Genomic DNA, 72,089 nt, shown 5'->3' with positions numbered 1-72,089 from the left:
GATGACATAATCTGTATTACACGTGATCTTTTCCTTGATCAATACTTCATGGCCATCAAATGTTTGGTAGCTCTTGCAATTCGATCTATATTTATAAGCTTTAAAGGAATTGTATTTTGTGAAGCCCTCCATGTTTTTTGTTAACCAATTTCCTTGTCCTTGATGGTCTTGCTTATGCACATAATGACTTGATGTTAAGATGTCTCCCAGGGATTTCACTTTTTTTATGTTATTTGTGGTCCTCTCTCAACAATCTCCCGTAGAAGTTCATAATTCTTTAACACATGCCAATTTTTCAAAAAAAATCTCTTTCTGTTGGACTGAGCCATATTATATTCCAAGAATAATCCCTTCACTCTTTGACTATTCCCATTTTTAGTGTTGTATGAATCCAATGAGTTTTCTCTCATCTTCTCCTTGGCCCTTTTCCTGGTATTTTCCAAAACTCCAATGGGTATCCCCATTCCATGGAATTTCAGACCATCTTACACACCTCCTGATCATACAGCTCTTCTATTGAGCAAATCCTCTTGGCTCTCAGCATTTGGCTATAAGGGATGTTCCATTTTAGAGCATCTGGATGCCCACTATTCGCGTGTAAAATGGAGTTAGTTGCTATTGGTTTTCTATGGTTTTCTCCTTATTAGTGTGTTATCGATAACTTCCATTCTACATCCAAAAATTCCAAGATTGATGACTCTGTGCATATGTGAATCATAGACTATAATGATTGCGATTCAGGCTCTCCAGGAAGAGATCCAATTCATTTTCACTGCCTTCCCACAAAATGAATAAGTTGTCAATGAATCAAGTCTATAGTACAACCTTCTCAGTGTACGGGTCCTTTTAATCGGCCTAAGCCACCTCCTTTTACCACCACCCTATGAACAAGTTCGCATTATATAAAAAATAATACTGAGGGGTAGATTAGTTTTAAAAGAGAAGTACACAGATGAAAGAGAGATAACATTTTAGGCAGTACCATAACAGAGAGCAGTTAAACAAGATGCCTGCACCCATGTGGACCACGTGGTGCAGTTTGCACATGATTTGGAACACGAGAGCACACGTGAGAACCGCGTGGTGCCAATCACGTGCGATTTGGAATGCAATAACACACTCCACATTCCCATTGTAACATCAACAACTCTGCCCACCAGTAAAACTCTGCATAGCATGGCAGAGTTCTCCGTGAACTCAACCCAGGCCTAATATATATATATGAACTGCTTATGACGTCACATATTACATCATTCATGACATGGCCAGTGACATCACTGATGACATCTCAAATGACATCACTGATGACATCATGCAGTGACTGCGTGCTTCTGTAAAGTTTAAATATGTTTTATATATATATATATATATATATATATATATATATATATATATATATATATATATATATATATATATATATATATTACCTACTGGCGGTCGCCAGTAGGTAGTTATAGTTAGGACCCCTTTTCCATAGGAAATCCGCAACATTCTATTTTGAATAACTTTGGCGCCGGTCGATGAATCCTCGCGAATTTCTCAAAATAGGTGGGGCGCTACGCTCCGCTCCTACCCTGAAAGTCTCTGGGGGATTCGTCAAGCGGGGGCTGAGATAAAAGGGGGGTCCCAAAACGCGTTTTTCCCATGCATTTTTCCATAGGACCTTTAGACAGAGCTACAGCCCGAACGGCTGAACAGAATTACTAGAAATTTGGCAGAGAGGTAGTCCCTATGTCAAGGAAGTGCCTTTTGTAGGTTTGGTGTAAATCTGTTCAGTAGATTCTGAGAAAATAGCCTTTAAATCAATATATATATCTGAGCCCGCTTACGGTACGCTTACCGTACGCTTACCATACGCGTACGGTGGCGTGCGCGAGCGCGATTCTGATTGGCTCTTAGATCTTAGTAAACATTCGAATCGCCCGAAACCAGGAAGCGGCGTCCGCCATTTTGTCTCTCGCACTGAGTGTTATTTATCAAACATGATGCCAAAAAACATGTTACGGGGCTGTTTTGACAACTCCCTCCCACATAGTCATGTTGAGGGAGTCCCCAAACATCCCCCAAGAGCAAAAACGGTTGTATTTTTTTTTCGGCAATTTCGCCGAGTACGCTTACCGTACGCTTACCGTAAGCGTACGGTAAAAAATAGAAATAAAAAAAATACTATCCACACTTACCCCACCCCCTGTGCTTTTGGTGGCCGTAGGCCACCAAATGTACAGGGCTTATTACATCAGTAAAAAAACTATATTTTGGCAACATGAAATTATAAAATCGAAATAAAAAAAACACTATCCACATTGACCCCACCCCCTGTGCTTTTGGTGGCCGAAGGCCACCAAATGTACAGGGCTTATTAAAGTTGATAAAAATCGTGCACGGAACGCACTGCGTTAAGTGGGCGCGCACGCCTCGAATGGCGTAAAGTAACTTAGCATTTAAAAAACTGTACAAATTCACTGAAAAAACCATAGGTTTCACACACGTTATAGTTAGGAATTAGCATTTAAAAAACCTTGCAAATTCACTGAAAAAACCATAGGTTTCACACATGTTATAGTTAGCGGAAATTTTACTGATAAAAAACCAATGAAATTGCCCCGTTATAGTTAGTGCTGGCAACTATAACTCACGCGACCGCAATCTTCTGATGATGACATATGTGTCTTTATAAAAAAAAATATTTGTAATATATGTATAGCTAAAAATGTATGGAAGAAGACATGGGCAAATAAGTGTCTAAATACAGTATTAGCATCAGCAGAGGATTGCGGTCGCGTGAGTTATAGTTGCCAGCACTAACTATAACGGGGCAATTTCATTGGTTTTTTATCAGTAAAATTTCCGCTAACTATAACATGTGTGAAACCTATGGTTTTTTCAGTGAATATATATATATATATATGCCAAAATGCAAAATTTGGTGTTATTCCGTTCAGCAGTTCGGGCTGTAGCTGCGGCTAAAGGTCCTATGGGAAATTGCATGGGGAAAACACGTTTTGGGACCCCCCTTTTTTCTCAGCCCCGTTACACGAATCATCCCGAGACTTTCAGGATAGGAGCGGACCGGAGCTGGCCAAAAGTTTTGAAAATTTTGTGAAGATTCTTCAACGGGTGCCAAAGTTATTCCAAATAGAATGTTGCTGATTTCCTATGGAAAATAGGTCCTAACTATAACTACCTACTGGCGACTGCCAGTAGGTAATATATATATATATATATATATATATATATATATATATATATATATATATATATATATATATATATATATATTATCTACTGGCGGTCGCCAGTAGATAGTTATAGTTAGGACCGTGTTTCCATAGGAAATCTGAAATTCTATTTTGAATAACTTTGGCGCCGGTTGACGAATCCTCGCGAAATTATCAAAACTAATGGGGCGCTCCACTCAGCTCCTACCCTGAAAGTCTCGGGGTGATTCGTCAAGCGGGGGCTGAGAAAAAAGGGGGGTCCCAAAACACGTTTTCCCCATGCATTTTCCCTTAGGACCTTTAGTCGAAGGTACAGCCCGAACGGCTGAACAGAATTACTTGAAATTTGGCAAAGGGGTAGTCCTCAGGTCAGGGAAGTGCCTTTTGCATATCCGGAGTCAATCTGTTCAGTATTTCCTGAGAAAATTGCATTTAAAAGCATATACATATCTGTATGCACGCACCGTGCGCGCAACCTAACGTGCGCGAGCGTAATTCTGATTGGTTGTTTGTTGTCAGTCAACATTCGAATCGGTCGAAATCAGGAAGTGTCGGCCGCCATTTTGTCTGTCGCAGTGATAAGGAAAGGTGGAAAAAAGGTGGAAAACGTGAATAGGGTGCAGGGAAGAGAGTTTCTGACCCCCTAGACTTAGTTAGGGGGTCACAGAAGGACCCCCAAGGGTGAAAAAAACAGTTTGTTCTTTTTTTAAATCGCGGGGTGCGCGCACGGTGCGCGCAGCGCACGGTGCGCACAACGTGCGCGCACGGTGCGCACCTTAAAAAAATATATATATTCATAAATACATAACTTAGCATTTAAAAAACCTTGCAAATTCACTTAAAAAACCATAGGTTTCACACATGTTATAGTTAGGTGGATGTTTCACTCGTAAAAAACCAATGAAATTCCCTCGTTATAGTTAGTTGAGACTATAACTCGAACGCCCGCAATCCTCTGCTCATGACGTCACATATTACATCATTCATGACATGGTCAGTGGCATCACTCATGACATCACTGATGACATCATCCTTGTGATAGAGTGGCGGTCGCGCGAGTTATAGTTATCTCAACTAACTATAACGGGGGAATTTCATTGTTTTTTTACGAGTGAAATATCCACCTAACTATAACATGTGTGAAACCTATGGTTTTTTAAGTGAATATATATATATATATATATATATATTACCTACTGGCGGTCGCCAGTAGGTAGTTATAGTTAAGACCACGTTTCCATAGGAAATCCGCAACATTCTATTTTGAATAACTTTGGCGCCGGTTGAGGAATCCTCGTGAATTTTTCAAAATAGGTGGGGCGCTACTCTCCGCTCCTACCCTAAAAGTCTCGGGGGGACTCGTCAAGCGGGGGCTGAGATAAAAGGGGGGTCCCAAAACACGTTTTTCCCATGCATTTTTCCATAGGACCTTTAGACACAGCTACAGCCCGAACGGCTGAACAGAATTACTTGAAATTTGGCAGAGAGGTAGTCCTCAGGTCAAGGAAGTGCCTTTTGTAGGTTTGGTGTAAATCTGTTCAGTAGATTCTGAGAAAATAGCCTTTAAATCAATATATATATCTGAGCCAGCTTACGGTGCGCTTACGGTGCGCTTACCGTACGCGTACGGTGACGTGCGCGAGCGCGATTCTGATTGGCTCTTAGATCTTAGTAAACATTCGAATCGGTCGAAACCAGGAAGCGGCGGCCGCCATTTCGTGTGTTTCACTCAGAAAAAAAAGAGTGATATCTTGAAAAGGGGGCAAGGGAGAGAGTTACAGACCCCCTAACATTTGTAAGGGGGTCAAAGAAGGACAGAAAAGTACAAAGAAAACATTTATTGATTTTAAAAAAAATCACGGGGTACACGTACGGTAAGCTCAACGTACGCGTACGGTAGAAAAAAAACTAAAATAAAAGAAATGAAATGCAGATTTAAGAGTTTAGATATTAGGGGGCTCTAAAAAGAGCCGTTGTGTTTATGAAGTGATTTTTTAGTGGTACCTACAAGTAAGTACCGATGCAGAGTCTAAGGTTCAAGAGGAAGACTCTTTTCCCTTCATCATTGAAGTGCACACCATCTCCTCTATAAATGTCTTGCATGTCGTAACGCAAGTTGTTGTGGTAAATGGAACCCATACCATAGTCACGGAGGAAAGCAGAAACAGATTTGTTGACGTGCTTTCTTGCTTTGTCAATCTGCGGACAGAAATGATTGGACCAGTTCCATTTTTGCCTTTGGTATATGTTAGAAAACACAAAGGCAGTTTTAGGGAAAAGTGAAAACAGTTGTGCAAAGGTGTCCTTCATAAGAATTTCCAGACCTACCCCAGTCAAAGTGCCTAGGTCATTGCCACCACAGTGCACTATTATGAGGTCAGGGTGTTGGATTTGCATGAAGGATTTCACCAATGGCATCAATTGGTGCCACTTTAACCCTCTCTGACCAATCCATTTAATGTCTACATTTGGCAAAGCAAGGTCTCTCACCATATCTGTTTTCTCTGCATACTTTTCACTCCAGAAGACATAGCTGTGCCCTACAATCCACACTGTGAACATCTTCAAAGGAGAACTGGATGCACTCAGGAGGTGTAATTCAGTAGAATGGTAAAAAGAAATGAAAGACAGTTTGGAAATGGAGGCATACATATTTTTTTCATAAAAAAAAGAACTGATTGGCTGTTTCATACCATTCTAGAATAAAAACTAGGCTGGATGTGTAAATTAATAGAAGCATGTTTTGTATTGGTACAGAAAAATGTGTTACCAAAGAACAGTACTATGGATTTGCTGTTAGGTTTGAAAAGTCAAGCACTCTTGCTCTGTGGAATTGAAACATTGTTTGGTGAACTTCTGACCTAACTCCACACAGCAGTGTTCCATGAGCTGTTGCTATGGTAGCAGGCAGAAGTCAAGTTGGGGGAAGGGTACTAGGCAGAAGTCAAGTTGGGGGAAGGGTACTTTTGGAAAAGGGTTGGTTTTCAACCAATAGAAATGTATGATTACATTTGAAAAAAAGGGGGAAGCACTGAGATTTGAAATTAACATGTATATGTGTGGAAAACGAGAGGGAAAGTTTGCCATTATCTGGTTCTGCTGAGAGGAGAGAGGTGTAAAGAACAGAGATCCTGGCTCTGATAATCTGCTGTTTGAGTGCCACATTTCTTTCACAGCTAACTAATTTTAAAGGTGAGTTTAGAGTTTGAGAGGGGATGTATATGGTAAATTAAGAAATGAATAATAGAAATGGAATTCCTTTTGTTGAAGTTGTGTTTATTATTTTCTGTTTTGGGAGAAATTTAAATGTGAGGAACATGTAAAATAATATGGACTATGTTTTCACGATAAATTAAGGTGTACTGGTAAAAATAAAGAATACTTTAAGGGTTTGAGGTTGGACTCAGTAATGCAAATACATACAGCATCAGTAAGGCTGGTTGCCCTTGCTGGAGTGTAGGCAGTCACCCAGGTTACACATGGTGCTGGTCTGAAAAAGCAGTTTGGACATGTGCTTTTTTAAGAATCTGAAAAGTGGATTCATAATGTGTCAGTCTGTAAAAGTGTTTATCACTTGCCAAAAAAAAAGAGTAGTAAGTGTGCTTTCAAATTGGCAAAGAAATTTCGTTTTGTGACTAATGTGAAAACATGACTCTGTGTGCAAATAGGAATTACAGGCAGAGATTTATTGCGTATTGCTCTGGTGATTTCACAGTTGCATTAGATGGAAAGGGGGAGCCATTTTTTGGTGCAGAAGCAGACTCTTAGCACACACCCAGCTGCTTACCCTGTGGAATCATGCACAGTATTCACAAGCGAGTGGGGTTTGAGGTTTCAGTCAGTAATGCAAATACATTCAGCATCACTAAGGCTGGTTGCCCTTGCTGGAGTGTAGTCAGTCACCCAGGTTACACATAGTGCTGGTCTGAAAAAGCAGTTTGGACATGTGCTTTTTTAAGAATCTGAAAAGTGGATTCATAATGTGTCAGTCTGTAAAAGTGTTTATCACTTGCCAAAAAAAAGAGTAGTAAGTGTGCTTTCAAAATGGCAAAGAAATTTCGTTTTGTGACTAATGTGAAAACATGACTCTGTGTGCATATAGGAATTACAGGCAGAGATTTATTGCGTATTGCTCTGGTGATTTCACAGTTGCATTAGATGGAAAGGGGGAGCCATTTTTTGGTGCAGAAGCAGACTCTTAGCACACACCCAGCTGCTTACCCTGTGGAATCATGCACAGTATTCACAAGCGAGTGGGGTTTGAGGTTTCAGTCAGAAATGCAAATACATTCAGCATCACTAAGGCTGGTTGCCCTTGCTGGAGTGTAGTCAGTTACCCAGGTTACACATGGTGCTGGTCTGAAAAAGCAGTTTGGACATGTGCTTTTTTAAGAATCTGAAAAGTGGATTCATAATGTGTCAGTCTGTAAAAGTGTTTATCACTTGCCAAAAAAAAGAGTAGTAAGTGTGCTTTCAAATTGGCAAAGAAATTTCGTTTTGTGACTAATGTGAAAACATGACTCTGTGTGCAAATAGGAATTACAGGCAGAGATTTATTGCGTATTGCTCTGGTGATTTCACAGTTGCATTAGATGGAAAGGGGGAGCCATTTTTTGGTGCAGAAGCAGACTCTTAGCACACACCCAGCTGCTTACCCTGTGGAATCATGCACAGTATTCACAAGCGAGTGGGGTTTGAGGTTTCAGTCAGTAATGCAAATACATTCAGCATCACTAAGGCTGGTTGCCCTTGCTGGAGTGTAGTCAGTTACCCAGGTTACACATGGTGCTGGTCTGAAAAAGCAGTTTGGACATGTGCTTTTTTAAGAATCTAAAAAGTGGATTCATAATGTGTCAGTCTGTAAAAGTGTTTATCACTTGCCAAAAAAAAGAGTAGTAAGTGTGCTTTCAAATTGGCAAAGAAATTTCGTTTTGTGACTAATGTGAAAACATGACTCTGTGTGCAAAGAGGAATTACAGGCAGAGATTTATTGCGTATTGCTCTGGTGATTTCACAGTTGCATTAGATGGAAAGGGGGAGCCATTTTTTGGTGCAGAAGCAGACTCTTAGCACACACCCAGCTGCTTACCCTGTGGAATCATGCACAGTATTCACAAGCGAGTGGGGTTTGAGGTTTCAGTCAGTAATGCAAATACATTCAGCATCACTAAGGCTGGTTGCCCTTGCTGGAGTGTAGTCAGTCACCCAGGTTACACATGGTGCTGGTCTGAAAAAGCTGTTTGGACATGTGCTTTTATCAGAATCTGAAAAGTGGATTCATAATGTGTCAGTCTGTAAAAGTACTTTTCACTTGCCTAAAAAGTAGTAGAAAGTATGCTTTGCAATTGGCAAAGAAATTTCGTTTTCTGCCTAATTTCAAAGCATGACTCTGTGTGCACACAGGAATTGTTTTTAGATATTTAATTGGTGAAGGTGTTATTGTGATTTTCATTTATAGGAAAGGGGTTTATAGTATTTTAAGATTTCTAAAGAACATAAAAAATGTAGTAATATATTTAAATTAAATAAAGGAATTTTTTTTTAGTTTTTTTCAGGTATTGCTGAAGAGCAGTGAACAAAATTTAAGATGCCTACAAAATCCAGAGTAAAGAAAGACCACAAAAAAAACCTATATTTGAAGACAACTGGAGGACCTAAGTTAGTTGGAGATGCTCATGTTGGGAAAAAGAAAAAATCTTCTGGTAAGCAGACAAAAATTTTTTTAAAGAACATATTCAAAAAAAGGAAAAATGTACAAAATGTCTGTACTGGAAAGAATGTTTTCAATAGAAAAGGACAGGAAAAAATTGAGAATTTAGTTAATGCAAATATACCTTCTGCAACTGAAAAGATTAACTTAAACAGAAAAACAGCGTTTAAAGAGATACGTAGAAAAATGTTTCAGAGAAGAGTTATGTCCAATTTGATAAAGGATGTGAAGAAATATAAGCAAAAGGCTAAGTTTTATAAGAGAAAAAAAGAAATTGAAGCCATTGCAGCAAAGGCATTAGAATTAAAAAGGAAACTATTCATTTTAATTTTGAACAGGATGCGTACATTAGATAAAATGGTTAATGTACTGAAATCACAAAGCAAAAGGAAAAGAGTAGTAAACAGAACAAACTTTTGTAAAGTGTTTTTAGGAAAATGGATGCATAGTTCAAGTAGTGAACCTTTTTTTAATGAAGAGAGCTATTTTCAAAGTAATAGTTTGCTGCATGCAGTTGACACCAGAGGTCGTGCTTACGAAGTGAAAAATGGTTGCATAATGGAGAAGGAGATAATGGTTCCAAGAGATGAGGTACAAGTGATGGCGGATGAGGCTATGGGGAGACGTCCTAAAGCCCCAGTGTACACTTGGAATTGTAGTAGTATTTGCACTGTGCGTCAGGAATCTATTGATAAATTTCGTGAGTTTCTAAGAGAATATAGTAAAAAAAAGTGTAAAACAAAAGATTAAGGTGCTTCAAAGTCTAGATCCATGCAGAGTGAGAGAGAATACTGGTTTGCAGGGTCATTCTCTGGCTTGTCTATCTAGAAAAGTGTGTAATAGTGTTTTCCATCATTTTAGGATGCTGGCTGTTCATCATACTGAAATGAGAAAGTTTGTGAGACGGTTGTATTTTGCTAAAAGTCCAGCAATAAAGTTAGATGAATTGAATAGGGCTCTGTTCCGTTGATCGGTATCAGATGTAGAGAAGGTTGTTGATGAAATTCAGTTTTGTTACTTTGGTCCTGAACAAAACAGTGCAGAAAAGGACACAGTAAATGAGGAAGAAGTGGAAGAGAATGTAGAACCCTCTGTAAGTAAGACATTTAATGATCACATAACAAAATTTGCAATAATCTCTAATGAAAGACCAAATATTACTTGTATTTGTTGCCGCAGAACTCATTATAGAAAACAAACTAGGAATGTTGAGCTCTACAGAAAGAGTGAAAATGAAGATAATTATAAGTGGAAGGATTTTGCCACATATATATTTCTTGAAAATTGTTTTGAATTGGGTGAAGATCAGCGTATTTGTAAATACTGTTACAACAAGTTAGAGGAAAATAGAATGCCGACCAGAGCTGTACATAATAATTTAGAATTGGATGCTATTCCTGCTGAACTTTCTGAATTAAATACATATGAGTCTATACTCATTCAATGTGTTCATCCGTTCCAGACCATAGTACGTATGGAGCCCAAAACTGGTAAATTACCTCCTTCAGATTTACTGAGAGGTTTAAAAGGTAGAGTGGTGTATTTGCCCTTGGATTTGAAAAAAAATATGGAAACTATTGATGCGGATACTTTGGAAACTGAACCATTAATTATTCTGGTTAATGGTGTACCTACGAAGAATAAGAAGATTTGGCAGGAGCTGGTAGATGTACGGAAAGTACAAAGAGCAAATTTGTATTTGAAAAGGAATAACAAATGGTATGAATCAATTTATATAGAAGAAGAAGAAGAAGAAGATTTACAAGAAGACACAGAAACACCAACTGGACAAATTGAAAAAGTGGACAAGTCAAAGGAAGAAGAAATTTATGAACATTTTAGCATACATCCTCTTCATTCAAAAGAAGTTATGGGAGACAATATTGATCTGTTTCAGATGAAGAAAGCAAAAGGAACTCCCGTGAGTGTATGGGAGGAGAGCTTGGAAGCTCAATGTTTTCCCCAGCTGTTTCCTAAAGGAAAAGGAGGACGATACGATGAACGTCCGGAACAGATTCCAGCTTCTGAGTATCGGACTACAAGACTATATGCTGAAGATCCCAGATTTCGACAAAGTATTCCTTATTTGTTCCATCTTTTATTTGAAAGCGACTTGTCTGCACTGTCTTATGCAGTAAATCACATTTTAAAAAGTGGAGTACATTTACAAAATGTGTCTGCTAAGGATTTTATGGAGAAAGTGCAGCACCGAGATGATCATTTGGAAACACAACTGATCAATCTGATGGCTTGTCAGCGTGGGACAAATGAATATTGGTACAGACGCCATGGTGAATTAAAATGCATGTTACGGAATTTAGGAACACCAACATGGTTCGTTACCCTAAGCTGTGCTGAGTACGCTTGGGATGATTTACTGGATTTTCTACGAGAGGCAAATTCAAACATTAAAAACATCGAATACAAGACAGCAGGAGAACTGTGCTCATTGGATCCGGTTAATGTTTGCAGATATTTCAATCATAGATTTGAGGCTATGATGTCCTTCATCTGCAATAAAAAAAATCCACCTCTAGGAGAAGTAGTGGATTTCTTTTGGAGAAAAGAGTACGAGGCAAGAGGTGCTCCTCATATTCATATGCTGTTGTGGATCAAGGATGCCCCAAAGTTTGGAACAGATGCTGATGAAGCAGTGTTATCTTACATTGAAGAATATGCAACATGTGCTATACCAAAAAGCACAGAAGAGAAAAAGTTAAAGGAGCAAGTTTTACGTTTCCAAAGTCATCGGTGTGGAAAATACTGTTGACGGAAATACAAGAGCAAAGATAAATACTACACTAAATGTCGATTTGGATTTCCTAGACCTGTTCTTTCAAATGGAAGAGTAAACAGTTTTATGTCATCTGTGAGACATACTATCACAAGAAAATCACCTAAGAATACCTACAACCTTAAAAGAAAAGAAGAATCAAAAAATATAAATGACTACAACCCAGTCATTTTATCCATGTGGAATGCTAACATGGATATACAGTATGTAGCTGACAATTCCATTGCTGTTGCTCGATATGTAACGTCTTACATTACGAAATCAGAAAAAACAGAATTGAAGGAAATGTGGGAAGAGATTTCTCACGAGAAAACTGTCAGTAAGAAGCTGTACAGTTTCAGTTTGAAGATGTTATCGCATCGAGAAATTGGATCCTACGAATGTTCAGATAGGTTATCTTCTGCAAGTCTCTACTCGAAATCAAGAAGAATAATTTGGGCAAGTTTAGGCCTTGCAGCAATGAGAAATCGGGTACTGAAATCTGTTGGAGAAATTGAATATTTGGCCGAGAATGACCCAGAAAGTACAGATATTTTGAAATCAAACATGTTGGACACATATTATCCCAAGAGAAGTCATCATCTGGAGAACATGTGTCTCTATGAAGTGCTGCAGAACTACATTTATTCACGGAAAGCCACAGAAGACATCAACAATGGAAAATATAAAGTCATTGGTGAGGAAGGATGTTTGGTGAAGCAAACAAAAGGAAGTTTGATAAATCACAGGAAGCTGAGTTGCGACACTACTGACAAAAAGGAATTTTACTACTTGGCTCTTTTACAGCTGTTTAAACCATGGCGTACAGAGGATGAACTACTGGGAGAATTTCAAAGCTATGAAGATTCTTTTAATGCTTGCAAAGACAGCATACAATGCTGTACATTCTCAACTTATCTGCAAATGTTAAATGAAGAAATTGAACAGGAAACTACAATTGCAGCAGAAATAGCTAGAGACAGTTCTCAGGACAGCCAAAGTTCAGGAACACTCAGTCAAGATCCCCTAGGACAACCAATCGTTGAAAATGAAGCATCAATAGCCATGAATGAAGTGGAAACGGCTATGAATCAAGCTCAAGAAGAATTTATAGACTTACAAAATTTGGAAAGACAACTGAACGAAGAGCAGCAACAAATTTATGAAGAGATCAGAAACAAAATTGATCACGGATTTCTACATGAAAAAAAAGAGTGCTCATGCACATCATTTCATCCAATCAGGATGTATGTAAGCGGACAAGCTGGAACTGGAAAAAGTTTCCTTATAAAAGTCATCAGAAGCTACCTACAGCAAAAAACGGATTCTACTTTGTCTTGTGTGGTTACTGCTCCAACTGGGTTAGCAGCATATAACATAAAAGGAATCACTTTACATCGTTTGCTAATGTTACCAGTGGAGCATGAGAACAAAATACAATACAACAAGCTAACTGGAGAAGCATGCTTGGAAGTTTCAAGAGTATTGAAGAAGATGCAAGTTCTCATTATTGATGAGGTGAGCATGGTATCAAACTTAATGCTTGCCTTTGTGCATTTAAGAATGCAGCAAATTCTGAAGACAGACTATGACGTGTTATTTGGAGGAAAACACGTCATAGTTTTTGGAGATCTTTTGCAACTTACTCCAGTTAAAGGACAACCAGTGTTTAATACTGTGACACATGAAGACACGAAGAAGTCATTGGGAAGCATCGGTAATGCAAATATTTGGTCCTTCTTTGAGTACAAGGAACTTACTACTAATATGAGGCAAGCAAATGATGAAGAATATGGAAGTATTCTGAAAGATATCAGAATTGGACTACTCACTGAAGCTGGCACGAAAGCATTACAGAGTCGGCTGCTACATAATTTATTTCCAAAGGAAGAAATAGTTGCAGAGAACATATACAAGAACATTGCAGAAAAGAAAAGTGTCATCTGCTTAATGCCAACTCTACGTGAATGCTCAATATTCAATGAGGAGCTTTTGAAATTGGAAAAGGAAGATATCAGGAAATTGGAAGCAGTGGACAAAATTGAGGATGGAAGAATTACTGTCACATTAACAGGCACACTGAAAAATAAATTGGATTCACTAGAGAAGAACATTTCCAAAACAGCTGGATTAGAAAAAAATCTATATGTTTGCATGAACTGTAGAGTATTTTTAAGGAGAAATTTGGATGTTGAAAAAGGTTTAGTTAATGGAGCTATGGGAAGAGTTGTGGGTTTTATTAATTATCAGAAAAAAGATGGAATTGAATGTTTAAAAATAAAATTTGATCAGATAGAAGAAGTTAAAGACATTTGTCGTTGTTCAGTTCGTTTCATGCTTGTGAAAGACTTATATGTACGTAGGAAGCAGTTTCCGTTTTCTCTAGCATATGCTGTAACTATTCACAAGTCTCAAGGATTGACTGTAGATTGTGCATTTGTGAACATTGGTTCAACTGTGTTCAAAGAAGGTATGGCATATGTTGCTTTGTCACGAGTGAAAACATTATCAGGTTTATTCATGATAGACTTTGATGACTCAAAAGTTAGTGCTGATGCAAATTGTGTAAAGGAGTATAATAGATTAAGAAGAAGCTATGCTCCTCATTTAGGTCAGTATCCTGTGTTGGAGAAACGTGTAGTTTCTCGTAAAAGGAGAAATGAGAATATCTGTAATGAAGATGTAGAGAGGAGGAAAAAAAAGAGGAGTGATGTAATTGCAAGCAAAAAGAAAAAGGAAAATGAAGAACAGGTTGTAGGATGTCATTTTGAAAATAGCTCTGGTGTCAACTGCTACGCTAATGTAGTGCTGAATGTTGCATTTTATCTGGAAAGTGTGCAAGAGCAGATAATAGTAAATCAGGGAAAAAGATTCTGTTCTGAGTTGAGTCTCCTTTTTCAAAAGCTGAGTAATGATAAAACTCAAATAGAAAGTGCTACTGAAATTAGAAAACTTTTAGATGTATGTTCAGGACGAACACAGTTTTCTCAAAATGTACAGCAAGACGCACAGGAATTCTTGATGTTTTTTCTTCAGGTACTGGAAGAAGAAGGGGTTCCCATTGAAAATTTATTTGGTCTCTCTTATAAATGGGAACATAGTTGTGAAAACTGTTATAATATATGTGGCTCTAATGTTGATTCTGAAAGGTTTATTTATTTAACATTGCCAGAAAGTAAAACAGTCACTTTTGCTAAATTAGTTAAAGATGCTAATCATAGCATGGAATGCAGTGAGTGTCAATCTGACATGTTTTCAACGTTAATTTTAAAGGAATACGGACAGTATGTAATTTTAATGATGCAACGCTGTAAAGCTGATGGTTCAAAATTAGATACTTTAATAAAGAAGTTTACAGGACAGCAATTATCAATTTCAGGAAAAACTTTTGTAACAGTTGCAATAATTTTCCATGATGGACCTACTGTAACTTCTGGTCATTACACAGTTTATCTTAAATGTGAAAAAGGCTGGACACTGTGTAATGATTCCCAATTGATTTTTAAGCAACGTTTGCCTTTTGATTTAGCAAATTCCTATCTAATCTTCCTGAAACCTAAATTTTAGAGAGATTTGGCAACATCTGGACAAAACAATTTTACCATTTTATTGGATTACCATTGGAATTTTAAAAAAAAATGATTTTACAAATTATCATTTGGCCTAATGGAAAGGTAACCAATTGTAATGTGGACTTTTTCAATTTTTAATGAAACTTTGGAAAACCAAAAATTTTGAAAAAATCGGTAACATCTGCACAATTTAAATTTTGGAATGTTATTGGATTGCCATTGGAAATTTATTCAAAAAAGATTTTTAAAATTACTATTTGGCCATGCGGAAAGGTAAACAATTCTATTGTGGACTTATTTAATTATTAATTAATCTTTCGGAAACCAAAATGTTACAGAGAATCGGTGAGATCTGTACAATTTAAACTTTAGATTTTTATTGGATTACCATTGGAAATTTAATCAAAAAAGAATTTTAAAATTACTATTTGGCCTAAAGGAAATGGAACCAGATGTATTGTGGAGTTATTTGAGATATATTTTTGTGATTATACTTCTGAAACAAAAATATCAGACGGTATTTTAAAGAAATAAGTATTGATATTAGATGATATTTTTTAAGAATATTATGCATTTCTATAAAGTTATGTTTATGCAAAAAGAGATTGTGGGCTTTTTTAAAACAATCTTTGAGATTGTTAATTTTTTTTTTGCCCGCTGTTAAATGATGAATGCAATTGCTTTCACAATTTATAGTGAAATGCAATATATTCTGAAAACAGCAAAAAAAAGGCAAAAATTTTTTGGGAAAAATATGTAAATATGTGTACTGTATTATAAAATGTTTTATTAAATATTAATACTTTTTTCTTTTTTTTCAGATTGAGATAGAAAATTTTCGAAAACTAGAACCATTTTTAAAGCGATTAAAAAAAAATTTAAATGAATAAATATTTTTTTGAGTGGGTATGGTAAGTCAAAAATTTCATGGTTCCTTTTTTCCACTTCTCCACAATCACATTTTCAGTTTTTCATTGTAGTCTCTCAAGGACCTTGTAATGTGATAATTGATTTTTAGTGTTTTAAAAAAAAAATAATAATAATTACGCGTACCGTACGCGTACGGTAAAAATAAAATCAAAAAAAAGTTTTAAAAAATATATAAAAAAAAGTTGAAAGGTAAGGTTGGCTCTTAAAAGAGCCGTTGTGTTCATGCAGGGACAGAGAAAGAAAGAATGGGAATATTAGTCGGTACGACAAATGTGCTGATCTATTTTATTGTTCACTAGGGAAATACTGGTCTCCCTATGACAAATTAGATCATGACAAGTGGCGCACCGTATTTCAACCCTCAGAAACCGAGGGTTAATTTCCAGAGGACGAGAAAAAGGAGATGCTCCCCCCACAGATGAAGGGCTCACCTGACCTGCCGAAGATGGACTCGGCCCTGCAGATGATGGTCCAGGCTGAGCTGCTGTGGATGTGCTTGGTTGACTTACTGAAGGGTTACCTTCAGTATGTCGAGCATGTGTCCTTCCGTGTACATCCTTAAGGTGTCTCAACATGGTGTGATTCCCGAAGGAATACTTCTTGTTGGGATTCCCTCTTGAAAGTACACGCTTACACAGCTTACAAGTCACTAAGGGTGCATTTACCTTTTTCTTGTCCTCTGGAAAAGTAAAATACTCCCATATGAAAAAGGTCTTTTGTTTCCTCGTTCTCTGCCTCAAGGTAGTGCTGCTAGCCTCACTCTCAGAAGGGCTCTGCTGTTCTGCCATCGTATCACAAAGACAACCCAGTTCCTTCTCCTAAGGGATCACAAGCAGAAATGAGGGGAATGGGTGTGGTGTAGGAGAGTTCTAGAACTGAAAGTTGTAAAAACCAATCAAAAGTCTTGTTTCTTGATCACATGATCTACCGTGCGCGTACGTTACGCTTACGGTGCGCTTACGGAGCGCTTACGGCAAAAGTACGCATGCGCGTAAAAAAGACACGCGCACGCGCGCATGCGCAAAACAGGCACGCCCCTTCACTTCCGCATAACGTGCGCGTGCAGCGTACGCGTTACGCGCTGTGCGCGCGTGACGTGCGTCTACGCAAATTGCGTAAATGAACGCAAACAGCGTAGAAATCTAATGTAATTAAAGCAAGACGTGCGCTTACCGTACGCGCACGTTAAAAAAAAATTTTTTAGAAAAAAAAAAAAATATGTTATACTAATAAATCTTACCTGTTTATTTTATAAAAATGGTTAAAAAAAACATATTGTAGAATTTTTAAAATTTAACCATAGTCTTTAAAAAAGGATAGAAAATTAAAATAAAAATATGTAAAAAAAAAAAAAAATTAGCATTTAAAAAACCTTGCAAATTCACTGAAAAAACCATGGGTTTCACTCACGTTATAGTTAGGAATAAGCATTTAAAAAACCTTGCAAATTCACTGAAAAAACCATGGGTTTCACACACGTTATAGTTAGGAATTAGCATTTAAAAAACCTTAGAAATTCAATGAAAAAACCAAAGGTTTCACACATGTTATAGTTAGCTGGACATTTCACTCGTAAAAAACCAATGAAATTCCCCCGTTATAGTTAGTTCAGCTAACTATAACTCGCGCGCCCGCAATGCACTACTGATGACGTCACATATTACATCACTCATGACATGGTCACTGACATCACTCATGACATCACTGATGACATCTCAAATGACATCACTGATGACATCACTGATGACATCATCCTTGTGATAGAGTGGCAGACCTCCTCTTCCCCTAATATAACCATTGAAACACACATTCAAAAATAGAAACTAAAATGTTCAAAATAATGAACATATCAATATCAGTTACAACAACCTATTCAGTAATTCTAAGAACCACATACACATACAGTCATTCACCAACAGTCCTCTACAGTCACTCATACATGTACTCACTCATCATATGTATTCATACACCTATACATCCTGTTACACAACGCCACTCATCCATAGAGTTACTCACACACATAGTCACTCATGCTAATAAAGAATCAAACATCCATTTACTTGCATATACAGTTATACACACACCACCACACTTACTTCTACAGAAACTTACATATACTTACTCTTTTAAACAATAACTTATAGAAACACATACTTATTCATACAGGAACTCTTCCAATCTCTCACTCTCACATATACTCACTTATATACACCAATAGTCACATATACTAGTTTAAAACATATGTAGTTACTCATAAAGACACTATAGAGACAGTCATTCACTCACTAACACACCCATGCACACACTCATCCACCCATACAGTCCTGCACACATGCTGTATTCAACACATACAAACAGTGAGTCACTCATTCATGCACCTATGCACTAAGTAATACCCCCCACCGAACCATACAGAAACTCAGACACTCATACTGATAAAAAACCAACTAATAACCTATATAGACACTCATGTAGCTACTCACCAACCCATGCAGCCACTTATACACAAAGTAAGAAACTGATACAGATATTTTCATATTTAAAGATTACTCAGTAAGCCATGTATTCACTATGATACACTTAATTAGTCAGTTACACAAAAAATTTTTTTTAAAAAAAGCATCCATTTAGACACTTATATACCCATTTATTCTTCCATTGACCTTGAGATATACATAAATATAAAACATATTTAATTTTCAGAAAAACACACAATCACTGGATGATGTCATCAGTGATGTCATCAGTGATGTCATTTGAGATGTCATCAGTGATGTCATGAGTGATGTCAGTGACCATGTCATGAGTGATGTAATATGTGACGTCATCAGTAGTGCATTGCGGGCGCGCGAGTTATAGTTAGCTGAACTAACTATAACGGGGGAATTTCATTGGTTTTTTACGAGTGAAATGTCCAGCTAACTATAACATGTGTGAAACCTTTGGTTTTTTCATTGAATTTCTAAGGTTTTTTAAATGCTAATTCCTAACTATAACGTGTGTGAAACCCATGGTTTTTTCAGTGAATTTGCAAGGTTTTTTAAATGCTAATTCCTAACTATACCGTGAGTGAAACCCATGTTTTTTTCAGTGAATATATATATATATAACAACCAAGGTCTCTCCAACGAAAGAACCAGGCACACACGTAGGCTTGCTTGGACCAGCAGATTTATTTTGGACGGCGTAATGCATTTCGGATACTTCCTTCGTCAGACGCCATTCCGCTAACAGGCAGTGCTGTCGGTGTCCAGTTTTAAAGTAATGCCTGCATCGCTCTGATAGGCGAAGAACATCCGGTGGGCGTGGCAAGGATTCAAACACATACGGTAAGTACCATCCCCCATGTGGAAAGTGTTTTTCATTCCTGTCAGTTGCACCTCTGTCCTGGGCATCACTCCTGCTGATCCCACAAGCCTTCACCCTGCCGCTCTCACCTCAGCGGGAAATCCCGGCATGGAGTATCGGACCAATGGCCCCAACAAGTGTTGTTTGATGTTAGATGAAGCGGCGGTGCAGCAGTTTTCCACACGAAAAAAACACCAAAGCTGCCACTTGTCCTGCTGCGCTACTGTTAGGGTGGGGTGCCAAAGGTGCAAAGTAGCCACGCACCGAATATAACAACCAAGGTCTCTCCAACGAAAGAACCAGGCACACACGTAGGCTTGCTTGGACCAGCAGATTTATTTTGGACGGCGTAATGCATTTCGGATACTTCCTTCGTCAGACGCCATTCCGCTAACAGGCAGTGCTGTCGGTGTCCAGTTTTAAAGTAATGCCTGCATCGCTCTGATAGGCGAAGAACATCCGGTGGGCGTGGCAAGGACTCAAACACATACGGTAAGTACCATCCCCCATGTGGAAAGTGTTTTTCATTCCTGTCAGTTGCACCTCTGTCCTGGGCATCACTCCTGCTGATCCCACAAGCCTTCACCCTGCCGCTCTCACCTCAGCGGGAAATCCCGGCATGGAGTATCGGACCAATGGCCCCAACAAGTGTTGTTTGATGTTAGATGAAGCGGCGGTGCAGCAGTTTTCCACACGAAAAAAACACCAAAGCTGCCACTTGTCCTGCTGCGCTACTGTTAGGGTGGGGTGCCAAAGGTGCAAAGTAGCCACGCACCGAATATAACAACCAAGGTCTCTCCAACGAAAGAACCAGGCACACACGTAGGCTTGCTTGGACCAGCAGATTTATTTTGGACGGCGTAATGCATTTCGGATACTTCCTTCGTCAGACGCCATTCCGCTAACAGGCAGTGCTGTCGGTGTCCAGTTTTAAAGTAATGCCTGCATCGCTCTGATAGGTGAAGAACATCCGGTGGGCGTGGCAAGGATTCAAACACATACGGTAAGTACCATCCCCCATGTGGAAAGTGTTTTTCATTCCTGTCAGTTGCACCTCTGTCCTGGGCATCACTCCTGCTGATCCCACAAGCCTTCACCCTGCCGCTCTCACCTCAGCAGGAAATCCCGGCATGGAGTATCGGACCAATGGCCCCAACAACTGTTGTTTAATGTTAGATGAAGCGGCGGTGAAGCAGTTTTCCACACGAAAAAAACACCAAAGCTGCCACTTGTCCTGCTGCGCTACTGTTAGGGTGGGGTGCCAAAGGTGCAAAGTAGCCACGCACCGAATATAACAACAAAGGTCTCTCCAACGAAAGAACCAGGCACACACGTAGGCTTGCTTGGACCAGCAGATTTATTTTGGACGGCGTAATGCATTTCGGATACTTCCTTCGTCAGACGCCATTCCGCTAACAGGCAGTGCTGTCGGTGTCCAGTTTTAAAGTAATGCCTGCATCGCTCTGATAGGCGAAGAACATCCGGTGGGCGTGGCAAGGATTCAAACACATACGGTAAGTACCATCCCCCATGTGAAAAGTGTTTTTCATTCCTGTCAGTTGCACCTCTGTCCTGGGCATCACTCCTGCTGATCCCACAAGCCTTCACCCTGCCGCTCTCACCTCAGCGGGAAATCCCGGCATGGAGTATCCGACCAATGGCCCCAACAAGTGTTGTTTGATGTTAGATGAAGCGGAGGTGCAGCAGTTTTCCACACGAAAAAAACACCAAAGCTGCCACTTGTCCTGCTGCGCTACTGTTAGGGTGGGGTGCCAAAGGTGCAAAGTAGCCACGCACCGAATATAACAACCAAGGTCTCTCCAACGAAAGAACCAGGCACACACGTATGCTTGCTTGGACCAGCAGATTTATTTTGGACGGCGTAATGCATTTCGGATACTTCCTTCGTCAGACGCCATTCCGCTAACAGGCAGTGCTGTCGGTGTCCAGTTTTAAAGTAATGCCTGCATCGCTCTGATAGGCGAAGAACATCCGGTGGGCGTGGCAAGGATTCAAACACATACGGTAAGTACCATCCCCCATGTGGAAAGTGTTTTTCATTCCTGTCAGTTGCACCTCTGTCCTGGGGATCACTCCTGCTGATCCCACAAGCCTTCACCCTGCCGCTCTCACCTCAGCGGGAAATCCCGGCATGGAGTATCGGACCAATGGCCCCAACAAGTGTTGTTTGATGTTAGATGAAGCGGCGGTGCAGCAGTTTTCCACACGAAAAAAACACCAAAGCTGCCACTTGTCCTGCTGCGCTACTGTTAGGGTGGGGTGCCAAAGGTGCAAAGTAGCCACGCACCGAATATAACAACCAAGGTCTCTCCAACGAAAGAACCAGGCACACACGTAGGCTTGCTTGGACCAGCAGATTTCTTTTGGACGGCGTAATACATTTCGGATACTTCCTTCGTCAGACGCCATTCCGCTAACAGGCAGTGCTGTCGGTGTCCAGTTTTAAAGTAATGCCTGCATCGCTCTGATAGGCGAAGAGCATCCGGTGGGCGTGGCAAGGATTCAAACACATACGGTAAGTACCATCCCCCATGTGGAAAGTGTTTTTCATTCCTGTCAGTTGCACCTCTGTCCTGGGCATCACTCCTGCTGATCCCACAAGCCTTCACCCTGCCGCTCTCACCTCAGCGGGAAATCCCGGCATGGAGTATCGGACCAATGGCCCCAACAAGTGTTGTTTGATGTTAGATGAAGCGGCGGTGCAGCAGTTTTCCACACGAAAAAAACACCAAAGCTGCCACTTGTCCTGCTGCGCTACTGTTAGGGTGGGGTGCCAAAGGTGCAAAGTAGCCACGCACCGAATATAACAACCAAGGTCTCTCCAACGAAAGAACCAGGCACACACGTAGGCTTGCTTGGACCAGCAGATTTATTTTGAACGGCGTAATGCATTTCGGATACTTCCTTCGTCAGACGCCATTCCGCTAACAGGCAGTGCTGTCGGTGTCCAGTTTTAAAGTAATGCCTGCATCGCTCTGATAGGCGAAGAACATCCGGTGGGCGTGGCAAGGATTCAAACACATACGGTAAGTACCATCCCCCATGTGGAAAGTGTTTTTCATTCCTGTCAGTTGCACCTCTGTCCTGGGCATCACTCCTGCTGATCCCACAAGCCTTCACCCTGCCGCTCTCACCTCAGCGGGAAATCCCGGCATGGAGTATCGGACCAATGGCCCCAACAAGTGTTGTTTAATGTTAGATGAAGCGGCGGTGAAGCAGTTTTCCACACGAAAAAAACACCAAAGCTGCCACTTGTCCTGCTGCGCTACTGTTAGGGTGGGGTGCCAAAGGTGCAAAGTAGCCACGCACCGAATATAACAACAAAGGTCTCTCCAACGAAAGAACCAGGCACACACGTAGGCTTGCTTGGACCAGCAGATTTATTTTGGACGGCGTAATGCATTTCGGATACTTCCTTCGTCAGACGCCATTCCGCTAACAGGCAGTGCTGTCGGTGTCCAGTTTTAAAGTAATGCCTGCATCGCTCTGATAGGCGAAGAACATCCGGTGGGCGTGGCAAGGATTCAAACACATACGGTAAGTACCATCCCCCATGTGAAAAGTGTTTTTCATTCCTGTCAGTTGCACCTCTGTCCTGGGCATCACTCCTGCTGATCCCACAAGCCTTCACCCTGCCGCTCTCACCTCAGCGGGAAATCCCGGCATGGAGTATCGGACCAATGGCCCCAACAAGTGTTGTTTGATGTTAGATGAAGCGGCGGTGCAGCAGTTTTCCACACGAAAAAAACACCAAAGCTGCCACTTGTCCTGCTGCGCTACTGTTAGGGTGGGGTGCCAAAGGTGCAAAGTAGCCACGCACCGAATATAACAACCAAGGTCTCTCCAACGAAAGAACCAGGCACACACGTAGGCTTGCTTGGACCAGCAGATTTATTTTGGACGGCGTAATGCATTTCGGATACTTCCTTCGTCAGACGCCATTCCGCTAACAGGCAGTGCTGTCGGTGTCCAGTTTTAAAGTAATGCCTGCATCGCTCTGATAGGCGAAGAACATCCGGTGGGCGTGGCAAGGATTCAAACACATACGGTAAGTACCATCCCCCATGTGGAAAGTGTTTTTCATTCCTGTCAGTTGCACCTCTGTCCTGGGCATCACTCCTGCTGATCCCACAAGCCTTCACCCTGCCGCTCTCACCTCAGCGGGAAATCCCGGCATGGAGTATCGGACCAATGGCCCCAACAAGTGTTGTTTAATGTTAGATGAAGCGGCGGTGAAGCAGTTTTCCACACGAAAAAAACACCAAAGCTGCCACTTGTCCTGCTGCGCTACTGTTAGGGTGGGGTGCCAAAGGTGCAAAGTAGCCACGCACCGAATATAACAACAAAGGTCTCTCCAACGAAAGAACCAGGCACACACGTAGGCTTGCTTGGACCAGCAGATTTATTTTGGACGGCGTAATGCATTTCGGATACTTCCTTCGTCAGACGCCATTCCGCTAACAGGCAGTGCTGTCGGTGTCCAGTTTTAAAGTAATGCCTGCATCGCTCTGATAGGCGAAGAACATCCGGTGGGCGTGGCAAGGATTCAAACACATACGGTAAGTACCATCCCCCATGTGAAAAGTGTTTTTCATTCCTGTCAGTTGCACCTCTGTCCTGGGCATCACTCCTGCTGATCCCACAAGCCTTCACCCTGCCGCTCTCACCTCAGCGGGAAATCCCGGCATGGAGTATCCGACCAATGGCCCCAACAAGTGTTGTTTGATGTTAGATGAAGCGGCGGTGCAGCAGTTTTCCACACGAAAAAAACACCAAAGCTGCCACTTGTCCTGCTGCGCTACTGTTAGGGTGGGGTGCCAAAGGTGCAAAGTAGCCACGCACCGAATATAACAACCAAGGTCTCTCCAACGAAAGAACCAGGCACACACGTATGCTTGCTTGGACCAGCAGATTTATTTTGGACGGCGTAATGCATTTCGGATACTTCCTTCGTCAGACGCCATTCCGCTAACAGGCAGTGCTGTCGGTGTCCAGTTTTAAAGTAATGCCTGCATCGCTCTGATAGGCGAAGAACATCCGGTGGGCGTGGCAAGGATTCAAACACATACGGTAAGTACCATCCCCCATGTGGAAAGTGTTTTTCATTCCTGTCAGTTGCACCTCTGTCCTGGGCATCACTCCTGCTGATCCCACAAGCCTTCACCCTGCCGCTCTCACCTCAGCGGGAAATCCCGGCATGGAGTATCGGACCAATGGCCCCAACAAGTGTTGTTTGATGTTAGATGAAGCGGCGGTGCAGCAGTTTTCCACACGAAAAAAACACCAAAGCTGCCACTTGTCCTGCTGCGCTACTGTTAGGGTGGGGTGCCAAAGGTGCAAAGTAGCCATGCACCGAATATAACAACCAAGGTCTCTCCAACGAAAGAACCAGGCACACACGTAGGCTTGCTTGGACCAGCAGATTTATTTTGGACGGTGTAATGCATTTCGGATACTTCCTTCGTCAGACGCCATTCCGCTAACAGGCAGTGCTGTCGGTGTCCAGTTTTAAAGTAATGCCTGCATCGCTCTGATAGGCGAAGAACATCCGGTGGGCGTGGCAAGGATTCAAACACATACGGTAAGTACCATCCCCCATGTGGAAAGTGTTTTTCATTCCTGTCAGTTGCACCTCTGTCCTGGGCATCACTCCTGCTGATCCCACAAGCCTTCACCCTGCCGCTCTCACCTCAGCGGGAAATCCCGGCATGGAGTATCGGACCAATATTTATATATATATATATATAAACACACCAAGGTGTATTGAAGAACGAGTGGGTGTATAAGTGTCTGAATGGATGATTTAGTAGGTGTGTGACTGACTGTATAAGTGAGTGATTAAATGTGTCTTACTGAATGCATTGGTTAGTGACTAAACTGTGTAAATGTCTGTATCAGTCTGTCAGTTGGTGTGTAAGCGGTTGCATGGGTTGGTGAGTAGCAAAATGAGTGTCTAATGGGTTATTGATTGGTTGTCTGAGTATCTGTATGGGTGCCTGAGTATCTATGTGGGTGGGTGGGGGGGTGACTCTGTGCATAGATGTGTGAGTAGGTGATTCACTGGGTGTATGGGTTCAAGAGTGCATCTGTGTTGGGCTGAATGGGTAGGTGAGTGTGTATATGAGAGTGTTGGTGAGTGAATGGATGTCTCAGTGGTACATGTGTGAGTAGCTCCATATGTGAAAGGCAGTATATGTGAGTGTTGGAGTATATATATATGACTATATGTGAGAGTGAGTGATTGTGAAAGTGGTTGTATGGATGAGTGTGTGCTTGTATTAGTGATTGAATAAGAGACTAAGTATGTGTTAGTATCTGTATGAATAAGTGAGGTGGTGTGTGTATAACTGTATGGGTGAGTAAATGGGAGTGTGATTGATTCTTTGCATGACTGACTAGGTGTGTGAGTAACACTATGGATGAGTGGTGGTGTGTGAGTGTCTGTATAGGTGTAAGAGTGCATATGATGGTGCTTTATTGATGAGTGACTGCAAGTATGAGTGTCTTTATAGGTGAATAAGTGGATGTGTGTGTGGACCAAGGAATCAGTGAGTGGGTATGTAGTAAGTGGTATTGGTGTGTCTATGGTTTCGAAAATGGTAGTCTGTATTTTAGAGTGGGTGTATCTAAAGATATATTAGGGCAGAGGTCTTCAATCTGTGGGCCGTGACCCCCAGGGGGGCCCTCGAGTCTTGGAAAGGGGGTAGCACATTCCCCAGCTTCACTTGTCCCTGCAATCCAAAAGGTTTGTTTTCCTTGTGGAAAAAGACAGCTGTCCTGGGAAGCTAATTTAGATCATTATCAGCTGCTTGCCTGAATGAAATGCAAATCAGTTAATCTGCAAGTGTAAAGGATAAGCATTTCTGGCTTTAATTGATCAAATAACTCCAAGGTTTGTGATGACAAAAAAACAAATCTTTGAGTGGAAGTGTAAAGAGTTAACAATTGTGCTGGGAAGTGCTTACTTTTAATTTTAACTGCATTTACACAGCCCTTAGTACCCCTAAAGAGGTGTTGAAGGGACCATTATGTAAAAAAATGAAATACATTACCTACGCTCTAGCACCATTTCATGGTAAAACTATTTGCATGTTTTGCAGCATTCTATCTTACACTGTGTGTAATGCAAGTATAAAATAATGACTTGCATATTTACAGAGCTTTCTGTCACAGGCTGGGACCTTGTTGCACTAAAAATACACATCACTATTATCCACTGCACCAATCAAGATTTAATTATGTTACACACAGACCTCTGCAGTGCATTAACTAATAGAAGTTTTATAATGTTCTACAATGCATTTCCCACTGAGTAACAACTTTTTTATTTATTTTTCATTTATGCTGCCCATTATTTTATATGTAGATAGCTGATGGTGAAAGACCTAAAAAACCTACAGAATATTTTTGTGCTTATTCATGAGAGGCTTGCATCGCCAGAGCATCACTTTTTTTGACGCTCCCGTGGCACTAGCGTCTCAACCATACCTATGAGGCGGTGCAAAGTCACCCTGCATGGCTTTGCATTGCCTCATAGATATGGAGTAAGACATAGCAGCAAAAGCCACTGCAGTGCCTTATTCTGCGTCAAGGAGGTGTTCCATGGGCTTTGCGTCGGGTTCCCACGCAACACCTATGGATTTTGATGTTGCCCCATGTTTACAAAATCACATAAACCTGGGGCAGCTCCAAAAACGGATGCCTCCCAGTGGAGGCTTAACGAGGAGAAATGTTTTCCTTTCTCCTCGTTTTTCCTCTTTCCATGTTCGCTGCATTCTACAGTTCACATGGAAAGAGGAAAATGTCTCTCTGGATTGTTTTTGTGAAGAAAGGTACCCCTTGCTGTACAGAAACAACCCTGCTTATGTTGGTGCCTTATGTTGGTGCTAAGCACCAATTTGTGCGCCAACGCAAGGGAAAAGGATAAGAATGCACTGAATTTCATAAATATGGTGCATTTCTGCTCTTTCACATTGGCATGGGGCAGCGCAGCATGATGACTAGCGGCACTGCCCTACGCCACTCCTCATAAACGAGGCCCTTTGTTTTTAGCTACACCTTTGACTATACCCCCACGCTCACTGACCTTTGGTTTGTCAAACACTTGAACATTATTTCCTCACTGTAAAAATTATTTGCTGTGCGAATTGGGGGCTTTATGGTTGTCGATGATGAAAAGTACCAGGTTCCAGAAATTTTTGTCAGAAGGGGGTCCTTGAGCCTAAAAAAGTTTGACAATGGGGTCTTGGCATGAAAAAGTTTGAAGACCTCTGTATTAGGGTGTGAGGATGTGCATCAGATTATCACGTGGATGATGCCATCAGTGATGTCATCCGTGATGTCATTTGAGATGTCATCAGTGATGTCATCAGTGATGTCACGGACCATGTCATGAATGATGTAATATGTGACGTCATGAGCAGTGCATTGCGGGGGAGCAAGTTATAGTTAGCTCCACTAACTATAACCGCCGAATTTCTCTGGTTTTGTACGAGTAAAATCTCCAACTAACTATAATGTCCATGAAACCTGTGTTTTTTTCAGTGAATTTCAAAGGTTTTTTAAATTCTAAATTTAAACTATAACGTACCTGAACCCTGTGTTTTTTTTGTGAATTTCAAAGGTTTTTTTAAATGCTAATTTCTAACTACAACGTCCCTGAAACCTATGTTTTTTTCAGTGTATTTCAAAGGATTTTTTAAATGCTCATTTCTAACTATAATGTACCTGAAACCTATGGTTTTTTCAGTGAATTTCAAAGGTTTTTTAAATGCTAATTTCTAACTATAACGTCCCTGAAACCTATGGTGTCGTGTAGCGCCAGTGCAGGAGGTGCTTTCGTCTCATGTAGTATCAGTGCTGGAGGTGTGTGGGTGTCACGCAGCTCTAGAGTAAGCTGTGTGTTTGTGTCATGCAGTGTCAGTGCAGGGGGTGAGGATTGTCTGTTCGGTGTCAGTGCAGGGGTATGTGTGTGTCAGTGTAGAATGTGTGTTTGTGTGGCATGCAGTGTCAGTGCAGGGGTGTGTGCCTGTCAATGGTGCAGGGTGTGTGTTTGTGTCATACAGTGATAGTGCAGTGGTGTGTGCATGTCATGCAGTGTCAGCGCAGTGGTGTGTGCTTGTCATACAGTGTCAGTACAGGGAGTGAGGGGTGTCTGCTCAATGTTAGTGCAGTGATGTGGGCGTGTCATACAGTGTCAGTGCAAGGTTGTGGGCATGTCATAAAGTGTTAGTGCAGGGGTGTGTGCGTGTCATGCAGTGTCAGTGCTGGGGGTGAGGGGTGTCCACTTTGTGTCAGTGCAGTGGTGTGGGTGTGTTAGTGGTGCATGGACTGTGTTTGTGTCATACAGTGTCAGCGCAGTGGTGTGGGCGTGTCATAGCATGTCAGTGCAGTGGTGTGGGCATGTCATACAGTGTCAGTGCAGTGGTGTGGGCATGTCATAAAGTGTCAGTGCAGGGGTGTGTGCGTGTCATGCAGTGCCAGTGCAGGGGTGAGGGGTCTTCGCTTGGTGTCAGTGTGTCTTTAAGGGTGGAGGTGCTGGAGCAGCGACAAGGGACCAGACCGTGTTAGTGCACTGTGGCCCTCAGACAGCGCAAGACACACAGAGTGACTGCGGGTGTGCAGTGAGTCTGCTGAATCTTGGAGGTCCAAGGGAGAGGTCTGGGTGTAAGGAGCCCCAGGGGAGGACACAGCCTGTGGGTAGCACCCGGCTGCCGGACACAAGGTCCCTCCAAAGCCCTGCACTCCCTCAGGGATACAAGGCCAGCCATGGACCCCGGGACCAACTCGGAAAATTCCTGCCTGGCGTCTCATGTAGTGTCAGTGCAGGAGGTGTGTGGGTGTCATGCAGTGATAGTGTAAGCGGTGAAATTGTGTCATGCAGTTTCAGTGCAGGGGTGAGGGTTGTCCATTTGATTTCAGTGCAGGGGTGTGTGTGTATCATGCGCTGTCAGTGTAGAATGTGTGTTTGTGTGGCATGCAGTGTCAGTGCAGGGGTGTGTGCCTGTCAATGGTGCAGGGTGTATGTTGATGTCATACAGTGCCAGTGCAGTGGTGTGTGTGTGTCATGCAGTGTCAGTGCAGTGGTGTGTGCTTGTCATACCGTGTCAGTACAGGGAGTGAGGGGTGTCCACTCGATGTTAGTGCAGTGATGTGGGCGTGTCATACAGTGTTGGTGCAAGGTTGTGGGCATGTCATAAAGTGTCAGTGCAGGGGTGTGTGCGTGGCATGCCGTGTTAGTGCGCTGTAGCCCTCAGACTGCGCAAGACACACGGAGAGACTATGGGTACGCGGGGAGTCTCTACTGAATCTTGGTTGTCCAAGAGAGAGGTCTGGGTGCAGGGAGCCCGAGGGGAGGACACAGCCTGCGGGGAGCCCCAGCTGCTGGACACAAGGTCCCTTCAAAGCCCTGCACCCCCTCGGGGATACAAGGACTGCCATGGACCCCAGGACCAACTTGGAAATGTACCACCCGGTGATGGGACAGCGGAGCAGTGGGAGCTGCAGTATCCAGCTCAAGAGGTGAGAGCTGTTGCGATGTGTAGAGATGGGTGAGGGGCAGTACAATGATGGGGGGTGGAGGGCCAGTGCCCGGGGCTTGGGGGACCCTGGTAGGCCCCCATATCTTATTAAACAAGCCCCGGGGAGGTGGCGGTCCCCGGGGCTGCGGGGGGGCACGTGCTCCCCCGCATATAATTTGCATATCCCCAGGGAGGTAGCAATCCCTGTGGTTGCGGGGGGCCCCCGTGGGCCCCCGCTATATAATTCCTCATTGTACCTGGGACCTGGCCCACCCGGGGGCTTAATAATAACGAAGCGCGGCAGCCCGTGTTTTTATTTTTTTATTTTCTCAGCCGGATTCGCGCACCCAGTGAGATTTCAGCTGATTTTTCTTTTTTTAAGTGCTTTTTTTGGCCCTGGGGGTCCTTGTGTGAGCCTTTGAGCAGGCCTAGGGGGTCAGGGTGTTTCTACCCTGCCCCCTTTTCTTGTTTTTTACCTTTCTTTAACCTTTTAGAGTGTTGGCAGCCAATCAGAAATCAGCTCGTGCTCGGGAGGAGTCGCGACTCCTCCTCGGTACTCAGATATCGATATTATTATTTTTTAAATTGCTCAGCAATTACTGAACGGATTTACACCATTTAAAAAAAGGGCGCTTTCTGAACCAAGAGCTACCTTTTTGCCAAATTTGGTGTAATTCCGTTCAGCAGTTCGGCCTGTAGCCTGTTCCATAATTTCCTATGGACATTAACATGGAGAAAAGGCGCTTTGGGACCCCCCTTTTTTCTCAGCCCCCGCTTGACGAATCACCCAGAAACTTTCAAGACAGGAGCTGACCGAAGCGCCCCATTAGTTTTGAAAATTTCATGAAGATTCATCAAACAGTGCCAAAGATATTGGCAAATCAAAAAACGCTTTTCCTATGGAAACTAGGTAGGTAATATATAAATATACACCACTATTTTGTCAATCCTTGGCACGGCGCTTCCCATCACTCAAATGACATCACTGATGATATCACCCAGTGATTGTGAGTGTTTTCGAAATGTTTGTTAGTGTTAAACATATATACCAAGGTACTACAAAAGTTAAATTAGTATACTTTATGTACCACTAATGAGTGATACTATTTCTAACATACATTATGTGAGTGGCTGTGTAACTGTGTGTATCTGTGTGTGAGTGGGTGTCTGAGTGGCTGTATAAGTGTGTGAGTGTCTGTATGGGTGTGTAAGTGGGAGTATGAGTAGCTGTATGGGCAAGTAGCTGTGTGAGTGGCTGTATTGGTGAGTGAGTACCTTTATGGGTGGATGAGTGACTGAGTGGCTGTATGGGTGGGTGAGTATGTGTGTAAGTGGCTATATCAATGACTAAGTGGATGTGTGAGTGGTTCTATGGGTGTGTGAGTGTGTGTGTGAGTGATGGTATGGGTGACTGAGTGGCTGTGTGAATGGCTCGATGGGTAAGTGACTGGGTATGGATCTGGATGTATGGGTAAGTAAGTGGCTGTTTTAGTGGGTGAATGGGTATGTGAGTGGGTGTGTGAGTGGCTATTTTGCACAGTAAGTATCTGTGTGAGTGGCTATATTGGTGAAGTAGTGGGCCTGTGAGTAGTTATATTGATGTGTGAATGGGTATGTAAGTGGTTTTGTGGATGAGTAAATGGATGTGTAAGTGGCTGTATGGGTGAGTCAGTAACTCTGTTAGTAGCTATATGAGTGAGAAAATGGCTGAGTGAGTGGCTGTATGGGTCTGTGAGTAAGTGTGCGAGTGGTTTTGTGGCTGTGAGTGGATGTGTGGCTGTGTGAGTGGCTGTATGGGTGAGTGAGAGGTTGTGTGAGTGGCTGTAGAAGTGAGTGTGTGTGTGTCAGTACTTGTATGGGTCTGTGAATAGGTTTGTTAATGGAAATGTGGGTGTGTGAGTAGGTGTTTGAGAGATTGTATTGGAGTGTTAGAGGGTGTGTGAGTGGTTCTGTGGATGATAACATCAGTGATGTCATGAGTGATGTAATTTGAGATTCATCAGTGATATCACCAACCATGTCGTGAGTGATGTACTAGGTCATAAGCAGTGCATTACTGTGGTGCAAGTTACAGTTTGTTCAGATAACTATAACTGCTGAAATTCTAAGCCTTTGTATGAGTGAAATCTGAGCCTAACTATAATGTCCCTGCAACCTTTGTATTTTTCAGTGAATTTCCAAGGTTTTTTAAACTCTATTTCCTAACTATAATGTCCCTGTAACCTTTGTTTTCTTTGGTGATTGTCAACTTTTTTAAAATTTTAATCGCTAAATGTAACCTGTAAGGCTTTGGTTTTTTCAGAGAATTTCTAAGGTATTTTTAATTCTATTCACTACCTATAACGTCCCTGTAACCTTTGCTTTTTTCAGTGAATTTCTACAGTTTTTTAAACACTACTTCCTAACTATAATGTCCCTGTAACCTTTGTTTTCTTCAGTGAATTGCAATGTATTTGTTTTATTTTATACGCTAACTGTAACATTTGAGAGTGGGTGTGTGAGTGGCTGTATGGGTCTCTGAGCAGGTGTGTGAGTGACTGTATGGGCATGTACATGGCTGTTTAAGTGGGTGTAGGAATGCCTATGTGACTCTGTGAGTTGGTGCATGAGGGTCTGAGTGGGTCTGTGAGTCAGTGCGTAAGTCTCTGACTGGGTCTGTGAGTGGTTGCATGAGTGGCTTTGAAGGTCTGTGGGTTGGTGGATTAGTGTCTGAGAGGGTGAATGAGTGGGTGTCTGAGTGTCTGAATGAGTTTGTTAGTGGTTATATGAGTCACTGAGTGGGTCTGCAAGTGTCTGAGTGGGTCAGTCAGTGGATGCATGGGTCTCTGAGTGGGTCTGTGAATTGGAACATGTGTGTTTGAGTGGGTCTGTGCGTTGGTGGATGAGTGTCTGAGTTGGTCTGTGAGAGCATGCGAGAGTGTCCGAGTGGGTCTGTGAGTGGGTGTCTGAGTGTTTGTGTGAATGGGTGTGTGAGCCTCTGAGTGGGTCTCACTTTTATTTAGCCTCTTTCTGCTCATTTCTCAGCTTCATTTTTAGGTCTTGCCTGACCCAGCGCATGGTCTTTTTTTTGCCACGAATTTGTGAATATCGCAATTTCTCTGTAAAAAAAATATGAATGCTTTGTATGGCTTGCGGGGTCATTCTGAGACCCCATGATCAAGTTTAGGGGGTCAGAGTATTCCTACCCTGTCCCCTTTTCTTTTTTTGTATTTTACTTTTTCTGTGGGATTCGGCTAAAGCTGAGTCCCAAGATGGCTGCCAACACTTCCTAATTGAAGTATTGGCAGCCAATCAGAGCTCTGCATTACCTGCGCGACCTCATCATTTTTCACGATTATGCGCTAAGTACTCACATCCACAGATATCTATATGTTTTTCCCTTAAATTTCTCAACAACTACTGAACGGATATACACCTAATTAAAAAAAAAGCACAATCTGCGAACCAAAAGCTAGCTTTCTGCCAAATCTGGTGTAATTCCATTTAGTAGTTCGCGCTGTAGTTCCTATGGGATTAACATGGGAAACGCACACTTTTTAACCTCCCTTTTTTTCACCACACTTGACGGACTACCCCAAAACTTTCCATGCAGAACAAGATTCACCAGGCCACTTTTTTTTGAAAATTTCACAAAGATTCATCAAATGGCGCCAAAGATAAAGATAGGCAAGACAAAAAATGCCTTTCCTATGGAAACTAGGGGCCACATTTATGAACGTTTTTTGCAGTTGCTAACAGAGTGATTCAGTAAAATTCGCCATTTACGAATGCAACATAGCCTTTCATGATGTATGAAAGGCTTTGTAGTCACAGGCGGCTGCCAGCACCAGGTAAGTCTTGCTTTTTTAAAATTATTAACCCCCCACCGAACTCTCACCCCGCGCGCTTCCCGCCGGCCCCCCCCCCCTTTCTCCTCACCCCCTCCCCCACCTGCCCACCGGTCTTTATCTGTGTGGGCTGCCACTGAATTTCAACCTAACTGTCAACCACGAGCGACGCAAAGTGGAGGTGAAAAGTGTCACCAGCTAGCTCTCAACACATAAACATTAAGATGTAACAGCAACACAACAGGTTGCTAACCATCAGGTCTGCTACTAGAAGGCTAGTGAACCCCGACATGACCAGACAAAAGGCATAGTCCCCAAACCTTCCATGCGCAGGGGCCCTCTCTATGTAACTCACTTCCTTTTTATTTGAAACTTGAAGAGAACTTTGTCAAGTTCCGAAACCACCTAAAGACTCACCCATTCCAGGCATTTCGTGAATCCAAATCCAAATCAGATAATTTCCTCTTCGGCAGATTTTTCAAGCCAGTGCTGGTAAAACAGGGAAGCCTGGCCTGCACTATGTTCAGGCTGTCAGGACTTTGTACTTTTAAAGCTTGAGCACATTCTGGGACATATGGAGCCTGGTTTACATTTTGGCGGGCAGGTACTCCAACACAAATGAGGCGGACCTCCCATCCACCTTATTACAAGTGCCATAGGGTATGACACACTTGTAATAAGCCATCGAGGGTGTCCGTCACGTTTGTGATGGAGTAACTCGTCTGACAAACTCCATATCAGACCCTAAGTTTGTTAGGCAGCCCCCCATATTGGACTCATTGGTTTTACACCACCAGCTTCTGATAAGCATAATCCTGTTTCTACTAACATGTATACGTTCGAAAACCCAAAGCTCTCTGCGGTCTTCTAGCATCATCAGTAGAGCTTTACAAAAGCCCTTAAACACGATATAAATAAATAGAAGATTAATTGATTAACTAAATAAATAAACCAGCCGGTTGCCCCAGGTGATACAGAGTCTGAATATGAAGTGGCAAGGAAGCGTGCCCGCCATCAGCAGAGCGCTCCTAAGTGGTGTTTATGTAGTACAGTTCATCTTTCAACAGTCTACATTTTTCTCATCCCGTCTATTGTGCAGACAGATGTTTACGAGTTTTGTGAAGCTATCCATGTGTACTAGCACTTGCGGCGGCCGGGCCTCTGGCGAGCACGCGCCCCGAATGCTTGGGTTTGTGCGCCTCTTTGCTAGACGCGTGGTCTCTTAGCAAGACACAAAAGGATGTCGTGTTTTAGGCACAGTGTCCACAGACATCGCCGTCATCGGTTCCATCAGGAGCATTACTTTTGTATCGTGTATGTCAGCAGCCATTAATCAGCTAGCATCCTGACAGGAATGGCCCTGGGCCTGGTGTCAGATAGCAGGCGCACGGGCAAACAAAGTAAGGCATACTGTACTTAGCCAGCTATACTATTCAATTAAAAGTAGTTGTTTCAGTCTAGATCTGCTGTCACGGGGCTGATACTGAGTTTGACGTCCTGCTGAACAGATGCTCTGCCTGTCAGGCTTGTTTGCGTCTTTGATGCCCGTACTTGAAGGCCTGCGATTACCTGTATTCATCGCCCCCACCAGGGCAGCCGATCACCGGCGCGCGAACAAAGGAAGGCTCTTGAAGCGCACGCGCCGACATCCACTTGTCGTGTGTCTCCCTGTTGTCGGAGAGAGCCCTTCCTGCGAATGGGATGACAACATTCCTGAGGCTTTCACTTAACAAGGCACACAGTCGCCTCATATCTTTGGTCAGGTCAGCAGTAGTTCACCTGCAGGGGGTGACAGACAAAGGCCACACGAGACGCCTAGTTTGGCCATCGATAATCAGCGAGATTTGTGAGCAGCACTTCCAGGTCGCCCAGAACATGAATTCATCAAGCCAACAAAAATAAAATATATACATAGAATACTGGGACGATTATTTATGTTTTGTCAAGTGCAAATGCATGAAAGTTATCATGCTGGTTAACTTGTTTCTTCACCTGCCGCGGTTATTTTATTAATTCTGCTCCTGCTTGAGGTTTACACAACGTCACAGCGCACCGAAGCAGAAGCTGGATGCATGAAAGCGCTTTATAACGCAATGAGAGTAAATAAAGCTGCGGCTCCTCCGCTAAGGCTGAGGAGCTTCGCCCCACTGCTCTGTGAGCAGTTCAAAAAGGAAAACTAAATGATAATACCACGTTATAATGTTTTTCCGTCCTAGCTCACTTGGTTTACATTTTAGGTTCGGCACAGGGCAGGGCTGGCACAGGAGCAGGGGAAGGAGAGGTAGGCACTTTCTTAAGTGCGCATGACTGTTTGGCGGTCCGTCTTGGGTGGCCAAACAGTCATATCTTTTCCCACCTATCAGATGTGATTTCGTGGCACAGGTCCCTTTACCATACAAGTGTGTATTTAGGTTTGGTATTTGTGCCGAGGTTTGTGATAGTTCATTGTACCGTTGTTATGCCTTTTTTGTCATATTTTATCTGCAAAAAAGATTTTGAGTGCAGTTGTTTTCCTTGCAGCTTTGTCCTTCATTCCCTTTGTGCTCAGTAGAGCAATTGTGTAAGGTGATAGTGGTCCTCCCTACCAGGCGCCAGTCTACTTATAACTCGTCCAGAGTGGAGACTTTGCCATCAAGATATAGGTCGCCCAGGTTAGGTGGGTTCTCCACTTTCCAATGTGCAAACCCTAGGTCTGGAATGCCCAGTGAAAAATCTGTGTTCCTGATAATGGGCGTTAATGGGGATGTTTTGTGTGGGATTTGTTGCCAAAATTCCAATATTATAAGGGTTGTGTTGAGTGTGAGTCATTTTGTGGGTCTTGTTCTCTGGGAAAGCCATAGTATTTCCCTCAGTGGGTTGGAGAGAAATGTTGTTCATTATGGATCCAGCCTCTGTCATTAACTCTATAGTTCCAGTCCACTGCTGGACAAAGCTGTGTGGCCAGATGTTCAGGAACCCCAACCCCTTACCGCAGGAGATTTGTAAAGGGTTTCTCCCGGAACCCCGGGAACCCTTTCCGTCCACATGAAGGTTAAAAACTTTTGCTGGATAAGGTCTTGGGTGGCTGTTTGAAACTTCAGTTGAAGTGATTGAACTAAGTAAAGAAGACTTAGCAGAAAATTCATCTTCACCAAGGTCATGAGGCCTAACTAAGAAATCTCGAGTTGGCCCCACCAATAGAGTTCCTAGTATAAGGTGCAAAGCAGGGACGGTACGAAACACTGGTATATGTTTCCCAAGGAATTCGGGATTTCCAAGGTCAGGATAGAATCAAGCATCCATGCGAAGTCGTTATGGAGGAGTGTGTTATGGGAGTCCTCAGCTTCTGCAGCCATACTCATGCCACATGATTTGGAAAAGTTAACGGAGAATTCCAGGGCTTCTACAAATCTTGCCAGTTCCTCCTTTAACGCAGATATGGAGGTGGCAGGGTCAGCGAGGAAACAGAGCACATCGTCTGCATAAAGTGCAAATTTATATTCTTCGTTACCCACGTGAAGGCCTTTAATGCTGGGATTATTCTGTACTCTCTGAATGAAAGGTTTCATTGACAAAGCAAATATTAGTGATAAAAGTGGACATCCTTACCTGATGTCCTTTGTGATGGTTATCAATGCTGTGAGCTCATTGTTTATCTTTATTTTTGCTGTTGGGTTTTGGTAGTTAGCCAATATCGGTTGTTTCAGCTGCGAGCCAAAGCAGGTCTTACCATGGGCCCAAGCAGGTCTTATCTAGCAGCTTAGATATATAAGACCAATTAATCCTTTGAAGACCTTTTCTGCGTCCGGTGAGAGAATGACCATCGTTGTCTTGGTCCTTTTAGCCACTTTGATAGGGTGGTGGCTAGACTGGTTTTGTCTCTAGCTTGTTAATTGTGTTTGAGCCCTGTTTGTTAGAGTGATATCAGGGTGTCCAAGATCGAATGGAGCTGAGACACTGTTATGGATGTGAATATTTTGGCATGCGTGTTGAAGAATGCAATGGGTTGATACACAGAACATGCAGTAGGCTCTTTCTGGCATTTTAAGAGGAGAGTAATTTGTGCCTCTAGCAATCGTGTCTGTGACGATTTAGCAGATGACAATATCATTATAGACAGAAAACAATGGTGCTACCAGGAGAGTGGTGAATGCCTTATAGAATGAAGAAGGAAAGCCACCCGGTCCCGGGCCTTTACAGGTTGGTAAGGTTAAAAATTGTAATTCCTACCTTCTCTGCTGCTATTTCTTCCTCAAGAGGCATAAGGTCTTTGAGCCTCATGAAGCAATGATAGGAGCACAAGTAAGCATCCTGTGCGTCCAATGAATATGATTTCTTGTGCACGCTTGTTTGAGTCTATATGCCAGCAGTCTGTCTGCCTTGTCACCGCGTTCATAGAATGTGTGCTTTAAATGGATAGTTTTCTCGCAGTATCGCACATTAGGAGTTGTTCTAGTTTGTTTCTAACCTTACGTAGCTTCCTATATGTGTGTAGTGAGTATGTCTGCTTATGCTGTGTCTCTAAGCATTGCAAATCATCTTCTAGTTTGTCTTTTTTTGCCTTTTAACCTCTCATGAGATGCAGTATGGGAGGTGAGTTCTTCCTGCATTACTGCTTTTGCCACGTCCCATAGATGCTCTGGCTCACAGCGCCGTCATTGTTTTCTCTGAAGTAAAGTTCTATTGCCTCTTTTATACTGCCTTTCACTATAGAATCCCTAATTACTATTTCATTAAAGGGCCACAGGTGAACGAGGCAAGGATAGGGTAGTGCTGTGTCTAGGTTCAATCACACTGCTGTGTGGTCTGATAGCATTTTTGGACCTATTTCTGTGGCCACTATCTGAGGCTTGAGGGCAGTGGATGTCAGAAAATTGCTAATGCACGTATATGATCTATGGATACTGGAGTAAAAAGTAAAGTCCCTGTCACCTGAGTGTTGTATTCTCCAGATGTCCTCTATGTTCAAGTCCATTACGCTCTGCATCAGGGAAAGAGGTGGTCTTGTCTGCCCTGGTCATGTTGGGGATCTGTCCTGTTCTGTATAAGAGAGTTTTGGTAAATTCCCCCACCCCCTCACACACACACTAGAATGTGTCCTTTGGATGAGTCCCTGATCACAGCAATCATGATTGCATAGAACTGTTCTTTGCCATTGGGTGTGCATGGACAAAGTAAATGGTGATAACGAGCCCGCCCGGCCTGCCCTGAATCCCAATCAGCCTTTCCCCCTTGTATTGCAATTTTGAGCCAAGTTCACAAAATAGGCCATGTCTCAACATTATAGCTACACCTCCAGGGGAGGCTCCTCTGGTATGGTGGAGGAGCGTCACCTCACTGCTGCTAACCAGTAGAGGCAACAGTGAAAAATGAAAATGATAATAAAATCATTTTATCATAATTTTCTTCTTTACCGTTGCCTCTGCTGTGTAGCCAAGACACAGGGCGGGGCTGGGCCATCCTGGAGGAGCAGTTGTGGGCACTACTAAGCATGCATGACAATTTGGTCGGCCGTCGTAGGCCGGCCAAACCGTCATGCGCACTTAGCCGGGTGGAGAAAAGCCACAGGCTCCCAGACAGTGTGTGAGTGGCAAACTAGGCCGCTCAGACCAACCCCAGTGCTATTCTCATGCCAGGAATTGTTTTCCCATCATGAGAGAAGTGCTGGGATGGGCATCTGGGAGCCTGTGCAGTGTGTGCCAGTCGAGGTTTGGGAGAAGAGCAAGATGGAGAGGACGTGTCAGGTATGTCCTAATTTATTTATTTTCTAATGTTATACTTTTTAAAAAAAAAAATCTGTATTTATTCCCCCCTCCGATTCCACCCACCCTACCATGTTGCATCGGGAGCAGCCACCACTGTACACCTTTATTTATAGAAGTGGTGACTGCTTGATGTTGGGTGGGGAACCAGTAGGACCGGAGTCTGGGAACGTCTTTTGGGGGGGTGAGTCTCTTGAAGGAGGGCTTTATCCACCTCCTTGGCTTCAAGCCACGGCAGTTGAGCTCTCCTTTTAACTGGGAAGTTGAGCTCTTGTATGTTAAGTACAACGACCAACAGCCCTGTCGTGGGGTGGAAAGAGAGTTGAACAATGAATCGAGCAGAGAAGCACTCCTTGTTTTTTTTTGTGTGTTGTGTAGCTTACAACTACCTCTATTGGTTAAACTAATTTAAACAACCAGCGTGCTGCAGTGGATAGCACATTTTGTCTACACTGTGCCACTATCAATCAATCAATCATAGGCATTTGTATAGCGCACTGCTCACCCGGAGGGTCTCAAGGCGCTGGGGGGGGGGGGGAACGCTACTGCTCGAACAGCCAGGTCTTGAGTTGCTTCCTGAAGGCGAGATGGTCTTGCGTTGTCCGGAGGTGGATGGGGAGGGAGTTCCATGTCTTGGCTGCCAGGTAGGAGAAGGATCTTCCTCCGGTGGTGGCTCTGCGGATGCGGGGGACGGTGGCAAGAGCGAGGCTGGCAGACCGGAGCTGGCGGGTGGGCTTGTGGAAGGTCAGGCGGCTGTTGAGGAACTTGGGGCCCAGGTCGTGGAGGGCCTTGTGTGCGTGGGTGAGGAGTCGGAACGTGATTCTTTTGTTGACGGGGAGCCAGTGCAGGTCTCTCAGGTGTCCGGAGATGTGGCTGTGTCGGGGGATGTCCAGGATGAGTCGTGCTGAGGCGTTCTGGATCCGTTGGAGTTTCTTCTGGAGTTTGGCGGTGTTGCCGGCGTAGAGGGTGTTCCCGTAGTCCAGCCGACTGGTGACGAGGGCCTGGGTGACCGTCTTCCTGGTCTCGGTGGGGATCCACCAGAAGATCTTTCGAAGCATGCGCAGGGTGTTGAAGCATGAAGACGAGACGGCGTTGACTTGTCTGGTCATCGAGAGGGAGGAGTCCAGGATGAAGCCTAGGTCGCGTGCGTGGTCCGTTGGCTTGGGGGTGGCTCCCAGGGCGGGGGGCCACCAGGAGTCGTCCCAGGCGGAGGGTGATGATTCCAGGATGAGGACCTCCGTCTTGTCTGAGTTCAGTTTCAGGCGGCTGTTCTTCATCCATTCGGCGACGTCTTTCATCCCTTCGTGTAGGCTGGCTCTGGCGGCGTCCGGGTCACTGGTGAGGGAGAGGATCAGCTGGGTGTCGTCGGCGCAGGTGATGATCTTGAGGTTGTGTTGACGTGCGATGGTTGCGAGGGGGCTCATGTAGACGTTGAAGAGGGTGGGGCTGAGCTATGACCCTTGTGGAACGCCGCAGATGACTTCGGTGGCCGCTGACCGGAACGGGGGGAGGTGGACTCTCTGGGTTCTTCCGGCGAGGAATGAGGTGATCCACTCCAGGGCCCTCTCCTGGATGCCGGTGTTGTTCAGGCGCTGTACCAGGGTGCGGTGGCAGACAGTGTCAAACGCTGCGGAGAGGTCCAGGAGGATGAGGGCCGCAGTTTCCCCGTTGTCCATTAGGGATCTGATGTCGTCTGTGGCTGCGATGAGGGCGGTCTCCGTGCTGTGGTTGGCTCGGAAGCCGGATTGGGAGTGGTCGAGGGATCCGTTGGTCTCGAGGAAGGCAGCTAGCTGTCTGTTGACGGTCTTCTCGATGACTTTGGCAGGAAACGGGAGGAGCGAGATGGGGCGGTAGTTCTTGAGGTCGGAGGGGTCTATAGTTGGTTTCTTCAGCAGGGCACTGATCTCGGCGTGTTTCCAGCACTCCGGGAAGGTGGCGGTTTTGAAGGAGGCGTTGATGGTGTCGCGGAGGTGGGGTGCGATGATGTGGTCGGCCGTGTTGAAGATGTGGTGTGGGCAGGGGTCCGTAGGGGATCCGGAGTGGATGGTGTTCATTGTGCGTGTTGTGTCTTCGGTGCTGACTGGGGTCCAGGTGCGGAGGGTGGCAGTGGGGGGCATCGGTTTGGTGGTGGGGTTCGTGGTTGGTGGGCCGAAGCTGTTGTGAATGTTGGCGATCTTGTCGTGGAAGAAGGCTGCGAGGGAGTCGCAGAGGTCTTGCGAGGGAGTGATGTCATTGTTTCCGGCGTCGGGGTTGGAGAGCTCTTTGACGATGCTGAAGAGTTCCTTGCTGTTGTGGGTGTTGTTGTCCAGTCGTTCCTTGAAGGCTGTCTTCTTTGTGGCGCGGATCAGTTGGTGGTGTTTGTGGGTGGCGTGTTTGAGGGTCGTCATGTTGTCTGTGGTCTGGTTGGTGCGCCAGGTGTTCTCCAGGGAGCGGCAGTTCTTCTTGGAGGTGATGAGCTCGTCGGTGAACCAGGAGGCTTTCTTGCTGCCGCGTCTGCTGGGGGGGGGTGTTGGACCCGGCCTCGTGGCGTGTTCCTGACTTCCCTGGGGTTGGGCCCATTCCCCGCCCTGGCCTCCACGGGCTACCCGTTCGAGCCGCACGAGGTCACGTACACCTCGGGGCTCCACCATTTTGTTGCCTGCCACGTGACCCTGCACACCAGTCCACATGACTCCGCTCAACCCGGCCTCGGCCCCAGCAAGGCCCAGACATTGAGGCACCAAGACCTGGCCAGGGGGTATCACGTGCACACCTCATCGCCCTGGCGGAGGGCGGTATCGATGGGACCCCCAACCGTCCCCACACACCGAGGTGCGATCGGCCTCCATCTCTCCTGGGCCGGGCGCCTCTCCTGCTGGGCGTCTGGCCGCTCCCAACCCGGCCTCTCCGCCCCCCGGGCGCAAGGGTCCGGACATCAAAGGGCTCCAGGCCTATATCTGGGGCGACCCCGCCACAGACCGGCAGTTGTATCCCGGAGTCGAGAGCCCTGCTGATCGAATCGCGGCCGACCCTACGGAGAAGAACTCTTGCTTGAATCCACCACGAGCCCTGCAGACTGAGGCGCGGCTCCTTCTTGCTGAAACCTTGAAGCCCCCCGGAACATCGGGGCCCTGCTGACGCTGTCGCGGCCCAACCTCGCTGAATCCTCCCTCGGAGCCCTGCTGACGACGTCGCGGCTCGAGCTGAGCAGAAACCATCTTGAGAGCCCCGCTGACCTGGTCGCGGCTCTCCACGAACTGAACGCCAGAGCCCTGCTGACGCCGTCGCGGCTCGACCCCTCCGAGATCCGGAGGTCCTCCAGCTTGAGGATAAGAACTGGGCCCCAGGTACCCTCGTACCGAGCTCCTGCCAAAGACTGTCCCGCTACCCCTTCCCTTCTAAAGAGACACTGAGACTTTTGTGGATCCCTTGATCCTTTTCGTGTAAATATTGATCCCGTAACCTTTAAGTGCTGATAAAGATTTGCTCGTCTTGAGACAACCTCCTTGAGTCCGGTGTGGTGGTGTTACTGTGCTAGTACATGATAGGAGAAGGATCTCCCCCGGAGGCTTCTCAGCAGCGCTCGGCTACTTTGTACAGTGTGGGGGCCCCTCTGGGTGGTCTCTCCGACTCCCCGAGGTCCGCCTTCCAACATTTGGTGGCCAGCGACGGGATCCGAGCCGAACGCAGTACGTACAAGCCAGTAACCCACTAGCTACCCATCCAAACAACCGGAAGTCATGAGCAACCAAGAGAACAACACGACCACGGAGTTCCAGCCCGAACGGTTGGAGGAATACACGCACAAAGAATTGAAACAGTTCTGCAAAGACAAGGGCATTGCAACCACCGGCCTAGGTACCAAAGAAGAGATGCAGAAAGCCCTGAGGACCTGGCTAGAGGCCGGGGCAGGCCCCTCCCAGGACGAAGGTCCACTGCCCCTGACTGTGGCCACTTCAACCGCACCGACTCCGGCAACCGGAGGAAGAAACAGCCTAGAAACCGGCCTCTCCGAAGAGGAGATACGAGAACGGAAGAAGGTCCGGAACCACGAACTAGAGCTCGCACGACTACGGCTGGACGGCGAACTCCAGCTAGCAGAAAAGAAACTGGCCCTAGAGCAGCTACGGCTACAAGAGGAGATAGAAGAGAAGAGACGGCATCGAGAGTTGGAAGAAAAAAGACTGACCCTTGAGCACGAGCGAAGCCTCAAAGAGCTCGAGCTCAAGGCAAAGAAAGGGGGGACCGACACCCCCAGTAATAAAGACTCCCTACCGCCTGCCGAAACCAAGGTACATATCCCTAAAGATGTCGTCAAGGAGTACTATAAAAATGACGACATCCAACAATGGTTCAAGGCATACGAGGTGGCCATGACCTCCCATCGGGTGCCCCGAAAGGACTGGGGCGCCGGCCTGTGGGGTCGGTTCCTTAGTGAAGGTCGAGACACACTGCTCCAGCTGCCAGAGGAGGTGATGACCTCCTACGACCACATGAAGGAGGCCCTGCTCACCCGCTACGGGCTAACCGCAGAAATGTACCGCCAGCGGTTCAGAGACTGTAAGAAGATCCCGGGTATTACCTGGGTGGAATATGTGGACTTTTTCAGCCGGGCCCTAGAAGGATGGATGAAGGGTAGCAAGGTCACCACCTACGGGCAGCTGGTCGACCTCATCGTTTGGGAACATCTCTCCAACAATTGCTTCGTGGAGCTAAGGCAACACCTCCTCGACAGCAAGATGACCGACCCACAAAAACTCGCCGTCGAGGCCGATCAATGGGTCAACACCCGAGTCCCCCGGAACTCGATGGGGGAGTACCAGAGGAACCCCACCGGACCTCCCCGCCAACGCGGTGGAGGGGGAGGGCCGAACCGGAACCGGGACCCCCCCGCCGGGGCCCCCAGGAGCCCACCTCGAGGGCCGCCGCAGCAACACCTCTCCCCGAGCCTAGCCCGAAGAGGGGCGACCCCAGCCAGAACCGGACCACGGCCCCCAGTAACCTGCTACGGCTGTCAACAAACCGGACACTATGCCAGCGATCCGGTCTGCCCCCTGAACCGAAGAAGCGGGGCCGGCGGGCCCCCGCCTCGACAGCTGGCGGCCGCCGCCCTGGGGGAAGGAGAGGAAGAAGAAGAACCCCTCGACCGAGGAACCACCGAATGGGAGCCGGCGGCCATGTCCCTGGTCTGCCTGGGCAGCCGAGAAATGGTGCCCCGCACCCCCATCCCAAGCAACACCCAGAAATACCAGCAGCAGGTCACCATCAATGGCCGACGGGCCGAAGCCCTTCGTGACACCGGCGCCAGTGTCACCGCTGTCCGCTGCCACCTGGTGACCCCCGAACAAATCCTACCCAATGTGCTGTGCCCCGTCCGGACGGCCGACAACAGCGAAAGCCTGTGCCAGATGGCCCTGGTCCCCTTCGAGTGGGGAGGGGTGACAGGCCTACTAAAAGTGACTGTCCGCGACGACGCACCAGTGGACTGCCTCCTGGGGAACGACCTAGAGAGTTCCCCCTGGGCTCAAGTGGAGCGACGAGAGCACCTCCGAATGCTGGGACTGTCCGAATGGGCCTGCGCCATCACCCGGTCCATGGCCGCCCAGGCCCCCCGCTCATCCCTGGCCCCCGGTGCCGCCCAGCCCGAGGGGCTCGCACCACCCCCTGCCTGCAGCGAGGGGGAGGCGGACACCGACACTGGACCTACTGAACCCTCCCCCGAAGAGATTGCTTCCCTCGGCGCCCTACCAGAACTTGCACAATGACGCCACGAAGGGGGCCCCACCCGAGAGCAGTTCCAGCAAGAACAGCAGTCCTGTCCCTCTCTCGAAGGGGTCCGACAACAAGCGTCCGCACAGGCCAACGGTGACCAGACCGGCACCCACTGGGTCTACTGGGCCGAGGGCCTATTGTACAGTGAACAGAAATTGGCAGAACTCGGGGCCAGCCGTGTGTTGGTGGTCCCCCTCCGCTTCCGGGAGTTCCTTCTCAACCTGGCACATGACGTGCCCCTCGCCGGACACCTAGGGCAAGACAAAACTTACAGCCGTCTGGTGACCCACTTCTACTGGCCCCGGATGCGGAAAGACGTGGACAACCACTGCCGGTCCTGTCAGACCTGCCAAGCCAGCGGGAAGACCGGGGGTCGGGTCAAGGCCCCCCTCCAGCCCTTTCCAGCCGTCAGCACCCCGTTCGAACGGGTCGGGATCGACATTGTGGGGCCCCTGGACCCCCGGACCGCCCTGGGCCACCGTTTCATCCTGGTCCTCGTGGACCACGCCACCAGGTACCCGGAGGCTGTCCCGCTGAGAACTGTAACGGCCCCCGTGGTGGGCCGGGCCTTAATGGGAATCTTCTCCAGAGTGGGATTTCCCCGGGAAGTGGTGAGCGACCGGGGCACAAACTTCATCTCCAAGTACATGCGGTCCCTGTGGCAACAGTGCGGGGTCACGTACAAATTCACAACCCCCTACCACCCTCAGGGGAACGGGCTGGTCGAGCGCTTTAACCGAACCCTAAAGGGGATGATTCAGGGCTTGGAAGAGCCCCTCCGGCGGAGATGGGATGTCCTACTGCCATGCCTCCTGTTCGCCTATCGGGAGGTCCCGCAGAAGTCCCTGGGGTTCAGCCCGTTTGAACTATTGTATGGACATCCGGTCCGCGGACCCCTCAGCCTGGTCAAGGAGGGCTGGGAGACGAAGCTCCAAGGCGCCCCTCCTGACGTCTACCGATACCTCCTGACCCTACGTAACCAGACCCGCAAGTTCCGAGCCATGGCCGAAACCAACCTCGAGGCCAGCCAGGAGGACATGAAGCGGTGGTACGATCGGAACACCTCTACAATCGAGTTCGAGCCAGGCCAGCGAGTCTGGGTCATGGCCCCTGTTGAGCCCTGCGCCCTCCAGGACAAGTGGACCGGGCCCTTCAAGGTGGTGGAGAAAAAGAGCCCCGTCACCTACCTAGTCGACCTAGAGTCCCCCCGGAACCCCCTCCGGGTTCTACACGCTAACCGGCTCAAACCCCACTTTGCCCGGACCGAACTGAGCCTGCTGCTGGCGACCGACGAGGGGGGCGAGGACGACTCCGAGCCCCTACCCGACCTCTTGCAGAACGACGTCCACGACGGATCCATCAAAGGTGTCCAGCTCGCCTCCTCCCTGACCCCGGAACAGCGCATCGACTGTCGACAACTGCTGCAGGACTACGCAGCCCTCTTCTCCCTCACCCCGGGGGTGACCCACTGGTGCATCCACGACGTCGACACCGGGGACAGTCCCCCCGTGCGACACCGAGCCTACAGGGTACCCGACCGAGTACGGGCATGCATCCAGGCCGAAGTAGCGAAGATGTTGGCCCTCGGGGTCATCGAGCCCTCTGACAGCCCGTGGGCCAGCCCTGTCGTCCTGGTACCAAAGGCCACAGCCCAAGGCCATCCCCCGGAGTTACGATTTTGTGTAGACTACCGAGCCCTGAATGCTGTGACCAAGACGGACGCCCATCCTATACCCCGGGCCGACGAACTCATCGACCGCTTGGGGTCCGCCCGCTACCTGAGCACGCTGGACCTCACCGCCGGGTACTGGCAGATCCAGCTCACCCCCGGCGCACGAGAAAGATCCGCCTTTTCTACCCCTGATGGGCATTACCACTTTCGGGTGATGCCCTTCGGCATGAAGAACGCCCCGGCCACTTTTCAGAGACTCGTAAACAAGGTTCTGGCCGGGCTCGAGGCCTTCAGCGCGGCCTATTTGGATGACATTGCCGTGTACAGCAACCACTGGGCTGAGCACCTAGTTCACCTCAAAGCCGTCCTGGCCGCCCTCCAAAGGGCCGGGCTCACGATCAAGGCCAGCAAATGCCAGACCGGCCAAGGATCGGTGACCTACCTGGGCCATCAGGTGGGAAGCGGTCAGGTGGCCCCCCTCCAGCCAAAAGTCGATGCCATCCAGGCCTGGGAACCCCCCACTACCCAGACCGCTGTGCGGGCCTTCCTCGGCCTCACCGGATACTACCGGCGGTTCATCCAGGACTATGGGAGCATTGTTGGGCCGCTCACGGAGCTCACCTCGAAGAAACAGCCCAAGAAGGTGCACTGGACTCCCCGCTGCCAATCAGCTTTCGAGACTCTCAAGGCAGCGATGTACACTGCCCCTGTGCTCCAGGCCCTTGACTACAGTAAAGAGTTTATCGTACAGACAGACGCCTCCGAATATGGGATCGGGGCCGTCCTGTCTCAGGTTGATGAGAAGGGACTCAACCGCCCGGTGGCCTTCATCAGCCGACGGCTGCTGCCCCGGGAGCAACGATGGAGCACCATCGAGCGCGAGGCCTTCGCCGTAGTGTGGGCCCTTAAGAAGCTGCGGCCCTATCTCTTCGGTACCCACTTTCGGGTCCAGACCGACCACCGGCCCTTGCGGTGGTTAATGCAAATGAGAGGCGAAAATCCCAAGCTGCTGCGGTGGTCCATTGCCCTGCAGGGGATGGACTTTTCGGTTGAGCACCGACCCGGCAATGACCACGCCAACGCTGACGGCCTGTCCCGCTTCTTCCGCCTTGACGAGGAGAATCCCCAAGAAGATGGGTGACTCTCCCTGCCTTCGGCTGGGGGGGACGCCTGTTGGACCCGGCCTCGTGGCGTAGTCCTGACTTCCCTGGGGTTGGGCCCGTTCCCCGCCCTGGCCTCCACGGGCTACCCGTTCGAGCCGCACGAGGTCACGTACACCTCGGGGCTCCACCATTTTGTTGCCTGCCACGTGACCCTGCACACCAGTCCACATGACTCCGCTCAACCCGGCCTCGGCCCCAGCAAGGCCCAGACATTGAGGCACCAAGACCTGGCCAGGGGGTATCACGTGCACACCTCATCGCCCTGGCGGAGGGCGGTATCGATGGGACCCCCAACCGTCCCCACACACCGAGGTGCGATCGGCCTCCATCTCTCCTGGGCCGGGCGCCTCTCCTGCTGGGCGTCTGGCCGCTCCCAACCCGGCCTCTCCGCCCCCCGGGCGCAAGGGTCCGGACATCAAAGGGCTCCAGGCCTATATCTGGGGCGACCCCGCCACAGACCGGCAGTTGTATCCCGGAGTCGAGAGCCCTGCTGATCGAATCGCGGCCGACCCTACGGAGAAGAACTCTTGCTTGAATCCACCACGAGCCCTGCAGACTGCGTCGCGGCTCCTTCTTGCTGAAACCTTGAAGCCCCCCGGAACATCGGGGCCCTGCTGACGCTGTCGCGGCCCAACCTCGCTGAATCCTCCCTCGGAGCCCTGCTGACGACGTCGCGGCTCGAGCTGAGCAGAAACCATCTTGAGAGCCCCGCTGACCTGGTCGCGGCTCTCCACGAACTGAACGCCAGAGCCCTGCTGACGCCGTCGCGGCTCGACCCCTCCGAGATCCGGAGGTCCTCCAGCTTGAGGATAAGAACTGGGCCCCAGGTACCCTCGTACCGAGCTCCTGCCAAAGACTGTCCCGCTACCCCTTCCCTTCTAAAGAGACACTGAGACTTTTGTGGATCCCTTGATCCTTTTTGTGTAAATATTGATCCCGTAACCTTTAAGTGCTGATAAAGATTTGCTCGTCTTGAGACAACCTCCTTGAGTCCGGTGTGGTGGTGTTACTGTGCTAGTACATGATAGGAGAAGGATCTCCCCCGGAGGCTTCTCAGCAGCGCTCGGCTACTTCGTACAGTGTGGGGGCCCCTCTGGGTGGTCTCTCCGACTCCCCGAGGTCCGCCTTCCAACAGGGGGGTTTTTCTTCAGTGGTGCGAGGGCGTCTGCGCAGTTGGTGATCCACTGTGTGAGGTTGTTGACGGCTTCGTTGGGGTCTGTTGAGCTGGTGGGGGGGTTCTGGCTGAGGAAGGTGGAGAGCTGGTCGCCGTGATCTTGTTCCAGCTCCTGCGGGGTGCTTGTTGAGGGTGGTGGTGGGTCGTCGTTTTACTGAAGCTAAAGTGGACGCAGCTGTGGTCAGTCCACTGGAGATTGGTGGAGTGGCTGAAGGTGACGTATTTGCTGGATGAGAAGACTGGGTCAAGCGTGTGGCTGGCGTAGTGGGTGGGGGTGGTTACCAGTTGCTTGAGTCCGAGGTTGGCCAGGTTGTCCAGCAGAGCAGTGGTGTTGCGGTCCTTGTTGTCCTCCAGGTGGAAGTTGAGGTCCCCCAGGAGGATGTAGTCGGTGGAATTGATGGCGTGCGGGCTGACGAAGTCTGTGATGTCTTTGCTGAACTGTGTGCGTGGTCCCGGTGGTCTGTAGACAAGGGTGCCTCTGAGCATGGTCTTGGGGTCGGTGTGTATCTGGAAGTGGAGGTGTTCGGCGGAGGTGAAGGTGTCATCGGAGTTGGTCGTGATGCGGATGGTGTTCTTGTGGATGATGGCGATGCCTCCTCCTGTCTGGTTGACGCGGTCCTTCCTGGTGATTTTGTAGCCTTCCGGGACGGCGATGGCAACGTCGGGCGCTGAGGAGGCGTTCATCCAGGTTTCCGTCAGGAAGGCGATGTCTGGTGCTGTCGAGTCGAGGAGGTTCCAGAGTTCGACGGCATGCCTGTGAACGGAGCGGGTGTTGAGCAGGATGCACATCAGGTGTTTGTTGCTGGGGCTCGGTTTAGCAGGTGCGGTGTTGGGTCGGAGGCCGGTGAAGCGGCAGGTCAGGCAGGTGAAGGGTCCGTGGGTGCGTCTCGGGGTGGCTCAGTAGCAGGCGGTGTTTCGGCCGGCGTTGAGTGCGTGGAGGGTTTTGGCGTCGTAGATGTGCAGGGTGTGCTGACGAGGGCGAGGACCAGGGGGTCTGGCGCTGGGCGCGTTCCAGGCGCGGACGGGCGCAGACGGGCTTACCTTTGGCGCACCTTCGGCGCTCAATCGACACTCCCGCTGCGCGCGTCCGCTGCGCGGTCGCTCTGGGGGCGTCATAAGTAAGGAGCCGGGAGGGAGGAGCAGCTGGGTGGCGGGAGCGGGGCGGCGAATGGAATCACAGGGGTGCGGGGCCGCAGGGAGGCAGCGGCGGGAAATTCCAAGAAGCAGCGGGCAGCGGGAAATTCCCATGAGCAGCGGGAAATTCCCAGGAGCAGCGGGCAGCGAGCGAAGGAATCTGCAGGCAGGAGGCGGCAGAGGCAGGCAGGAGCGGCAGCAGTGAGTGGGGCGACCAAGCCCTGTGGAGGGCTGAGCGGTCACACTCTGTGGTCCCCTACGGTCCCCTTAAGTAAGGAGCCGGGAGGGAGGAGCAGCTGGGTGGTGGGAGCGGGGCAGCGAATGGAATCACAGGGGGGCGGGGCCGCAGGGAGGCAGCGGCGGGAAATTCCAAGAAGCAGCGGGCAGCGGGAAATTCCCAGGAGCAGCGGGAAATTCCCAGGAGCAGCGGGCAGCGAGCGAAGGAATCTGCAGGCAGGAGGCGGCAGAGGCAGGCAGGAGCGGCAGCAGTGAGTGGGGCGACCAAGCCCTGTGGAGGGCTGAGCGGTCACCCCTAGACTGACCAACCTATCATGAGCCACTAGGACTCAGCCTCTGCGCACAATTGCTATGGTGAATTACCAACTCAATGATACTTTTTCGTTAAAACATTCTTAACGAACCACATTCAAATTTTTAATCAAGCACATTCACATGTATTTTAAATGAATAAACTAAACAATACACTGGTTTGTTTTTCATCCAAACATTTTATACAATGCAACAAGTAATCTTATCTCCTATGCATAAACTAAATTAGACAATGCAGGTTCAAAACATTCAATCTGAAAATTTCCAGAAATTGCCCAATGCATTTCGGGCCTAGATGGCCCTTCTTCGGGGCCTGCAATCTTTAGCAATGTTTTTAGCGAGTCGATGGTTTTTAGTAGTTTGTTGTTATTTGCTTGCAGATTTCCATGGAATATAAGAATTCAGTTTTCATTGTAAGTATTTCGAAGAAGTGGTCACTATGGTGGAGGGCACACGGTGTAATTTTGACGACGGATTTTTCTCACGGTGTTTTCGTTTTTTGTTTTCCATCTTGAACATGCTATTAATGCTCTCATAGTACAAATAAGAAATGTAACAAAAGAGATCATTTTCCTTGTATTTAACGATGCCTTTCAATTGCTTGTAAAAATGTATATAATCCAATCAACATAAGTGATTAATCTAAAATACTTTATGTGTATATATTTTTCGCAGATTGCTGACCCCCGAAGAAGGGCCAACTAGGCCCAAAATGCATTGGGCAATTTCTGGAAATTTGCGGATTGAATGTTTTGAACCTGCATTGTCTAATTTAGTTTATGCATAGGAGAAAAGATTACTTGTTGCATTGTATAAAATGTTTGGATGAAAATCATACCAGTGTATTGTTTAGTTTATTCATTTAAAATACATGTGAATGTGCTTGATTAAAAATTTGAATATGGTTCTTTAAGAATGTTTTAACAAAAAAGTATCATTGAGTTGGTAATTCACCATAGCAATTGTGTGCAGATGCTGAGTCCTAGTGGCTCATGATAGGTTGGTGGAAAGAGAGTTCCCATGTAGATACAAGTGCGTTGGGCTGAACCTCTTCTAAAAGCGAAACCCATGTCTTTTCCAGAGAGGGTCACAGTGGGGAGTGATAATGTGCTGTAACGTTCCTTATGCTGTTATTTGTGTAGCTATATTTGAGCTATAACAGTGAATAAATGAAAAACATGGAACTAAATAATAATCATAATATAGCTGTGAACATAGATTAACAATTCAAATTATTGGCAGTAAGCATACAAACATTTCCATATGCTGCCTTTTGTGTTCGACTCACAAGAGTGTGGGGCTAACTCCGGGGTCATGTCTTGAAGACCCCGTCTGTCTCTGAAGCAAGCCAGTGTGGTGTGGCGCATAAGTTCAGTTCCAGAGAGTCTCACAGCAGGCCATTGATGGTGCCAGCAAGTGATCACAAGAGCAAACCTGAGGCATGTAACAGGGAAGTCTGTCGTGCGGAGATGGTTCAGACTGGGGCTCAATAGGAACTGCCCCCCCTGTAATGTTACATCCCTAAATGGTGAGTGTCCACAATTCTTCTCAAAAGGTAGCCAGTCTTGTCTCTTTGTCCTACAGCTATTGCACTCTTTTACACTCTATGCAGACTTTAGTGGCTAGGTTAGGTGTGTGCCAGGCTCCCCGGATGTCTTTTCTGGGTGGTGCTGCTCCCTCATCAAGGGCATCGCTCATACTTGGTAAACCCAGGATATTTCTCGCCTCCCCATCTCCTGAATGCTGTGTTGTATGCCGTTGTAGGTGAAGAGCAGTTGGAAAGAGAACCCTCATCTGTATAGAATATTCTCTCTGCCCAGGTGAGTAGTGATCACTATGAATTCTTTGGGGTGTATTACGATGTCGGTCGGAGTTTCCTTCGACCGACACCATGGCAGAAACAGGTCCCGACTGCCAAATTACGATATGATCACACATGGTGCGGTCGCTTTCCCACATTTCCCTTTGGGAGCCTGTGTTACGGCTGTAACCCGGCCGTAACACAAGGTGCCATAGAGAAATGGGAGATTCTGTTAATCCCTGCACCTCGTGGCAGGTACCTCAAGGTGTCTGACATGAGGTGCAGGGATTAACAGGGGGGCACCATAGGCCCCCTCAGCTGCCAACCAGAGGCTGAAAGGAAAAGGGGGCCCTGCTAGTGGCCCCCAAACTCACTTTCCGACAGGCTTTTCATTTCTGAAAGCCCAAATAGAAAGCCTGTGAGAAACCGAACATCGCAATCCCGAAGACAGAAACGCCTTCCTATGGGATTACGGGCCGGTTTCCGATTGGCCGACCTCAATTCCGACCGGCTATATAGGTCGGAGGCTTTACGGCCAAGATCCTAATTGGCCCCTTTGTGTCTGGCTAGCGTGAGAAGCGAGATATCTTGGAAGAGGGAAAATGTGGTGTCTCCGAAACTAGTTCTTATTGCCTGGCGAACCATAAGAATTGCCTCTTTATCTGTGAAGTGGTGCACTCTTGTGAGTACCTCTGGCATCAGATCCTTTATCAGCTGGTAAATTGATAGCACTGTATTTGTGCAGTTGAGGTGAGGGAGGTCTATCGTTTGGTTCTGTAAGAGGTGCTGGAGCAGGGCATATATGCATTTCTCTAGGTCTCTATTGGGGATCTCTTTGGGCACCCCATGGATTTGGATGTTTTTCCATCTTAATGATATTTTATGGCAGTAACCATTTGGGCCAGCCCGTCTTGCTCATGGGAGGTCATGGCAACTAAATTCTCTACCTGGTCTAGGCACGATTTCGTCCACTGTATGAAGTGATCCAGGTCGATAATGACATTATTAATCTCCAGGCACCAGGCCATCATGTCCTTGCAGCATTATTAATCTCCTGGCACCAGGCCATCATGTCCTTGCGGAATTCTGCCAGAAGTGCCTTGATATCCTCTTTAGTGGCTGGGGCCTAAAAGTTGGCATCTGATGTTTCAATAGATCCGCACATATGGGCTGCAGTTGCTGGCTCCTGGCTTTGGGTCTTTTCTGGCCTTTGCGGGTGTAGTAGGTCGTGAATGGTCGCTGCCTTAGAAGCTTTCCGCTGCCATGGTGCAGGGAGTGGAATGAGGGTCAGCCATGAAGATGCTTACTTTCTGCATCTCCACACCACCAGGCTTCTGGACTCAGCAGTTGCACCTGTCTGCTGTGATCTGTCAATGCCTCCTATGAGCCATCTCAACTCCGAGAAGAGGCTAGGTGATATAGCCATAGTCCATGGGCTAAGACACGTCAATGGCACAATTATGGTGCTGATGGAGGGTGAGGTGGTTCTTGCCAGCAGCACTCTGCCAGGTTAGATCAGGCAGGCCAAGGTTTGCATCAGTCCTAGGTGTGCTAAATGATCAGCCCCTCCTGCAACTATAGTACATACTCAGTAAGTGTAGCTCAAAAGGTGTGAATGGGGCCAGGTCGGGTGCCACTTGCCTGGTGACAGGGCAAGCAGGCTTCCACTGCTTCAACCTCGCTGTTGTTGTAGGCAGCTAGGGACGGAGCGGCCCTGTTGCCAAGACTGCAGTCGCCATCTTGAGTCTTATTGTTGGAGCACCAGGAAACTCCCTCAGTAATTGCTCCTCGCCAAGTCACTGAAGTCCAGGCATCACAAATCTGAGTCATTGGCCACCAACACCACCTACATAAGACCAGGAGCTTGTATCGCGGAGCTCAGGCAGGACGTGTCTCGTCGGGTCCACACCCTTGCCATGCCCCCTTCCTATCTTATTACCAATAAGTCACATAAGCAACGTTATACCGGTTTTGGCCTATTATGGCTTCCTCAGTGGGAAGATCCTTGAGTCGAGTGGCACAGTAAGGCACTACCTTGGGTGCCAGCCTCACAAATGCATTAACATAAAATGGATTGGCAGGTGGTCTCAAATGACACTGTAGGGAAAACTGTGTGCACTGAGAATGGGGGGAGCGCCTATTGGTTATCTAATAAAATGTCTCAAGAATTTACCATCTCTTAACACTTTATGTGCAAGTCATCACTAGTAGTGGTTTATTCTTTATGGGGTGCCAAGGTGCACTCAGTGGAGTTGTCTACTGGTTCAGATTCTTGGGGCAGATGGAAGAGTCCTCCATGTTGATTATCTGTTCATTCAAAAGTTCATAAATGGAGATGCGCGAGCGCGCGATCCAAGATGGTGCCTCACAGTTAAGCTACGGCTCACCCGTCCGAACAACGAGGTAAATTAAGCCAAAATTACAGGATTTTTGCATTTCCTGCTATAGACACCGCATACCTGCTACAAAAGGAGTGTTTCTTCGGCTTTTCTGGCGAGTTGGGCGACTTACATACCTCCTCTGGCTGCAAGCACACTTCCACAAGACTTCCCTTAGCTTACTCCAAGGTTCCTGTCCGGGAGACGGGGTTCCACTCTAAGTGAGGGCGCAGCTTCGACCTTGGTTTCCTCCCACAGCTAGTTTTAGCTACTGCATCGGTTTGAACTATTTAACTTTATTTATCTTGTAATTTTGACGATTTTTACCTGGGTTTATTCATTTTCTTGAGAATGGAAAGTAAATCTACAGCAAATAAGCGCAAACAAACAGTTTCTCATCCTCCTGTGGAGTCAAAAGTGGTAGATTCTTCGGAACCCTCCCTTATTACTATTCTGGAGGAATTAAAGGCTGTTTGATCAAATACTGACAATATTGCCATGGAAATTTAAAATATATGGAAAGACATGGCCAGTCTTTCAATGAAGGTTACAGATAATGAAATCAAACTGCATGATGTTATAGCCAAAACGGATAAGATATTGCCAATGGTTACAAAAATCCCCTTCATTAATACTAGATTACTTGAGTTAGAGAACAGGAATAGGCAATATAACTTACTTATTTTTAATCTGCCTGAAGATATTGAAGGGAATGATTGCAGGCGATATTTAGAGGATCTACTACCTGATTTATTGAATGTGAAGTTCTCGGAAACATTTGAGATAGATAAAGTGCATCGCATTCCATCTCATTGTAAACCAGGTCAAAGTAAGCCCAGGCAAGTCATCTTCAAGGTTTTACGCCATCATCACCTTGTTCTTATTAGGAAGGCAGCTCGTGAAATTCCTTCTCTTCTAATTAATGGCTCGAAGATTTTCATTCATCAAGACTTCTCCAAGGCGACGGTTGCGATACAACAAGATTTTGCAGCTTTGCGACCACGATTGAGAGACTCTGGCTTCAAGTATAGACTCTTCGATCCATCCACCATGCGGATCTGGAAAGACAACATCTCCAAATCCTTTCATCAACCGAAGACCTTCAGGCTTTTCTAGATAACCACTCTCCTCTATCAAAGGATACACATGACTTTCCAACTTGAAGTTATTCAGATAGTATTACTACTTATGCTTTATTACTTATGTGGTAACTCATAGGTATGTTTGATGTCAAGTCAGTATTACTCCTGTTAATATTATAATAGTCCTTTTTAGTATGGGTGTGCCCCCCCTCATTTCTCTTTTCCCTCTTCTTGGATGCACATGTGTGTCTTCTCATTGTTTATGTTTGTTTCTACTTTGTATATATATTTATTTTTATGTCCTCCATGTCCATTGGCTACTTCTATGGTCTCTTATAATACTCCTACCATATATTACAATTACTCCACTCTTTTTCTATTTTCATTCTTTTTTCACCTCATACACCATGAATAGTTCTCCTAAAGTTAAAGTTGTTTCACTAAATGTCAAAGGTTTACGTCATCCAGTTAAAAGATTAAAGATTTTAGACTATTTACATAGCCAAAAAGCTGATATTTGTTTATTACAAGAAATCCACATTGATGACACCATTTTAATGTACATGCAAAGGAAATAGGTTGGTCAGATTATCTCCTCCCCTGCGCAAGGTAAAAAGAATGGCGTGGCTATTCTTTTTTCCAAAAGTCTTCACCTACAAGATCTAGACAAAAAATCTGATTCAGAAGGCAGATTTCTTTTGGTCAAAGTTAAGATTGGAGATATGATTTTACACCTAATTAATATATACGGGCCAACAGCAGATGAACGTAATTTTTGGTCTCACATTACTTCTGAGATTCTTCAACTTGGGAAAGTTTCCTTAATTTTAGGGGGCTATTTTAATTTGATAAGTGACCCTCTTTTAGATAGACTATCCGCAACAAAATATACTCCTCCTAAAGCGTTTCATTCCATTAGTACGTTATTTAAAAACACTAAATTGATTCACATCTGGCGACTACATTTCCCCACCCAAAAACAATTCACATTTTTCTCCAATCCCCATAACTCTCACTCGCGCCCAGATTATATGTTGGTATCTAGAGACATGGTAAAGACTATAACTCGACCTACTATTGGTGATATTGAAATTTTAGACCATGCAATACTTTCGCTTTACTTACAAACAGGTAATTTTACAGTCTCTCATTCTCGTTGGCGCATGAATGTTGATGTTGTTCTTCAATACGCTCAAAAAGATACCATTTTAAAAACCATTCATTAATATTTTTTACATAATCCTGATGATGTTACCTCCCCTATTGTAAAATGGGTAGGCCTGAGCGGTAAATTCCGTTCCGTTCGCGAAATTCGCGGAATTTGGGTAATTTCGCGTTCTGCGGAGAACGCGAAATTGCCCAAAAATCTGCGTTCCGCGACTTCGCGAAATTTTTTGCTTGTTCGCGTTCTCAATATGCGTGTTTGCGAGATAATTCACCCCGAGCACGCAAATAGCGATCGCGAACAGGAAAAAAGTATCGCGAACAAGCAATTCCGCATGTTCGCGGAATTTCTGCGTGTTCGCGGAGATTTTTTACCGTTTCGCGGAGATTTGCGTAACGCGATTACGCAAATTCCGCCCACCCCTAAAAATGGGATGCTTTTAAAGCTTATTTAAGAGGAATTGTTATTTCTATAATGGCTCATGAGAATAAATTATTTAATACCAAATTGTTAACCCTAGAAAAACAGATTGCAAAATTTTAATGACAGTTTATCTCCTCTAAAAATCATATTTTTAAATCCACACTGCAAAAACTCAGATACTGAGTATAATTCCATGTTGAGTAAAAGAGCTGGTATACAGATTGTCAACCAGAAAGCTAAATTTGCTTTTAACACTAACAAGTCAGGAAAACTATTAGCTAATTATTTCCGCATCAAGAAAGATAGAAATCAAATTCATACTATCCACAGGCACAATGGCACTGTTGCTGTATCTACCCCAGACATTATAGATGAATTTCTTTAATTCTACTCTCCATTATATAGTAACCTGAACCCTCTAGACTCTCAAATTATTGATGATTTTTTAACCTCGGCCAATCTACCTCAACTTTCCCAGCTTGATAAAATCAAATTAGATATCCCTATCACAACAGATGAACTTTTATTGGCTATTCAATCGCTTAAACCTCAAACATCACCTGGCCCTGATGGTATTCCTGCAGAATTTTATAAAACCTTTGCTGAAACTTTTATTCCTCACCTACATCATCTATTCACTACATTTGCTCAATCCGGTTTACTCAATGGCTCTTTTATAGGGGCCTTAATTATAGTTTTGCCTAAACCAGATAAAGACCATACTAAAGTTTCAAATTATCGTCCTATTTCTCTGATAAACCAGGACTGTAAAATCTTTGCAAAAATCCTAGCCACCAGATTAGCTCGAGTTTTGCCGTCCCTTATTCATATCAATCAGTCTGGATTTATGTCAAAACCTTTCTCAGTTAATAACACAAGACTCCTTTTTCACGTTATTGATAAGGCTTCTACCTTTGCCTCTCCCGCTGGCCTACTAGCTTTAGGCACTGAGAAAATGTTCGATAAGGTTCATTGGCAATTTCTTTTTCGAACACTTTCTTCTTTTAATTTTGATAATAATTTTATAAAAATGATATCGACTTTATATGGTTCCCCTTCTGCCCGACTCTTTATTAATGGTCAATTCTTAAAGCCCTTTTCTCTTTATAGAGGAACCCGACAAGGCTGTCCATTGTCACCCCTTCTTTTTTTGTTGGCAATTGAACCTTTTCTTTCCCATATTCAAAACTCTGTTGATATTGAAGGAATTATGTTAGCTGATATTAACCTTAACACGCCTGCCTATGCAGATGATGTCTTACTATATTTTAGTAATCTAGCCACTTCTCTACCTGCAGTTTTAGATGTTATAGACAAATATTCTACTGTTTCTGGTTATACCTTGAATACTCATAAAACAGAATTCTTTCCCTTAAACGTTCACTGTACACCCTCAGTATTGGACAATACTGAAATGATATGGCAAAAAGAGAATATTAAATATCTAGGTATGCTTTTTTCACTTCCCTTAAAATACTCCATTACTCTTAATTGTGACTTTCTATTTACCAAAATTACAGAAAAAATTGTCAATGGTCCACATTACACTTATCATTGTGGGGGAAACTTGAAACCATTAAAATGGTATTAGCCCCATTTCTTTTCTATATCTTGTCTATGATCCCTGTACAATTGCCTCTCTCAATCTACAAAAACATTGATGAGCTTATTTCTAAATTTATATGGAATCACAAACCCCCTCGTATTGCTTATACTAAACTTAAACTATCCAAAGTGAATGGAGCATTTGGTTTACCCTTTTTTTTTCAAATACCATAAAGCATTTATTTTAAAACAAGGCTCACTCTGGTTCACGTTTGGACCCTAATTATTCTCCTAAATGGTTATTGATTGAGTGCAACTTAGTGTCACCATTTCCTCTTCCATCACTTTTGTCCATGTCTAATTCAAATACATTTTTTAAATCCTCCCCTATTATTGCATCCATTAAAGTGATTATTACTGATTTTGATGCCTTTTTTTCATCACAAATTTCAGACTCTACTAAGATTTCCCTTTGGCATAATCCTGCATTAAAATGTGACTGTACAATCGCAGTCGGGAAACTATGAATCTCAGCTGGCATTTTCTTTCTCCAGGATATTTATGAAGATGATGCTTTATTATCGTTCTCTGAAATACAAGCCAGATTCAGGTTACCCAATACCGAAGCCCTTAAATATGAAATTCTTTGTAACACACTGCTTAACACCTTTCCAAATGTGCTACCCCATATTAAGACTCCAGATTCAGTAAGTTGTATTAAAGCTTTTTCTGTCTCCCAACATTCTGTCTCCAAATTTTATAGACAGCTTCATTGTACAAATGCTACTAACCTTACCTTTTTATCTACTTTCTGGAATGTAAAACTTTTCTTGAATTTTTCATTAAAAGAGTGGAGACAAATATGGACCATCAATATTTCAGGATGGTTTCCCGTATCATTATCCCAAACTAATGCCTTTACCTTGTTCAATTGTCTATGGACTCCCTATAAATTATTTAAGGCTAAAGTTATAGACTCCCCACTTTGTTGGAACTGCAAATGTCATGATGGTACTTTGAAACATATGCTTTTTGAATGAAGTTTTGGGATATCATCGTTAAAATCCTTCCTATTTCTGCGACTCTCAATTATAGCATACTCATTGGTAAATCTTACGTCCTATCATCCACCTTATTAGTGCCCCAGTTTAAACTTTTTAATCTCCTTATCTCTATTACTATTAAATCTATTACTTCCAATTGGAAATTATCTGAAGCAATATCAATCCAAGCATGGTGGTGATATGTTATTTTTATCCCCTTGACCTTCTCCTGTGTGGAAGCTCCAGCAAGTCAAAGAAGACCAGTCCTGCAAGAGTCTGATCCTTATGCACTCCTCACCACGAAGCAGAGGTAGGCTGCTGACGATCCAGTCTCTTTGAATCCTGATGTTCATAAATGTCCAGAGAGCCCTTGCATCTGCAATAGAGATAGACTGTCCGAAAGATTAGGAGGCAGGTGGTCAGATTCAGGCAGTGTTGGGGTCCATCTTGAAACATATGTGCTCCCAAGCTGTAGGCACCTGCCATGTGGGTCTTCAGAGGTGGGTAAACATTTCAACCACCCCCCTTCATATGTGTATAGTTTTGTTCCTTTGCCTTACAGAGATTCTTGACATTGCTGACACTGTTGCGTTTACTTTCTCCCATGTCATTTAAATTTTAGCAAATATTATGGTTTACAAAGAGTCCTGCTAGAGTCTGACCCTTATGCACCCCTCACCACGAAGCAGAGGTAGGCTGCTGATGATCCAGTCTCTCTGAATCCTAATGCTCACAAATGTCCAGTGAGCCCATGCATCGGCAACAGAGATAGGCCGTCCGAGAGATTAACCCTTGTACATACAGTTGAACTAGATCTTGGTACTTACAGTTGCAATGGTAGTGACTCAGGCTGGCAGGCACAAACCTCACTATAACAATTTGTTTTTCCTTTTATCCATTTGTTTGTCGAACCTGTGATCTTGCTGTGTGCAGCGATCCAGAACCTACTTGGCAAGCCAGGTGGTCAGATTCAGGCAGGTTTGGGGTCCATCTTGATACATATGTGCTCCCAAGCTGTAGGCGCCTGCCATGTGGGCCTTCTGAGGTGGGTGAACATTTCACCACCCCTTGAGATGTGTATAGTTTTGTCCCTTTGTCTAACAGAGATTCTTGACATTGCTGATACTGTTGCATTTACTTTCTCGTTGGTCATTTTAATGTTAGCAAATATTATGGTTTACATACAGTCTTTAAACACCAAAAGATACAAAGTATCCTATTTTGTTTTGAAGGTTAAGATCCCCCTTATGAGCACAGTTGTTCGTATTTGTAAAGGTTGGTCTGTAGTGCACTGCACTGGTGCAGTATTGTTCCAATTATAGGTATGCTCTGAGCTTTGCATTCAGCAGAGCTTCACGATGTTAAGACTGTTTGCAGATATTATACAGCATTTAGTCAGGGGCCTGGTATTTAAATTGAAGTTTCTTTTTATATCTTCTCGAATTGTATCCAGTGATTAGGCCGTCATGTTATCAGTGTTTAATATTTCTGGATTTTAGCAGTGTCCAGTTTTCCAAACACATTGAAATCAGTGCTTCTCTGTATTTATTCAGCTGCCTAACCACCAACAAAGACAACAACTGTATGTTTCCAGTGTCTACAAGACATGTTGTTTTGTGGCAGTGATTGTTATAAGGTACATACTTAAATGAAAGGAGAAGTAAGGCAGAATAGGTAGTATCTTCCTATTGGCAGTGTGTCTCTTGGACTTATGTTAGACTATTTAATATAGAACGTTAGAGGATTGAACTCTTACTCACACTCACATTCCATTGCCCTCTCTTCCATCTCATTACCTCTCACATTCACTTTGTTGGGACTAGGGGTGGGCGGAATTTGCGGAATTAACCTCCGCAAATTATCGCGAGAATGCAGAAAATCTCCGCAAACACGCCGGAAATATCGCGAAGATGCGGAAGTTTTTTGCCGCCTGTTCGCGGTATTTTTTGCGTGTTCGCGGGTCGCCAACTTACCCATGCGGTCGCTCACGGGCGCGGCCATCTTGTTTTCACTTGTCCCGCCCTCTGGCGTTGTTTACTTCCTGTTCCGGGTCGCGCAATGCATGTTCGCGGTCGATATTTCCTGTTCGCGATCGCTTTTACTTGATCGCGTTGCTTTTTGCTTGCTCAGGGAGAAAATATCGCGCGAACTTGCGCACGTGGTCGCAACGGGCGCGGCCATCTTGTTTTCCACTCTATTGCATGGTTCTGGGGCCTGATTTTCAATCCTCCCTAAATCTTTTCAATCCTTTGTTTATAGCCACTTTTTTCGGATCTTTATTACTTATTATTTCTCTAACTATTTTCCTGCCTCTATATTTTTGGTTTTTGTGTACCTTTTTTTTTTGTTTTTTAGCTACTTTTTCTCTTTGTATTGCCTGCTATTTATTTCCTTTACTCCTTTATTTATTTTACCTTTTCTTTCCCGCCCCGTCCCCAGAACCATGTCCAAGGGCAGGGCTGTTCGCCGGCGCAGCCAGAGCCGCGACCGCCTTCCTTGCGGAAGGCGGCGCCCACAAGGGGTGCCTGCACGGGCCTTATTTGGGGAGGCGGAGTTGGCTGCACTAATTTTCTTTGTGCAGCGCCACCTCCCCTCAACCCTGGCAGCAGGTGGCAGGCCTGGGTCCGGGTACGGCCTCCGGGAGCGTCGGCAGCGGTGGGGGAAGGTGCGCCGGGCAGTGTCTCGCATCTCTGGGGTCCGGCGCACCCAGGCACAGCTGACGCACCGGTGGTCCGACATCCTGGACCGTGAGCAGGACCTGCTGGACCTGCTAGGAGTGGAGGTCCCGGGGCTTGGTGAGTACCTATTTAATTATTACAACTTTGTGTCTGTTCTTCTGCTCTATGTTATATATTGCGAATATCTTTTTTTCCTTCCAACCAGATAGAATGTTGCTGCTTGCAATACATTCCAGGTTAATAATGTTTAAAAGTCTTCTGTGATTATGACACAGGTGCTCTTCTGCGCTACTACTAATCTTACTTGTTTGCAGCTTTGCGTTTGCGCTTGCTTAGCGTGATTCTTTACGAGTTTATTTTAGAGAAATTAAGTTACGTAATGCTACAGTGACTCATGTCCACTCCTTACTTTGTCCTGTCACTAATAGATAGGGGCGGATTGATACATAGGTTTAGGTACTTTGTATGAGCTTCTAATTGGTTAGTGGTATGCGTGATGCCCCCTCACTCAGTTACGTGACGTGCTGCTAGTACGCCAGTCTTTAGAACCTTTCTAGTTTGTTCAATGAGTGGAGGTAGGCTTTGCAGTTACTTAGCAGTAGCAGATGAGCATCAATCAAACCAAAATTGTGTATATACAAAAAATGTAGTCATGTTAATGTGTCCTCCATGATTGGATCATACACATTGTTGAGGAATACAGTCGAAATGCATACTTAATGTACAATTGGCATGCCTGGAATAGGTGGGCTAGGTTGGGTGGTAGGTTGTACTAATACTTAGGCTTACTTGTAACTTAGTTTTCTGGAATCAGAATGGAAGAATGGATTACTGTTGATAAATAGTAACTTAAGTAGTCGAACTGCGAATCCCCCGATATTACATGTTGACCAGATGAGATCGGTCAATGTAGTTATTGCAATTGTTTACATAAGTGTTTTTTGACCGTTGTTGAAAAAAATTGTATTTGCTTAAGTTGACACCATCCATCAATGTTTGTCTTTCTTATATCTTTCCTGTTCATCAGCACCCAGGGGCAGACGGGCAGGGACTGGGCAGTCGGCGGGACAGGAACACCACGAGGAGGACACCGCTGAGGGCTCCTCTGCTGGCCCCAGTAAGTCTTCTTGTTTTTAATAATATTTCTTATTCCATAACTTTTACTGCCCCATTTCCCCCGAACTATAGTGTGTTTCCAAATGCTATTTTTTTACCACCAATTATCCTTCGATCTGTACGGTTTCAAAAAGCTTATCCCTGCCTCCGCTATGATGACTGAGTACTACTACATACTATCAGTCTGTCTGTCTGTACTGTAGTAGCTAGTCTTGCCCAGTGCCACTCTTTGTGAAAGGTTGTAATATAAAACTCATATTCACCAGTAGCTCGTACAATCCGTTGGGTCGTTGTCTTGTACTACTTTTTACTCTTGTTGATGTTTAGGCTTTGAAAATTCACAGCAACAGCCCTACCAGATTTCTTAATATTTTGATATGATACCCTATAGGACATACAACTGTTGTAGGGATCTTGCACATACATTTGCACCAGAAAATAGGATGTTGGTGATGGTAGGTTGGACCTTCCTTGCACACCTCAATCAGAAATTCCGCAAACACCACAATTCCACTGCTTGACTATAGTACTGTCTTGTCATACCTATTAGGTCTCGGAACCCTCCCCCCAAGACAACCAACAAGTAGACAACCCAGAACATTAACACACCCAACCTCTGTCGTGGAAGCAATTCACATGCACACCCTTACTTTAATTTGCTCAATCGTGTAAGTTAGTCCACTCCACACCAAATACCACAAAGTCTATGTAAGTTTAAAATTTTTATTTCAATTTGAGAAGGTCTGTACACTGTTATCTTAGCAGCACCAACCGGCAAATCAATAACATTAAAACAAAATACATTGTTACACTAATACAGTTGGGAATTAAATCATGATAACTGAAGTGGTGGAAGGCAGCACCACCATCCCATAGCAATTTAGTTTATATACATTTATAAATGAAGATGTGAGTGAAGGGACCCCTCACCTCAGAAGAACCTAGTACTGGTAGTTGGTGCATCGTTCAGAAGCTCTGGTTCGTAGAAGCGAATCTTGCGTCTGTAATGCGAAAAAAGGAAATGGTGTGCGTTAGTATATTGCAACTTGCAAGCATTTCTCAGCCGTGCCAAAAAGTGTAGCATCTATGGATAAGCAATATGGACTAACAGTAACAGTAGTACACCAGTTCTTCCTAAAAAAGTGGCTTGTTAATGTTTGTTGACCGCCTGTATGCAGCGCGTAGACTAGACAGTAGCAGTGTGAGGCAGGTCATGTGGGCTCAAAGGTGTCTTAAGAAGCTGCAAGGTAAAGGTAACGTCACATGTGCATGGCTAGGGCTAATCAAGCAAATGCTACAATGATCATATAACTTAGTGTCTACTCTACTACTACCTGATTTGTACTAGTGATTTATGTTAGTATTAACTCATTTTTCAACCTTGCTACTGATCAATAGGGGGGAGGTGTATATGTTGCCTAATAAATGTGTAATGTTTTCTAGGCGCACTACCGACCACCATTGCTGGGGCCAGCGAAGGCGACGCAGAGGGCGAGGATGCGGCAGTTGCAGATAGCAACGGAGGGGGAGTGGCAGCACCAGTGGCAGGCGGTGGTAAGTTAGATTCATAATCTTTAACTATTGTTGAACTTGACAGCACACTCACTGCAAAGGTGTACTGTATGTATATGTATACTGTAAAGTTGTGAATTAGGGCCCCATTAGGATGGTGGGCGTATTGCCCCCGCCGGGCTGGCTGGAATTCACTGCCGTCACAGCAGGGGCAAACCTCCCGCCATCCCTGTAGAAAATATTCAGACATGTCTAGGCGGAAAAGGGTTCAATATGGCGGTGGTGTCTCTCTCACCACACCGGCAGCCATATAATCTGCATTTTGGAATGCCTTTGCGTGGCGGCATTACCGTCCGCCACGGAAAGGCATGCACACATTGCAGAGTATGCTTGGGGGCCCCCATGGAGGGTACCTACCGATGCTATGGTACCCCCCGACTTTCAAAGCAAAACGTGACAGGCTCCGTGCGAGGCCCGTCATGTTGTGCTTGGAAAAGCAGCACAACATTTTAGCATTGCTTTCAGCAAAGCCAACCAGAATTTAAATTTAAAATAACAGGGTGCGCCCGCCACTGTGCCGGGCGCATCATCCTAATTAATTGTCCCCACGGGACCCCCACCCTTTTTAGCAGTCGGATGGCGGGCGGACAAAGTCCGCCCGCTATCCGATGTCGTAAGTAAGTATGAGTTCTTGGGGACGTTTGAAGAGTGAACTAGAAGACTAGAATTCCCTTTAATTGGTATAGGACTAGGAGCCAGAGTATTGAGTAACCAATGGCCTCATCTATCTGATTTCAACTCCGCTTTGAAAGTTTTATGGAGAAGAGCACCTGGTGCACTGTTCAACTAAAAAGTGTAAGACAGGTGGAAGGAAGAAGGACGGGCGACATTTAAAATGTTATGTACTACTGTGCTTTATTTTATAGTGCTACTCTACCATGCCACTATGTGTATAAATAATTACCTTGTCCTACTGTTTTATTAAGACTATATTTTACAATTGTCTTGTTTTTTTCTTTTTGATACACAGCTACTCCGAAAATCAACCGGAAGGAGTTGGCCGCCAAGGCACGGCGCCGGAAGCTGGAGGCAATCCAGCAGGAATACCGGCGGCTGGTGGTCCTAGCCGAGGAGGAGGAGGAGAGTGCAGCAGCAATTGAAGCCTCCTCCAGTGCCCCGGGCCCCAGCCACCGCCCTCCAGCGGTACGGCGCCACCGTCTGGCGGCTGCCCGCCGCCACCGTGCCATCTCCGGTGCCCCCCCCACTGTGGTTGCAACTGCCGCGGCCTTAGACGCCGCGTCGCCCATTTAGAGGACCAGATTCGTGTCCTCCTCCAGTCCCGCCCCACCAGTTAGTCCCTGTCACTGCCCCTTTTTTAATTCCTGTTTGTTTCCTCACTCGTTTGGGCGTTCTCTATTTCTATGGACAGTCGTTGGGGTTAGGGAGGGGGGTGGGTCAGCTTTTGTGGGTTTAGTTTATTTGTTAGGGTCAATTAAATATATTTTTCTATGTTACATGCAATGTTGTTAATGTTTTGTAGGTGGGGTAACTGTTTTACATCACACTGTTTCTTTGCTGGTGCATGGCCGCCCATAGCGTGTGTTTGATTTCAATAATTTGCTGACTGTATAAGACACAAACAGATAGATGCGACACACCTCACTCATTGACTGGTCCTACTATGCATTCTTTGGAGTGGTGTTTGAAACTGACATCATTGACAACATGTCCATTATTGATTCTGCCTCCCCCAAACTTCTCTCTTACCGGTGCTTGATGTTTATGTCCAACTGTGGCACAGCACTGGCTGCATGGTGAAGATGGTTTCCTTTTTCATACATGCCATGATTGGGGTGGTGGTGGTAGTATAGTAGTAGTATACACTGGCAGGGTAGCAGCATTTCCAAAAAAAGAAAAGGAGATAGTCAATCGCCTTTGAGAGACTGTTAGAGGAGTAGTTGAATGAAGTACATCACAGAATTTACCGAGCAACAATTATATGCTCAAATATTTGACAAAAAAAATGAATGCTGGATATTATGAGGATAGCCTACTAGACAGAGTTACAAACTATAGTTTTGTCGACTTGGCTATGCCTACAGTCTAACAGTTAGTGCTGTATATGAGGAATGACAACAAACAAATCAAATCAATGCCGGCAATTCATGCTGAGGTATATGTTCCTTTGTTAAATAAAATAACCTGTGAAATATCCTACTCATGGGTGGGCAAGCAGAAGAAGATCATCGCTCTGCATTGAAATTGAAGTAGTGTTGCTTTCACCACATCCGCCCCAGCAAGTGTGTGATTAAGTATTGGTGTACATTTAATTTAGTTACACCTCGACAATAAGTCACACAGCCCGGGGGAAGAGGGTTAGGGTCCGTTGATTGGATGGGAAGGGGGATTTTGGGAAAGGTTTGACATAGAAAAACAGTATGCATACATAGACAAACAAACGACAATCATTGAAGACTACCATACCATATCCATTCCATATGTTAAGGTATAAAAAAGGAAATGCATGCATGATGAGACCCGGATTACATACACTTCTATTTCTTGTTCTGTTCCGGCCTTAAAACTTTAACAGATAGCAAATAGGAATTTTAAATATTGGTAGTGAAGAATCGTAAACACAGAGCAAACGTAATGATGATTGATAATAACAACTCCAAGAACACACTGTTGTAAAGAATGTATACAAGATATTAATCAAATTATTTAAAAGAAGTGAAAAGTGGATACTGTTACTGTCTTATCCTGGTCAAAAATGTGGACTGGTTTTTTGCATCTCGGCATTCCTCTTGCTCCTCTCGTCCATCAATCTTGGGTGTGTCGCCTCACCACTCGCCACTGCCCGGCTGGAATAAAAAGGTGATTGATTGGTAAGGTAATTAATATGCATTGTAATGTTTTACAAAGTTTTGGACAAGGCCCGGCCTGTAATTTTAGATTGAAAACCAAAGGGGATATTCAGAAAGAAAGTGAAAACAAATGCACAAGTGATGGTGTAGTGCAACAAGAACACTTTCCGAGGTGGCATGTATGCATATGCATCATCTCTACTGTAGTCTGTTTCCAGCATAGACCTTCAACAGTAACAGGAGAGATCAGGCCCACAGTGCTTACCATTAGCACATCCTACGTTAACACTTTAGAGTCCTTTTTTTTTTTCTCTCAAAGAGTTGGACAAACGCAAAGCACATTATCCATTACAGACATAGCATTTTACAGTTAAAGTTAGTAAAATCAATGCACTGCAGTCATCCCACCGCTACACTCTATTCAACTTCTACACAGACATTTGGGTGTGCTGTGGTTGTGGTTCACGTGTTTACCTTTAGGCTTTTCCGTTTTATGCCACTCATGAAACATCCTCCTGACTTCATCATCAGCTCTGATACTTCTACTGACTGAAGATCGGCCTGCAGTACAAGTGTAATTTTTAGAACACAACAAGAGTAGAAAAATAAATATTACTGACTTGAGTCATTCTTTATTGTGTACAGAAAGATAGATTAACACTAGTACACTTTGACATCATTCACTTTGTGCACAACAAACAACGCAAACACAAAGATCAATAGCTCAGAGTCAGGTGTCCAATGCATGCCATTAATTATCATCATTTATTACCTGTTACTTCTCATCTTAAGTTAACGGGCCGTCTCTTTCGCCATCATCATGACGGACGGTGCTGTTTAAGTCACAGTCATTTGCATTGCGCAGCAGATTGAGTGAGTCCCCTTCCTGTATTGAATTAAAAGCAATGTATCACCAAGATGCAGGAGAAGTACACATTTCTTGTTTGCCAGAAGAGGAAAATTAGTAATTACTAGTGTGTTCTGTAGAAAGTTGATTAGTGGCAGTGCACAATTACATCAATTCATGCGAAACACACCACAAAATCTACATCATTCAGTCTGCTATTCTGCGGCCAATGCATGGCATCAATCATTACCTGTTGCATCTCATCTCGTTAACGCTGCAGGCCGTCTCTTTCGCCATCATCATGATGGACGGTGCTGTTAAGTCACAGTCATTTGCATTGCGCAGATTGAGTGAGTGCCCTTCCTGTATTGAATTAAAAGCAATGTATCACCAAGATGCAGGAGAGAAGTACACATTTCTTGTTTGCCAGAAGAGGAAAATTAGTAATTACTAGTGTGTTCTGTAGAAAGTTGATTAGTGGCAGTGCACAATTACATCAATTCATTCATGCGCAACACACACAACAAAATCTACATCACTCAGTCTGCTTTTCTGCGGACAATGCATGGCATCAATCATTACCTGTTGCATCTTATTTTCAGTTAATGGCCAGTCTCTCTCGGCTCTGAAGGAGGATAGCTATAGAAGTCATCAGATTCATGGTCCACTTGTTTTGGAAGGACGAGGAAAGTTTGAATTTGTTGTTACCATCATCCAATCATCATTCATGAGGGAAATGGAATTGACCAGGAGATGCAGTATGATCGAGCGGAGGAGCTGGATTCTGAGGACTGTAGTGTCAAATGGCAGACACCTGAAACTTGTATCTTAAATTAGAAGATTAGAAGACGGTGATAATGCATTGGTTGCGATTCACAAGTTTATAACCGGAACAACAGACACAAACAAAGGGGGAAAAAAGGGAGGAAGACAGTAAGTGCGAGCCTAATTGTCAGGGAAGTATAGCTCGTCCTCAAACTCTGGGGGATCGTCCAGTAGTAGGTAATCATCTGACACAATACTTCCGTCACCTGAGCCGCTGTCCTCATCTTCCTCTGTTGATTCATGCATTGTGTAATTCGGTGGTATGAAGTGCTGATTCATTTTGATCATTGTTAACCTCTCCACGTTTTTGGGAGATAGACTGGTCCTTCTCAAGGTTACAATGGAACCAGCAGCACTGAAAACACGTTCGGAAGAGACACTTGCGACAGGGCAAGCCAGATAGCTTATTGCCAGCCTGCTGAGCTGTGGCCATTCAGACCTTTTCCTATACCAATACTGCACTGGGTTTTGATCAACGTACACCACGCTCAATGTTCAGGGTTGCTGCTGGTAAGCTTTTGTGCTGTTTTTTCTGTGCATCAGCACTGTGCTTACGGCCCATCTTTACATACCAATCTGATAATGATTGTACTCGGCTGAATGATCCAGTTATTGTTTTTGTAGTCGATGGTGATGGTGAGTGTTGCGATTGTGAGCCAACCGCACTGCCCTCAGCCGACGAAGTTGCACTTGATTCTGCATGGCCTGCTTCAGTATCAGTACTTGTTGTGGGTTGATGTGGCGGGCTTTTAATTAGCAGCCCTTCGTTTTCAAACTTGATGGCTGCTTCAGCTATACAACTTTTGTAGCGGGCAACATCAGTGTCGGAAAAAGAAAGGAATAGTCCTAATTTTGCACGTGGATCCAGAATTGTGGCACAAATGTAATGGTCTTGTGACAAAATTTTATTTTGTATCCTTACATTTTCTGATAAGCGCCTGGATAAGCTCTCCACCAAGTCATGGGCTTGCCTTCTGTCCTCTACACCTTTGTAGGATTCAGACACATTATTCAGCTCATGCTCTAGCATTTGCAACAATGGGATCGCTTGGCCCATTGTACAGTCCTCCTTGCTGACTTCACGTGTGAAGACCTCAAAAGGAGACAGCATCTCAGTCAGGCATTGAATTAGGGTCCATTGCTCCCTCTGAAGGGTCATGCCTTTAACACTAGCATCACTGCTTCTGTACCAGACATAATCATTGAGTGACCTGTGCTGTTCGTACAGACGATCAAGCATGTAATACGTTGAGTTCCAACGTGTTGCCACCTCCTGGATGAGTGCCTTGACTGGCACCCTACGCTCACGTTGGAGGATCCTCAGCTGCTTCCGAGCTTTAAAAGAATGGCTGAAATGAGTGCATATTCTTCGGCAGATGGACAGTAAATTGCTTACTATGGGTTCTTTTTTCAGAAAGTCTTGCACTATAATGTTTATGCAGTGTGCCAAACACGGAACCCTGAAATAGGAACCAAGTTCCATGGCCTTAAGTACATTACTGCCATTGTCTGTGGCAACAAAACCAATACCAAGCCCTCTGGGCTGCAGCCATTCCAAAACCTTGGTGCGAAACTCTTCTAAAATGTTTTCAGCCGTATGAGATTTCTCCATGGCGAACATGGCTACAGTTGCATGTTTCCGAGTACCTTCAAAAATCGCAGCTGTGTCAACAACACCTTGTGCAGATAGTTGATCTTTAA

The sequence above is a fragment of the Triturus cristatus genome, chromosome 4_1 (genome assembly GCF_964204655.1).
Source record: "Triturus cristatus chromosome 4_1, aTriCri1.1, whole genome shotgun sequence".
Taxonomy (NCBI): domain Eukaryota; kingdom Metazoa; phylum Chordata; class Amphibia; order Caudata; family Salamandridae; genus Triturus; species Triturus cristatus.
The sequence above is the reverse complement of the archived record's forward strand: the minus strand, read 5'-3'. Positions refer to the sequence as shown.